At 33.3% G+C, this 60,948-nt stretch overlaps 3 protein-coding genes across 5 annotated transcripts; 1 reads left to right on the forward strand and 2 right to left on the reverse strand.

Moving 5' to 3' along the window:
- Positions 1-15,753: 15,753 nt before the first annotated feature.
- Positions 15,754-26,832, forward strand: LOC123710935. Of its 3 annotated transcripts, XM_045663273.1 has the most exons (5): positions 15,754-15,944; positions 16,013-16,769; positions 19,094-19,152; positions 23,284-23,380; positions 26,670-26,832. In XM_045663273.1, exons 1-5 carry the CDS (start codon positions 15,856-15,858, stop codon positions 26,778-26,780), a joined length of 1,113 nt encoding a protein of 370 aa, XP_045519229.1. In that variant the 5' UTR covers positions 15,754-15,855; the 3' UTR covers positions 26,781-26,832. The 3 variants fall into 3 exon arrangements, with proteins under 3 accessions (XP_045519229.1, XP_045519230.1, XP_045519228.1); XM_045663274.1 differs by lacking the exon at positions 23,284-23,380 and having other exon boundaries at positions 19,094-19,249; XM_045663272.1 differs by lacking the exons at positions 23,284-23,380; positions 26,670-26,832 and adding an exon at positions 22,547-22,719 and having other exon boundaries at positions 19,094-19,249.
- A 1,905-nt stretch (positions 26,833-28,737) lies between these two features.
- On the reverse strand, positions 28,738-32,723 carry LOC123710898 (peptidoglycan recognition protein-like). The gene is made up of 4 exons (XM_045663195.1): positions 32,639-32,723; positions 30,496-30,697; positions 29,878-29,996; positions 28,738-29,084 (listed from the first exon to the last, which is right to left on the reverse strand). Exons 1-4 carry the CDS (start codon positions 32,688-32,690, stop codon positions 28,879-28,881), a joined length of 579 nt encoding a protein of 192 aa, XP_045519151.1. The 5' UTR covers positions 32,691-32,723; the 3' UTR covers positions 28,738-28,878.
- A 17,740-nt stretch (positions 32,724-50,463) lies between these two features.
- On the reverse strand, positions 50,464-56,114 carry LOC123710598 (peptidoglycan recognition protein-like). The gene is made up of 4 exons (XM_045662613.1): positions 56,069-56,114; positions 53,176-53,380; positions 51,982-52,097; positions 50,464-50,851 (listed from the first exon to the last, which is right to left on the reverse strand). The coding sequence occupies exons 1-4, from the start codon at positions 56,112-56,114 to the stop codon at positions 50,664-50,666; spliced, it is 555 nt and encodes a 184-aa protein (XP_045518569.1). The 3' UTR covers positions 50,464-50,663.
- Between the last annotated feature and the right edge of the window lie 4,834 nt (positions 56,115-60,948).

Here is a 60,948-nt window from a genome sequence, read left to right on the forward strand (position 1 = left end):
TTACATGTACAAATCCAAATGTTGCTTAAAAAAATAGAGCGAATGTCAAACATTGTACATTTGCAGTGAAGAGATACGAGGAACATATATGGCAACAATGTCCTTTGTGAAATATTTATCAATTAGTATGGTATGGCTGGACTACGAGCAGTGACTCTCATCCCCGAAGTCGTAGGTTCGATACACAGCTGTGCACCAATGGACTTTCTTTCTATGTGCGCATTTAACATTTGCTCGAACGGTGAAGGCAAACATCGTGAGGAAACCGGCTTGCCTTGGACCCAAAAAGTCAACGGCGTGCGTCAGGCACAGAAGGCTGATCGCCTACTTGCCTATTAGATAAATAAATGAACATGAAAAAGATACCAATCAGTTTCAAAAGTGTGCAATTACTTTGGGCAAACCTAATCTAACCACAGGTGATACTAAGCCATTCTCAATCATTATTAAGAGTAATACCCGTTCAATATATCAACTAAGCTTAACGAAACGGTTACGTAAGCACAGAGAACACCGATAGATATTAATTTCAGAGATATAACAATGTTTTGTTGTCAATGGTGACGCGGTCTCCGCGGTTTCTCTGTAATCTGATCGCAGAACTTTACTATAATTGTGGAGTTATTATTTTGGTCAAAATCTGTTGTAAATATCTTGCAATTCTGACAATTTTTAAAGATTATGGGTCAATAAGGAATCATATTCTCTTATTGTTAATTTTTTTATGATTCAAACAGGTGATATGATACAAGGCCAGGTCAAAGGTCCCTAGATCTTTTCAAAATAATAGAAAATAATTGTAATAATATACTAAAATTTCTTCTATTATTATTGTTGGACCAAAGTAATTAATATGATAAAAGGTATCTGTTTACAATGTCCCCTGAGCATATTTAACAATGGACTGTAATCCATAGAGGCTACAGTAAGAAAAGCTCCCTGCTGAAATCAATTATGTAACACAATGCGTAGAATTAATAGACAAAATACACATTATATAAGAGAGTAATAACACACACATGAGGGCTAGGAAGCTCATCCCGGGCTGATTTCCTACGTCCAACGACAGTCAAAATGAATTTTAAAAAAATGCTAGTTCTTCAAGTTTGGTTGTACCACATTTTAAAACTGTAACTTATATAACTTTTATTATTAATTTGAGATTTGAGAATCATAAAAGTGGCTTGTCCCATTATTAAAAATATTCGTTGAGTTGAACAGAAGTGTTTCTATCTCTTTTCACCACAGCAATAACTCAATTTAATAGAAAAAGACGAAAGAGTGAATTTTTTTTTATGAATAGCATTTTAATAAACCAATCAAGCGGAATATAATCTCGTAGTTTGAAAAATTATTCCCAGCATGTCAGTCAGGCTTCAAAGAGAATTTATGAGGATCGAAGATTACAGAAGCGAAAAACTAATTTCCCAGCAAAATCTTTGTGGCATATTTATCTTGCACTGTGTTTCAGATAGGTTATTTTACGTTTATATATATTACGTGACCAGACATAGTATTTGAATAGTCCTGTTACGTTTAGGCTAACTAAAAACTAAATAAATAAATCAGTGGCGCTACAACCTTTTTAGGTCTTGGTGTCCGATTTCTGTATCTGTTTCATGATCATTTGTCAATCTAATAGGCAAGTAGGTGATCAGCCTTCTGTGCATGACACGCTGTGGGTCTAAGGCAAGCCGGTTTCCTTACGATGTTTTCCTTCACCGTTAGAGCGAATCTCAAATGCGCACAAAGACAGAAAGTCAATCGGTGCATAGCTGGGGATCGTACCTTTAACCTCAGGGATGAGACTAGCATGATGAAGCCACTTGGCCAACACTGCTCATTAGGCTAAATAAAGTGACCTAAATTAAAGATACTGGGAAGTCGATTACGTCTCTAGGGCTTTCGTTTACCTACATGTTTTAATGTGGACCGCGTTTGTTACTTTTGTTCAGTGTCTAATGATAACGAGCTAGTTATGTAATCTCATATCTTGATAGATGTAAATTCATTATGAATAATTTAAATTTTTTTTGATGCAATTTTAGACACATTATAACTACATATGCCATACTTTATAAATGTCAAAAATCAAATATTATAAGGTGACTTTTGCACCCTTTTGAAAGTCGAACCTGGTTGTCGTCGGCAAACTGGAAGGCCAAATCACGATTCTCACGGGTCTCAATAACAGCCACCGTAATTAAAGTTATAAACCGAACAAAGAGAGATATCATTAGCAGAGCAGCAAGCACCTTACAATCACAAGACTGAAAGTCTACTAGGCAAAGAATGAATACTACTGAAAGGGTAACCTCAAAAAAGCAAATGTCTCCGTATTCCATTTACTACCAATTCTCAAATCAAGAACGTAAGAAGTACTTCGAACGAACTAGATAAAACACTGCCACTTTTTGCCAAATATTTTGATTTACAAGATGCTTGTAAACCTACCACGACACGGATTGAATTATGATTCAATGAAAAAACAATTTCTGTACAAAATATTAAGGACATATATACCACATACCCACAAAAACAAATAAATTGTCTACAACAAATTCTATTTGTGGCCTCTAGAGAATTTAGCGACACTTAAAAATCCTTTGTTTCTCTTTGTAACTGAAATCTGAAGATATTGTCATGTATATATGTGGGTAACACTGAAAATGTTTAGAACTGGCCAGTTAGAACAAAAAAACTTTGATAGGATGCGATTAGCATTTCTTAATGAAGCCCCATCTTGTGTCACTATTTACAAGTGGACGTAACAATGTCAATGAAAATTCGTGTTTGGGACGTCCTTTAACAGCGACTACTGAAGATAACATCAGTGCTATGCGAGGCATGATAGAGGAAGATAAGAGAGTGACCTATCAGCAGATACGGGCAAGTGTAAGCATTGGGCGTCAGGAAGCTTTGTACCAGATGGATTCCCCATACTTTAACCGACGATCAGAAACACCTTCGCATGGACTGGTATCGCCAAATGTTAGATAAGTTCAACGGCGGTGACTGAAATGCTGTATTTGACATCGTTACAGGTGATGAAAGCTGGATATATTGCTACGAACCCGAAACCAAAAGACAATCAGCTCTGTTGTCTTGGAAAAAATTCGACAGCATCGCCCTGGAAGACGGATCCTCCATCACTACGATAATGCTTTAGCGCACTCCGCAAAACGGACTGTTGAATATTTGACTATGGCAGGAGTCCAGATAATCGAGTCATCCGCTATACAATCCTGACCTGCGACTTTCATTCATTCCCAAGAACCAAAGAAAAACATCGAGTTATTCGCTTTCACATAGAAAAGACCCTTAAGGAAGAATGGGCCCACAACTTTTCTCACTGGTTCCATCGAATGCGACGATGTGTAGATTACTTCGAAATACAATAAAAGTATTGGCAACTTTCTACATTAAATAGTTTTTAATTTTCTAAACATTTTCAGTGTTACCTAGGTACACTATTGCTTATTTATTATAATATTTGGACTTTTTCAGGATATAAAAAAAGTTTTATATCCTCACTAATAATTCTATATAATTTTTTGCGATCTACTATTATTATTTATATAACAACATACAAATGGGCTTGAGGCTGGTCTGATATTTGTAGTGAGTAGCCCATAAAGACACAATGACAGAATTATATAATATAACGTTCTGCAGTCAATTATTTTTCGGGTAACATAAAATTAAGATCTTAAAAGATTTGTTTTTTTCACACAATAAATAATCAAGATAAAATACAGTGATAAATGTAAAGGGCAATTGGTAGCTTTATAATTTGTAAGCGATCTGTTCGGCAAAATCAAGTTTATTTTAGTTTTTAAGATTAACTAATCTTTATATATCTTTAAATATATAAACATATTCTTAAGTAGCTTTCCATAAGCGTGCATTGCTCAGTTGACTCGTTCTATTCTTTACGAATTTACGTCGAACATTCGCCCGATAGAAGATAAAACAATACGTGGTACATACCCAAGGGGATTCTTCGTTTAACTTTGTAGTAATACAGTTTATGCAACATCAGTGAAGTGAAAGAATTATAGTGAATCGAGTAAGTAATGGATTGTTTAATTTCCAACTCGTGATGTAGTCTTTATTACTTAGATGATACATCTTTACTAAGAAGTAATACACGGACACCATCGCCAAGTGGTAATCCAGGGCCCTTTATGAACGAATCAACTTGTTTTGTGATTCGTCAACAACGGACCAATCACAGACACGACACGATTCCGTTTGGCGAATCACACACAAACGAAATACGTTTTATCCCAATTCACTTTAATCTCTTATTCTAAAGACTTTACTAACCTCTAAATCATCCACATGGTTGGTTTTCTCTATAGTCACATTTGATATCTCCTCCATTTTCATCTCCACTTAAAATATTCACTGCTCTTTTGTAGTGTTGTTTTAAGTTATGAAATCGCTCACAGTCAGTGCTCGTCTTATTTTCAAATAAAACATGGTTTTACATATGAAATGGGAGTCTGAAACAAAAATCTTTTCATTAAAATTCTCATGCCATTCCATTTCGCAATATTGATTTAATTATTAAACCCTGCCGTTGCTTACGAGTATACTGTCTGAAAGGGATTTGATGAAATATAATTAAAAGGTTATGAAATTTATCTAACAAAGATTTATATAAAAATAGTATCCATCATTGTATTAATTACAATGGTCAAATAGTACAATAACCCTGTACGTGTCTTTACTTCGGTTTAAGTGTTTCTTTAATTTTTATTTTATAGACAAGTAGTTTATCAGCCTTATATGTCACACATAAATATAAAAAGTAAAAATCATGCCTGCACAGACGGGAATTGAACGCACGACCTTATGGTGTAGAGTCGCAAGCTTAGACCAACACTACTTAGTAATTACTTATTTCAATATATATTTTTTTACATAAAACAACTATATTAATAAGACATCGATCATCGTCTATCAAAACCAAAATAACTGGATACAATTGAGATTTAAATTATGATGACCTTAAAAACCGAAACCACAATTTTACGTAACACTTACGTTTTATTTATTTTTCACACAGGATTACGTAACAAAAACAATTATACTAAACATATAGCCAAAGATTGAATACATGATATATACATAGGAGTTCAAAGATTTACGAAAAGAAGAGATCAAATAAAATCGCAATACCTAATTCGGCTGTGCTGTGATGTTGTGTATGTAAGGGTATGCCATGTGAGGATGTGTATGTGGGGTGTGCAATAATGATACATGATGATTTATCGCTATGGATTTTCTTAATAATTAAGCATATTTCGCGATAGCTTAAATAAGTCAAGGCTTAAATAGTGGTCATTGTAACTACATAATAATTGAACTACACGTAGAATTATGATTATATTTACTATAATAAAACTCTTGTTAAAGACCTAAGAAAACGGTTAAGACGAACGTTGAGAGTTAAATTTAAGCGGATAGTAGACATCTGTATCTAAAATACAATAGATTTATGAAAGATAACATCGTTGCCTTTTTTAGATAATTTATAACTTTTATATCCAATGTATTTATAGTCAAAGTAATTGTGATTTGTACAAAAACTGAATTAAGAGAAATAAACAACAATTAAATGAACGGAATTCTTTCTTTGTCAAATGATCTTTTCATCAAACAACAAAATCTATTTACGACTTCACAAAGCAATATTTGTTTTGACGTAGATTGGTATTGGAAAATGTGTACTAATATAAATAAATATATACAGCAACAAAGATTGGCCACATTAATACACATTAAAAAGTATACTAGCATAATAAATAAACATGAAAAATAAGCTCTGAAAATTACCATATATACATAACCATATGGGGATACAATTCTATATACCGACGCATTATCCTCATAAATCCCAAAAGGGTTTTATTGTGTATTTACGGTGAGCCCTCGCTAATTAGGAACTTCCCATCATTGTATACAATAAATATATATGAATAATATTTTAATTATGACAACAAATTAAGTTATAACATACTTATATTTATGTAGACAGAGTGGCCAAAAAGTCGTGGATCAAACACAACTAGGGGTTAGATGGGGTTATCAGCTGCAAAAAATTGTTCTACAGGAGGTCCTTAAACGAGACCCCGAAGTAAACAAGAAGTTATGATTTGAGCAATTTTCATTTCGTTAAACTTAATATTAACTTCAATACACCCAATAAACAACCATAAATAGAATGTCTACCGCAATGTCTCATCAGGTCCAATCTAGTGTATAGTATAAAAAAGATACAGGTCCGCTATACTCGTAACGATAACTTACATACATGTGCTTTCACCAAAGCGGAGATGGCATGTATGAAAATCATCGTAACTAGTGTAGCGGAGTCCGTAATGGGTTCGTTCTGCTCGCAGTTGAAGGCAGGTGTAAGAACCTCCTATAGAACAAATTTTTGCAGCTGATGACTTCATCTAACCCCTAGATGCGTTTGATCCGCGACTTTTTGGCCACCTGTATACGTAGATGTAGTGTGAAATATATTTCTGAGGTCGTAGGTTCGATCCCCGGCTGTGCACCAATAACTTTCTTTCTGTGTGAGCATTTAACATTCGCTTGAATTATGAAGGAAAACATCGTGTGAAAACTGGCTTGCCTTAGACAATTGATCATGAAACAGATACGGAAATCTGAAACCCAGACCTAAAAAGGTTTTTATTATAAAACGAATAAAAAAAATGTGAGCCGTCACGGGACGCCTGGCAGATGTGAAACATCGACATTATTTTGTAAAAGTAATATGCAGAAAAGAACATATTGTGATAGGAACTAAATATGTTATAATGATAAAATAAAATATTACGATTTTTTTCCAGATATCGATGACTATTTATTGAATAAACATTTATTTTCATTAAATACAAAAGTTTACGAATTTATTTCAAATCGTGACTACTTAATTCGTTTAATCAGTGACTTCGGGAATAGTTATATTCGATGTTGCCTCTGAGGACGGTATTACTGTGACAATTGGTCGATGGTAACTGAAGTATGTTACAAAAGTATTGGACATAACATTATCAAGATATCTAATAAATACTATAAAATAGAAACTAAAAAGAAAAATGAATATCAATCAATTAAGGATGGATACATTTATATTATTAGTAGTAATTAAATGTAAGTGTAATATAATTACTCAAGTGAATTTTTCTATGTGTGCATTTTACATTCGCTTGAACGGTGAAGGAAAACATCGTAAGAAATCCGGCTTGCCCAACCTAAAAAGTCGACGGTGTGCGCAGGCACAGAAGAGTGATCACCTACTTGCCTATTAGATTAAAAAATGATCACGGAACAGATACAGAAATCTTAGGTCCAGACCTAAAAAGGATTTTATTATAAAACGAATAGTAATCAACCAAATCAAAGCAACCCTCAATTCCTGTAGAATGGAGTTAACAAGTTTCTACATACGATTTATACGTTGCATTTAGTCACATCACACCAACAGACATAAGACAGACTAGTGTTCCGCCTTTTACAGGTTTATATTTATTTTGTAATCCTACAGCTAACAAAAAATATATATAATAACTAACAATTACACCAACATAGCCAGAAATTGATAGTCAAAAGTCAAAAATCATTTATTCATATGTTAGCTTCTAATATTTATTTAATTAAATTCTAAACATTTTTATGAAACATATTCTTAAGAATCTTGCTACAAGTGCGCATGTGCAATAGTTATTCATTTGACTCGTTGGGTTGTTTACGAGTTGTTACGAATTGACTCGACCATCTTCCCGAAGTGGGATCTAGTCGGAGGAGGGAGTTGTGATTATAAAAGAGGTTGTGACACATGCGCAAAGGCCTTCTCTTTGCACAAGTTTGAAGTTACACAGTTCACGTAAAATCAGTGAAGTAAATTATAGTGAATTAAGTCATCATTGAAGTGTTTAATATCCTACCCTAAGAACTAAATCAACTACCACTAACACATATAGGTAATAACGTACACTTATGGACGTAAAAAAAAAAGAAAATATACATTAAATGCTTCTAATTTTAAATTTACTGCCAGTTCTCAAATCAAGGGCGTAGCACGGAAGAGAAGAATTGACAATAAACTCTACGCCATTATTTTTAATTGCCTAGGTTGTTTTTGTATTACACAACGTTTGTAAGGAGCTGCAACCATTACACCATGTTCCACATGACATCTTAAGTAAATAATAAAACAAATAGTTGTCTCAGACTGTCAAATAGCCTCTATCAGCAGGAGGCATGGTGAAATAAGAGCACGCACTTAGATCCTCGTGAGAACAACACGTGTGTGTTGGTGTAAAAGTGGGGGTAACTACGTTAAGATGTGTATGTGGGGTATGCTCAAGATACAGATGATTTTGCACTATATACATATAAGTGACACAGAAATTATTTAAAGATTTAATTTAATTATAAATAGATCTCTCTTTAATTTCTGTATTGTAACTATATCAATACTTACATTTCACAATACAATTCCTACATAACTAAATCTTAACATTATGTATTCAATCACACACTAACTGACCTGTGATTAAAGACACTCAAATGAATAATTAACGTGTCTGAATATTTAGTAATGACCGTTTTGATATAAATTTATACAGATTCTTTTTATATTGATAAGTGCTATTATGCTCATAACACATTTATAATTGTTTAAAATCTAACATTTTCAAGAAATCAAAATAATTACCGGTTTTACCCGAATATGTATTTAGCATTATTTCTTGTGGGATACAAATAGAGTACATTCATATTACGGAAATGTTAGAGAGACTGGGACTGCAAGTATCAAATAACGACTCAGCATAGAAACCGTACAAACTTAGATAAGGAAACACCGTACACGGGCGCTTTTCGCTCAAAAATATGGCATCTCAACAATCGGTACACCATACATGGTTTACATACACTGACTTTATAAAGATCGCATTATTAATAATTTGTTGGAAAAAGACTTAGATGTTAATTTATTCTTGATTTGTTTTTAATTGAAGAAGTGATAACTACTCGTATATGTTACGCTCCTATAATGGTTGTTTTTTGGAAATTCCATCTCATAGCATAACCTTTTAAAGCAATTTGTTTAGGATTCCTCCACTTAGTTTTGGAATACGCTGCCCGACTCCATACGATTGTCTACCTCAATAACCTCTTTTAAAATTCTTCTACGTAAACATTTCTTAACAATATCCTATCCTGCACAATCGCACAATCTTTTGTATTGCAATTCACGAATCCGTGAGATTAGCTTTTTAGTTTATTTTTTTGTATTATTTTACATTAAGTTTGGTAATTCTAAATTAATTCAATGTACTTGTAATTTTGTTTTTGTTGTTTACCCTTACTATTTATTTTTTAGTTTTTTATCTTACTAGAATTGCCTGGAAGTGATCGCTTTTTAGCGATAAAACCGCCGGTTACATCTCTTATAATTTTTATATTATTTGTTATTTATTTATTAACACTTTATTGCAGAAATATAATACAATTGACATAATTGAATGGAAATGCAGCTGGCGGCCTTAGCGGCCTGGCGGCAACCACTGTGAGAAAAAAATGTAGATAAGATAAGCAAGAAGTGCAAAAAAACAAAGCAATTAAAACTTATGTAAACAGTAATCAGGACAATATTAAAAAAGGAACAAAAAAGGATACATGAAAAAGATAAGGTATTCATGAATCACGATAATTTTATATTTTCACATCCGTTGGTATACAACTTTCATAAACTTAGGGATATGATGTGGGCAGGTAATTGTACACTAAAGATTTAACGGAAGATAGATAAAGGGCTAATCGAATAGGGACGGGAAATGAATTTCATAGTCTCTCTGCAAAGACCTCAAAAGATTCGCCAAGTGAGGAAAAGTTATGAGATGGGATCTTAAAGATATAGTTTTCAGAAAAAAGTAAGCTAATAGCTATGGGCTCCCAAGAATTAAAAATAATTTTTGAGATAGGAAGGAGTTTAAGGATTGAACAGGATGGAATATAAGAGATGGAGAACGTGAGCATCACGTCGCTGACGAATGGGTAATCTGCCTAGCTGCTTACGGAACGCTGATATATGGTCGTACTTTCTAAGACCGAATACATAAATTTTGGAGACGATTAAAAAAAATTTGTTTATTATGAAATATAAGATACAATCGAAAGGAGTGTTCTAGGTCTGAAATTGAATAATAGGGTAAAACTAGAAGAAATAAAGGACATGATAAAGTTTCAAATGCTGTTACTTCTAGTAAAATATTGAAATGGAAATGGACAGGACACATTATGAAAGAAGATAAAGATAAATGTTCTAAGAAAATGATGGAATGGCTTCCTCGCTATAACAAAGAAAACGAGTAAGACAAATAAAGAGATGGGAAGATGATGTGCTAAGAGTAGCTGGTCCTATGTGGATGCGTATAGCTAGAACCAGAGAACAGTGGAAGTCCTTAGAGGAGGCCTATGTCCAACGACAAGTTGTTTAAAGAAAACCAACCGGCTTGCCGATTAATTATTAGTACTAATTTTTTTTTTTAGTATTATTTTTTTAATATTTCACGTTCCTTATGAAACTACAGCAATAAAGGCTTTTATTATTATTATTATAAGATACAAGTATCACTTATTCCACGTCATTATTCGGACACATTTCGATTTAATTTGAATCGTTAGACATCCCTACTCATCGGCAAAGAAGACAGTGTAGCCCGAGAGAAAACGCCGGCGTAAAAAACTCCGGCACTCTTTTAAAATAGCAAATCATCATAAAAATGACAACACTTATTTAAAAACAAATATCGCAAATTAATTAGAAGCAGCCTGTCCAGCACTAGTTCTAGACCCTTTTATCAATTAGATAATCGTTAACTTTATAGTAAGCCTTTTTACATAGCTTTCTTTAATACATTTCATAAATTTATTAAGAGGCAGGATATAAAAGAGCCTCTGGGATTTTATTACAGAAAAGTATAACTTTCCCAAAAAAGGAATTACTAAATTTAGATAGTCTAGTACGCGGAAATTGCAGCTTGTGTTTGTTCCGAGTATTACCATTATGCCCATGTTACATTTTGGTAAACTTATCACTATTTTTGTATACATACATAATATTTTTATAAATATATTGCAAGGGAAAGGTTAGTATATTAATTTCATTGAAATTATCTCTCAGAGATTCCCTACATTTTAAATTATAGATTGCACGAAAAGCCCTCTTATGCCGGATAAAAATAGTTTCAAAATCAATAAATAATATTCGATTACAATAATATACAAATAAATAAATGTAACATAGGTGATAATATAATCATTGAATTTTGCAGCCGACAGCTTAAGAAGACAAGACATTTGAAGGTTGGCAGTAAATGTATAGTGTATCTTATTTTATACGCAAACCAACAAAAAAGACTGATTAATTACAAAGGTTTTACGCCTTATTCAGCATATGACGACGCCAATAATGTGGTTCGTTCAATTTTATCAGCGTTGTCACAAGATAATAAAATATGGAATTAATTAAATACATTTCATCATGTAATACGCCAACGTAATGTAATAAATTTTTTTTCATATTAATTCATTTAAAGTAATGAAAGGACTTTCCTTTTCATATATTCCTTTAATATATTATATATTTTCCAATAGGTCTCCAATTTATGATATTATAATATAAGTTTCAGCACTTCATGCAAGCCCTCTAAACTGTTATTATGTCGTACAGTTCTACATTTTTGTCTCTTTAATACGTACTGCGTTTGTTTGTTATTTTATACTAATACTTAGTTAGTAAGCCGGGGTTTGCTAGCATAACATCTTAGGCAATCCTCTGTATTGAGGATACAATTATCGTAATTAACGTCATTGTCTATTAACTAGTCAAAAGTAGGCAAATGATAAATGGTATAGATATAGTAATTTATCGTGTAGGAATCTGTTATTACGTAGGTTGCAATTGTAATTCCGTATTACGTACAAAATCCGTTGATCTTTGGCGACGTGAGAATATTAAAAGAACAAAATTGAATGAAATTTCATTCATATTCGACAAATGTGTTTGAATAACAAAGTTATTTTCCAGGAATATCAAAATTCTCAGTCACGTTCTATTTAGCAATTAATTCCATAGCCTTCGCTTTCTGGGATAACCTGAATGTGAATTTGGTATCAAATGTTTGGATTTCTCATTTGTAAACTCGTGTATATCGTGTTTGGAATTTTTAATTTGTCCGGATTACAGTGTTTCATCTGCTAATTTAGTTCAATTAAAGATGTTATGAATGAAAATTCGGAAATTAGTTACATAGACGTAACATAAGTTCATTTGTAGCTTTTAGCCGTGCCGTAGTATGTACATAATTAGTCTTTAAACCACCGGACTCCTACTTGGCCTCTAACTGTTCTAAACTGCATCACTAATTCTCCACGAATTAGTTATCGCTTTTTTAATATTATAAGCACAACTTTAATTACAGATTAAAAGCTGTGCCCCAGTTACAACGTTAGAATAGAACTAATTTTATTCATAAAACGCTTTTAACAGCCTTTTTCTGTAATATATAAGTTATAAGTTTGACTAATTAATTAAGTAATTAACGATTTATGTTGGCATCTGACACTTAAAGCTGGTGCTTTCCTTACTCAAAGAATAGGTATGCATGCGCAATGAATATATAAGTTATAAGTTTGACTAATTAATTTAGTAATTAACGATTTATGTTGGCATCTGACACTCGGAGCTGGTGCTTTCCTTACTTAAAGAATAGGTATGCATGCGCAATGCATTGAAGGTGCACTGCCAAACATTTTAAATTTGTTTTAATTGTCTATTTATAAGTTTTTAATTATAAATATTATTACTTAGGTTAAAAATATTGTACATACTGTTTATTGCAAATAAACGATTTAAAAAAAAACTTTTGCTTATACTCAGTTAAGTATGAGTTTAGAAGTTACGAGTACTCGTATAATAACTTCTAAAGTTATACTAAGTCCTTAACGTAAATAACTTTATGTCGCAAGAGTAGTGAGCATCTAATCGTTAGGCAGTAAAATAACTTGTTAGAATTGGAGTTGGAAGATATGGATTAAATGGCAATTTAATTTTAACAAAACATCTTAAAGCGCAAACAATAAAAATATTTCTTTGATACATTTACATATGAGGAAGTAGGCCTATTATGTGCAGTGCACACTTAACACAAGATACACATATATATGTACGCAATTGTGGTTTGTGAAATTCCTACTTTTGTTTTATTTCCGGGAATTTATTGCATACCATATTTGTTTAAACTAACGTAGAAATCTATATATAAATAGTAATAAGCCACGAACAAATAAATACAATAGAATAATAACTTTACATTTGTTCTTATTAAAAACAATTTAAAGAAATAATGAAGTAGTGATGTCAAAAAAATACTAATACCTAATACTTTTAATTTATATCACCGTCTTCAAAGCTGAAAAATGTAAAATAAAATAATAATAGTTTCATTAATCAATCAACTTAAAATTGTATTTACTAATATGTAATGATATTTTCTTTAAAAAATATTAATTAAAACAATATAAGTTACTATAACTATTAAGCTCATCAAGTCCATTAAAATAAGAAAATAATGATTATAGGTAAATCACGTACCTTAATTTTTATTTTTAAATTAAATTAAATTGTAATTTCTATGTTGGTAGAATTAAATAAAAAGCAATATACACAATCACTCCTACACAATAAACACTCGCTCACTAAAGTTAAAATATTAACTACTAAGTCTACGATCGTAGCGAAGTTCGATACGAAAGCTCCGTCGCAGCAAACGCCCGTCATGAATAGGAGTCACTTTCATACTGAAATATAAACGGTGAAGGGTCAAAGTATAGATGCCTGTAGGTATGTGATAAGATATATACTTAAACGTTGCTCACGTTTAATTTATTATGTTTATCTCGACAAAGCTTCCATAAACTCCTCTAAGTTATTCAACACATTACTACACATTCGATTAATCGATGTTATTGTGTAATCATTGCTTTATTGACTTATGCCTCAGCAATTTCCATACGTCTAAGCCTTTGTGAAAGTAAATGTAAACTTGTTTTTACCACTGAAACGTTTTGACTAATTTTCTAATTATGATCTGTAATAGTGGCGCAAAAACGCGCTTATCTAAAAATATAAATGTTATTTTCTATGGTATAACTGAAAATACTGTAAGCGTAAAAATATTTATAAAAATGTGGTATTATAAGCGGGTATTATATTTAATTATTTCCGATGGATAATATTCACTCTAATGGTGAAAGATATTTTGGAAACAGTCCAGTAGCTTATGACTGCATTCGTTGCAAACCTGCTAAAATACAAATCTTTGATTGTTATAATATTAATACTAATACTACATATAATATATATAATATATACATATCAGGTAGTCATTTTTAGAATAGAAGTCCCGCCGTGATTTTTGGAACTAAATTTTACAGGTCGATGTTATCAATTTCGTTTGTTGTTGTAGATAAACTAGCTTAGTGCATTTTAAAGATTGTTTACAATGGCAAAATTTGTAAAAAGATCGGCTCGAGAATCAATATGTGGGTGTTCGATAAATAGAGATAATTCGATACATTCTTTTTGGAAAGAAAAAAAGGTATAGCCCAGAAATGATAATATAATAATAATAATAAAAAAGTTTGCTTCGTGCATTTCATTGCGTCGTGTCGGAGTCTGTTCCTAAAAACGGATAAAAATGAAGTTGATAAAATATCTCCGCTTAAATTTTTTTTAGTACAGAGTTGGTAGGCTAAGAGCTTAGAGCCTACTTGAGATCTACATAGGGGTTCATGTTTCTCCATTTTCAATAGTTACGCGTTGAGGTGAAGCAAAAAAGAACATCCATGTTTTTCTTTGCTCAATGTTGTGAAAAAAGTGTCAGTACGCTGGATGCGAACAATGCATTTTAACGCGCAGAATCAATCTAGACTATAAATTTCATAGAGTTTTTTTTCTGATAAAGCCACCGAATGGTAATGATTGAATATCTTAATCATGGAGTCACTAATAGGGGGATTTTCTACGCAGGACCTTAACAAAGTTGTATTAGCAAATATTCAAGGATCGGCGAGGCTAAAGTTGTTTTGATTCACCAACATAGTTCCAGTACCCCAAATTCCAGAGTTCGGACGGCTGCCATACAAAAGCTGGCTTTCTAATTGATGGAATATCTTCCAAACTCACTGGACCTAACTGATAGTGATTTCTACCCTTTTCTACGGTTGAAGTAACATCTCAGAGACCATAAATTTTAAGATACGCAGTAGTCATCGCGGTACATTTTTAAATGATGAGGAAGAGTACAGCTTTAGAAAAAAGATGTACAAAGTGTATGAATGAAAAAAACGTGTAAACACCTGAGTGGTGACTAAGTTGAAAAATAAATAATATTTAATAAAAGATAACTGTAGAATACTCATTATCACCTTTTATTGAACAGCCCTAGTATATTTGAGAACATCGTAAAAGTTCTACTTGACACAACTGACACGTAATTATCGTTACGAGGCAATGATATCTATAATAAATTTCTTCTATTTAAGAAGACGGCTTCAATTAATAGTGACAAATAATGACGGACCATTTATTGATTGTTAGTATAAGCCAAATAGATTTATATAGTTATGACACTTATGAAAAAGTAAAATACAAGACTTTTCAATGTCAAAACAAAGTGTCAGAGCACCGAAAATGTACTAGAGAGTTTTTTAAACAAAATTCATATAAAATCACCAAAAATTCTAAGTAAAACTTAAACAATAATGCCGAACTCAAGGCGACGAAAATTTTCCGTTCAAAATGAAATAAAAAATCGTGAAACGACAAAGTCACAAAATGGCACACAAGTCCGGTAATTAATAGGTTAAGTACGACTGTGTGTATGTAGAAAAATCATATTTAATTTATTTTGTTTTTCAGTGCATCCGATACTGACGATGGAGCCAATAAGAATAAAAACAAGTCGCGGCCTAACACTTCAAAACGCTCCTCAATTCTTGAAATGGTTGTTGAATGCGAAAATACCATTTCGACCACCGCATACAAAAAGGAATTCGCAACTAATGATAAAGATGTCACAGCCAGTTCCAGCAATATCGACTTGTTTAATATTCTTAGTGCAGCAGATGGAAACATATCTAACAAATTCCTTGAAAGTAAAGAACATGACGTAGATATGAAGCATACAAGAGAGAAGTTTCAATCGCGTCGTGACAAACATCCACGGCAGCATAGAATCAAAGTTAGGAGCCCAAAACGCAAACCACTTGTAATTGATAAAGTCGAAGGTAATAAACGATCTATAGGTAGTTCTATTGACTGGAATGAAGAAGAAACAGCAGAAGTAGAAGTAGCTCAAGCAGTACTTAAAGTAGAAGCCGACGTGATTGAGAACGTGGAAGAACAAGAGAGGCCTAGTAATTATTCAATGGATGATATGTGTAGAATATGCCACGGTGGAGAATCATTGACTTCAGAGTTAGGAAGCCTGATATCTGCATGTTCCTGCAGAGGGACAGTTGGAAGAGTTCACGTCAAATGCCTCGAGCGCTGGTTGACGGAATCTGGCAAGTCAAGATGTGAACTCTGTGGAACAAGATATTCAACACGACGTGTCCATAGATATGGAATAATGAAAGCTCTTGTGATGTGGATATTGAGTCAAAACGCTAAACAGGTAGGTATTTTTATTCAAAGTCAATAGAGTATTTGCGGCAGGTTTAGAATACTATGAATGATAAATACCGATATTTGGTCATAATTAGTTCATATTTTTTTCTCTTCATTCTTATTTATATACTTTATTTAATCTACTAAATAGATATTAAAATGCCCTTACACACTGTGTAAAATGGTTCATTTGAATAAAACAATATAAACATTATGATGGACGGTTACGACGTACTTCCAAACCGAGTTATTAAAATCTTTTTTTTTACTTAAAGTGGGTATTTGAATGTATAAAGAACTTTAGAATGAAATGTATTTTCATGTACATGAGAAACTTAATATATACTTTCTACGAGTATACACACATCGCCATCAGCCGTCCTAATCTTTGTCTACTAGGCTCATTCTGATATGTATATAAAAACGTGCTAATGTTACGAATTTTATACGGTTATTGCTTAAATAATTGCACACCCTCATACTTAATAGACTACTTCAAATAAATCGTATTTTAAAAAGAAATTATAGAAAAACATTTACAAGTACAATAACAAAACACAGTTGTATATGCTACACAGACAGTTTTGATTGCCGTTTTATACAATTTGCCATATTTTTAGAAAGATTTGAGTGATTGAGCCAGCCTAGTTTGATTTTATTTCTTGGGATTATAGGCAGATTCCCTGACTTTTCAAACGTATTTTCAAAAAACTATTGGGTGTATTTTAATAAAAAATATTTTTCTAAACGTATTTTTTAGGTGTAGTTTTGAAAAATTGTTGAAAACTGTATATCCAAGTGGTGTCTTAAAATACTCACTAAACATTATAATGCTTAATGAAATTTTGATCGAACCAAAATCTTATGCCTTAGGTTCCTCACATCATTACCTAATTTTCCCTATGCTTTATCTCAATAAAATTTACAAAAAAGGTAAACACGAAATTAGTTTGACATTATCACAAACCCACTTTTATATCAATTTCAAAATAAAATATGATCCAACGGGTTTTACAACGGCCCTCTAGTAGACCATTGCCTATTTCTATGGTTTCATTCATAGTGTGGCCTATAATAGCAATCTGGTTCAATCGGTTCCAAATATTAGTAAGATATTCATTTATAGACGTATTTAGTTTTTTTTTCTTGCAAACGTAAAAATGATGTTAAGTAGCTATGCAAATAATTGAACAATAAATTTTGTTAGGTATATAGTTAGGTTACCCGAAAGGTCCTCTATTTTTTACACATTCTATTGATTTTTAGTATACAGTACCTACACTATTATAACCTAAGCGTAAACATCTCACACACAACAATATATCCTTAACAAATAAATACATATTATAGTTTTGACGATCATAAAGTCTTTTGTTTATAGTACAATAGATTGGATAAGCGGTTCACTTAGAAATTTGCTGTGTATTAATTAATCATAAACAAACTTAATCATAACGGAGTCCAACTGAGTTATTTATAATATTATAAACTTAACGATGAATATAACGTATTATGTCCCTATATTAGGTATTTACCTATGAAATTGGACTTTGTATGAAAGTTTTAAAATATAAAATTTTTGGTATTATTCTTATTTCAGCCCAAATAATCTATATAGTTTCACCATATTGATGGAGTTTGGTTATTAATTTACTGTAGAAGTCTGTCCAGTGGGAGGCGATGAAGTCAGCGAAAACTTTTTGTGCTTAAATGTTTTTCCTGTTATTTTTATAAAAATAAAGTATTTTTGATACTGTTGGGGCAGTCTGGTGAGTTCGGTGGGTAACGAAGAGTCTCCAGCTGTAACTTTTGTAGTTTTGCGATGTTCTGTCGTGAAGTTAAAGCTCGCGCGTTATCGTGGAGAAGTAATGGGGAAGGGCATAAGGCAGAGGTCCATGTGCCATTGGCAATGGACCTCTGCCAGCTCTGCAAGATTGAGTTGGACCCGCTTTCACTATCTATCACCTTTAATTCGTCGAATATGGTTACCGGCCGACCGCGAGGCTCGTACTTCACCTCAAATTTTCTAAATTTAAAACGATTGAATCAATAATGGACCGTGTTGTGAAGCAATGTTAGGCCCTTACACGCAGTTAATGTTTTGTGTTGTTTTCGCTACGGAATTTTCACGAACTCCTATTTGAATTGTACGAATTTTCAGTTAATCAATGGCGCCAAATACCACACTTTAACAAAAACAAAACACTATCAAAAAACAAATGACTGAATTTGAAATTAAATTACCAGGGCTTTCGGCAATTATTTGAATGTCGAATTTAGCTCGAATCCACAGATTATCAAACATGGTACTACAATACATATTATTTTCAGTTAATGGTGGATAGTCTGGGTATAATGCTGATGTCACCGCTTGCTGTACTTGCCGCTTGGTTGTCTGGTCGCACGTTAGCTGGCCTAATGACGCAGGAGGCTCACGTCACACCTTGGCCTTTAGCTTCTACGTTTGTGTTAGCTTGCATGACCCTTGTAAGTGCCATTATATATTTAATTAATTACTACCTGAAATAACTAAACAATATAAATATCTATTTAATCAAATAAATAATATTATTTTGTATAGATAGAAAATACCGGTTTCAGCGAGATAATGAGCAGCACACAGCAGTGTTGGCCTAGTGGCTTCAGCGTGCGACTCTCATCCCTGAGGTCGTAGGTTTGATCCCCGGCTATGTACCAATGGATTTTATTTCTATGTGCGCATTTAACATTAGCTCGAACGGTGAAGGATAACATCGTTAGGAAACCGGCTTGCCTTAGACCCAAAAAGTCGGTGTGTGTCAGGCACAGAAGGCTGATCACTTACTTGCCTATTCAATTTACAAACGATCATGAAACAGATACAGAAATCTGAGGCCCAGACCTAAAAATGTTGTAGCGCCATGGATTCATTTATTTCATTTACTTCACGCGCTAGCAAGTAATTTTAGTAAGCGAAACTTAGATATAAGATAATTTGTAAATAGTACGCTGAATAATATGAACATTAAACACAGAACTATATTTTTAATTTCAAGGCATAAGTTAAAATGATTGAATTGATTCTATTAAAATATTTCGTAGTTTTTATAAATCCTATTAAAATTAAAAATAATAATGTCTGATTAAACTGTTGTTAATGTTTTGAGAAACCGATGAACATACTTTAAAATTTCAATGTTTCAATGGACATACTTTGTTCAATATCTGGATCACAACTGTGGTAATAACATTTTTAGTATTTCGGTTTAATCAAGTGCTAAAAAACCGCTGTTGACCACTACTGCTGTAAATAATGTTAATAAAATCGCGTTTATATCCGTAAAAAGTTGTATTTAAATTAGCTATTTCCTTTCCCGACATTGTGTTGTTGTTGCTGTTGAATTAGATTTATTTGAAATTTATTACATTATTTTTTTATATATAACAGTTATCAAACGAGCCATTGCAGGCCATGGACACTTTTTTGTCGGTGTGTATCCTTTGAGGGGTTTCACTAACTTCGACTAAGTCCTAACTTCGGCAAAGTATATACAGTTGATGAGACATGAATTGCAAATGAATAATGGGTACCGGGTAGGGCTCGATGCTACGGCCTCCACGTCCTAGATTTCGTTACTTAGAATTAATAATCAAGAGTTAAGAGACTTAAGCCATTTTGTAGTGAATTATATAAATTATATCTAGACTATGTAAACATATGTCGTTTAGTTGTAAAAATATGTAGATTCATTTGGCGAGGCGAGTGAAATATTCAGTTTTATTCGCAAACATAAAGTTTTATAATACCTACTTCAGTGGCAAATGTAACTGCTTTTTCAAATTTATAGTAACTGTTTCATTGTCTTTAGGATAATTAATTAACTGGTTTCATAGTGAATTTCTTTGGTCATTAATTGCCAGAATAGCTGTGATATAGAATATAACTATATGGTATTTTAATATATATAAATTTATTAACATTTCAAATTATTTCCGTTCAAAAATGTTAATGAATTTCAAAATTATTTTTACACCCAACTATATTACCGTGTTAAAAAAATATGTACTATAAATAAGTAACTTGAAGATGACGCATTAAGTCCAGATTTAAATAAACTTAATATTGTTTTTTACAATACAAACATGTGTGCTAGTCCTAGTTTGCACACGTAAGAAGTGAAACTTCTTTGTGGCCTTATTTTTTGAAAAATGATCTACTATATGCAACTTTACAGAAATTGGTTAAATAAAGTTAAATTAGATAAAGTTTAACAAAAGGCTTTTATTATCATAGACGTCGTGAATACATATACAATTATTTCATTTTGCCTTATTACTAAGATTATTTCAGAATTTCATTAATTGTAATAGACTTATTACTATTATTGTTATCGTTATTATATATTTTTGTTATTAATGGCTTCGAATCTCTTCGAATCAACCGTGGTAGGGACAAGAAAAAGATGGCGCGTAACGGAAAAATGTGATGCGTAACCAAAAATTAGACGGTAATTTTTTTTCATCGCCTATTAAGAAATTCCATTTAAAAAATACTACCTATTTATGACTTAGCCATGATGTTAATTTATAGAAATCTGTACACGTAAGAAAGTTAGTAACTTTTCTGTTAGAAGTTTATTAAATTTAAAAAAATGGCTTAATTGTCAAAAACATGGCGTAAATATTATTCACAGCGAAACTAACTAAAGACTCCAGTATATATTTTAAAAAAACATGGCATACCATATTCTTTATACCATTGCCGAGCAGTTGTCAGCTCAACGACTGAAATTTTATCGTAATCCAATAATGGTGCGGTTGATCAAAGTCATCGTATTGAAGTATTCTTCCATCTTGTAACAACCGTTATAAGGATAAACCCAGAGATGTGGGGTAAATCTCTAGTTGTCTACCAATGAACTTCTACATACGCAACACGCGCACTTGTTGGAGAATAATTGGGCAAACCGCTAATAGATACAAAAATTGCAGAGTTTGATTCTTATATACTTATATGCAAATATGTATACATATACGGATACCTGTATCACCTGGACGTCCGTCGTTCCACAACTGAGCGTTTTCTAAGGCAGTTTTTGCCGCGCACCACCACTATGTGGAACCAGCTGCCCACTGAAGTATTTCCGAACCAATTCGACTTAGGGTCCTTCAAGAAAAGAGCGTACCAATTCTTGAAAGGCCGGCAACGCACTTGCGAGCCTTCTGGCTATGTGAGATTGCCAGAAGGCTCCATGGGCGGCGGTATCGCTTCACATCAGGTGAGCCTCCTGCCCATTTGCCTGCTATTACATTTAAAAAAAATGTGTCCGTCCTATGACCTAATAATTGTAAAGTAACTATATTTACTTTTTTATAAGTGGTGTAATATTACTGCGTTTTTGTTGAAACTATTATAATGTTTTATTAACTCCAATGGCGTAGATACAATAATGTGTAATATAAGTTAATTATTAATAAAGTTAAGAAATCTTTAATATGAACATTCTTTAAGATAATGTAAATTCAAAGATAAAAGACGATGTTTCTTTGCTTGTCATTGGTCAAATAGACGTATAACTTCACGTATCAACGCGTGATGGAAGAAATGCAGAGTCATCAAAATCGAACGGAACGTTGCGTCTTTTGATCAACTTTCTCACAAATGGTCTTTAGTTTCGCGCTCTACATTTCTAGATGTCATGTTAGTGACACTCAATTACCTCCACTCACCCTTGTCCTTGATGAATTATTGATCATCACATCACCATTATCACAGTATTGTTTACGACCAATTATTTTTTACAGGTATGTTACTACTGTTGGATTGTATCAGCTGCTACGCGACACGCTTTAGGTTGGTGGATTTGGTACAGATCTCAGTACGAAGTAAGACTTCAAATCGACCCAGTGGATTAATGTATAGTGAAAGGTTTAAAGAATTTTCGGTGCTAATAAAATTTATTTAATTTATTGTTTTACTAATACGAACTGCGCTGCCATGAAAAGGCTAAAACCCATTGAAACCATCACGATATAACTATTCAGGTTAATAATAATATTCTAGTCTTGATACAGAAGTTCCTAGCTAGTTTCTTGGCTGTTCTTCTCAACACTGTGACCACCAGTAACATCTCAATATTAGTAATGAAGTCTGTATTGCTTTACGTTTGAATCTATGAAAAAGAAATAGTTAGGGTTATTTGGTAGACGGTTATACCCCAGGGACGTTAAAAAATATTTGTTTCAATTCCTCACGTGACAAGTGTCATATGTCATTCAAATATACGTAGTGACGAGTCACGCCTGCACAAACAGGATTTTATCTCAAGGGATAGCACATGTTAGATTTGTGTACATAAGTGATCATATACGTGGCTCGATCTGGAAAATTATATTAGAATTGGAGAAGCTTATAAAGTTTATAATGTAGCATAAAACAATAAAGCGTTTCGGTTGATTGTCACAAAGGCGAACCGATCTAAAACTTTAGCAAGAACTTTACAATACATACGCAAGTACATACTTGCTGTACTTGCCGCTTGGTTGTCTGGTCGCACGTTAGCTGGCCTAATGACGCAGGAGGCTCACGTCACACCTTGGCCTTTAGCTTCTACGTTTGTGTTAGCTTGCATGACCCTTGTAAGTGCCATTATATATTTAATTAATTACTACCTGAAATAACTAAACAATATAAATATCTATTTAATCAAATAAATAATATTATTTTGTATAGATAGAAAATACCGGTTTCAGCGAGATAATGAGCAGCACACAGCAGTGCTGGCCTAGTGGCTTCAGCGTGCGACTCTCATCCCTGAGGTCGTAGGTTTGATCCCCGGCTATGCACCAATGGATTTTATTTCTATGTGCGCATTTAACATTAGCTCGAACGGTGAAGGATAACATCGTTAGGAAACCGGCTTGCCTTAGACCCAAAAAGTCGGTGTGTGTCAGGCACAGAAGGCTGATCACTTACTTGCCTATTCAATTTACAAACGATCATGAAACAGATACAGAAATCTGAGGCCCAGACCTAAAAATGTTGTAGCGCCATGGATTCATTTATTTCATTTACTTCACGCGCTAGCAAGTAATTTTAGTAAGCGAAACTTAGATATAAGATAATTTGTAAATAGTACGCTGATTAATATGAACATTAAACACAGAACTATATTTTTAATTTCAAGGCATAAGTTAAAATGATTGAATTGATTCTATTAAAATATTTCGTAGTTTTTATAAATCCTATTAAAATTAAAAATAATAATGTCTGATTAAACTGTTGTTAATGTTTTGAGAAACCGATGAACAGACTTTAAAATTTCAATGTTTCAATGGACATACTTTGTTCAATATCTGGATCACAACTGTGGTAATAACATTTTTAGTATTTCGGTTTAATCAAGTGCTAAAAAACCGCTGTTGACCACTACTGCTGTAAATAATGTTAATAAAATCGCGTTTATATCCGTAAAAAGTTGTATTTAAATTAGCTATTTCCTTTCCCGACATTGTGTTGTTGTTGCTGTTGAATTAGATTTATTTGAAATACATAATTTTTTTATATATAACAGTTATCAAACGAGCCATTGCAGGCCATGGACACTTTTTTGTCGGTGTGTATCCTTTGAGGGGTTTCACTAACTTCGACTAAGTCCTAACTTGGGCAAAGTATATACAGTTGATGAGACATGAATTGCAAATGAATAATGGGTACCGGGTAGGGCTCGATGCTACGGCCTCCACGTCCTAGATTTCGTTACTTAGAATTAATAATCAAGAGTTAAGAGACTTAAGCCATTTTGTAGTGAATTATATAAATTATATCTAGACTATGTAAACATATGTCGTTTAGTTGTAAAAATATGTAGATTCATTTGACGAGGCGAGTGAAATATTCAGTTTTATTCGCAAACATAAAGTTTTATAATACCTACTTCAGTGGCAAATGTAACTGCTTTTTCAAATTTATAGTAACTGTTTCATTGTCTTTAGGATAATTAATTAACTGGTTTCATAGTGAATTTCTTTGGCCATTAATTGCCAGAATAGCTGTGATATAGAATATAACTATATGGTATTTTAATATATATAAATTTATTAACATTTCAAATTATTTCCGTTCAAAAATGTTAATGAATTTCAAAATTATTTTTACACCCAACTATATTACCGTGTTAAAAAAATATGTACTATAAATAAGTAACTTGAAGATGACGCATTAAGTCCAGATTTAAATAAACTTAATATTGTTTTTTACAATACAAACATGTGTGCTAGTCCTAGTTTGCACACGTAAGAAGTGAAACTTCTTTGTGGCCTTATTTTTTGAAAAATGATCTATATGCAACTTTACAGAAATTGGTTAAATAAAGTTAAATTAGATAAAGTTTAACAAAAGGCTTTTATTATCATAGACGTCGTGAATACATATACAATTATTTCATTTTGCCTTATTACTGAGATTATTTCAGAATTTCATTAATTGTAATAGACTTATTACTATTATTGTTATCGTTATTATATATTTTTGTTATTAATGGCTTCGAATCTCTTCGAATCAACCGTGGTAGGGACAAGAAAAAGATGGCGCGTAACGGAAAAATGTGATGCGTAACCAAAAATTAGACGGTAATTTTTTTTCATCGCCTATTAAGAAATTCCATTAAAAAAATACTACCTATTTATGACTTAGCCATGATGTTAATTTATAGAAATCTGTACACGTAAGAAAGTTAGTAACTTTTCTGTTAGAAGTTTATTAAATTTAAAAAATGGCTTAATTGTCAAAAACATGGCGTAAATATTATTCACAGCGAAACTAACTAAAGACTCCAGTATATATTTAAAAAAAACATGGCATACCATATTCTTTATACCATTGCCGAGCAGTTGTCAGCTCAACGACTGAAATTTTATCGTAATCCAATAATGGTGCGGTTGATCAAAGTCATCGTATTGAAGTATTCTTCCATCTTGTAACAACCGTTATAAGGATAAACCCAGAGATGTGGGGGTAAATCTCTAGTTGTCTACCAATGAACTTCTACATACGCAACACGCGCACTTGTTGGAGAATAATTGGGCAAACCGCTAATAGATACAAAAATTGCAGAGTTTGATTCTCATATACTTATATGCAAATATGTATACACATACGGATACCCGTATCACCTGGACGTCCGTCGTTCCACAACTGAGCGTTTTCTAAGGCAGTTTTTGCCGCGCACCACCACTATGTGGAACCAGCTGCCCACTGAAGTATTTCCGAACCAATTCGACTTAGGGTCCTTCAAGAAAAGAGCGTACCAATTCTTGAAAGGCCGGCAACGCACTTGCGAGCCTTCTGGCTATGTGAGATTGCCAGAAGGCTCCATGGGCGGCGGTATCGCTTCACATCAGGTGAGCCTCCTGCCCATTTGCCTGCTATTACATTTAAAAAAAATGTGTCCGTCCTATGACCTAATAATTGTAAAGTAACTATATTTACTTTTTTATAAGTGGTGTAATATTACTGCGTTTTTGTTGAAACTATTATAATATCTTATTAACTCCAATGGCGTAGATACAATAATGTGTAATATAAGTTAATTATTAATAAAGTTAAGAAATCTTTAATATGAACATTCTTTAAGATAATGTAAATTCAAAGATAAAAGACGATGTTTCTTTGCTTGTCATTGGTCAAATAGACGTATAACTTCACGTATCAACGCGTGATGGAAGAAATGCAGAGTCATCAAAATCGAACGGAACGTTGCGTCTTTTGATCAACTTTCTCACAAATGGTCTTTAGTTTCGCGCTCTACATTTCTAGATGTCATGTTAGTGACACACAATTACCTCCACTCACCCTTGTCCTTGATGAATTATTGATCATCACATCACCATTATCACAGCATTGTTTACGACCAATCGTTTTTTACAGGTATGTTACTACTGTTGGATTGTATCAGCTGCTACACGACACGCTTTAGGTTGGTGGATTTGGTACAGGTCTCAGTACGAAGTAAGACTTCAAATCGACCAAGTGGATTAACGTATAGTGAAAGGTTTAAAGAATTTTCGGTGCTAATAAAATTTATTTAATTTATTGTTTTACTAATACGAACTGCGCTGCCATGAAAAGGCTAAAACCCATTGAAACCATCACGATATAACTATTCAGGTTAATAATAATATTCTAGTCTTGATACAGAAGTTCCTAGCTAGTTTCTTGGCTGTTCTTCTCAACACTGTGACCACCAGTAACATAACAATATTAGTAATGAAGTCTGTATTGCTTTACGTTTGAATCTATGAAAAAGAAATAGTTAGGGTTATTTGGTAGACGGTTATACCCCAGGGACGTTAAAAAATATTTGTTTCAATTCCTCACGTGACAAGTGTCATATGTCATTCACATATACGTAGTGACGAGTCACGCATGCACAAACAGGATTTTGTCTCAAGGGATAGCACATGTTAGATTTGTGTACATAAGTGATCATATACGTGGCTCAATCTGGAAAATTATATTAGAATTGGAGAAGCTTATAAAGTTTAGAATGTAGCATAAAACAATAAAGCGTTTCGGTTGATTGTCACAAAGGCGAACCGATCTAAAACTTTAGCAAGAACTTTACAATACATACGCCAAATATTCGTACTCTTCAAAACGATATCAGTTTTTGACAGCTCGAATGCATGTATACAATTTGTTATACTACACAAATTCTGTAGAATAGTTTTCAATTACGTCCGCGGAAAGCAACTCATGTGTTTTTACGACAATTTATCGTTCTATTTTTAAAATTAAAAAACTGTAGCAAGCCAAATATTATTATGTAAATAAAATTACGACTATACTTACATTAATTTTGACACCTTAAAATAGAAGTACAAAAAGTTTAAAGATTAAATAAATTTACTACTGATACTAAATACAAAGTTTCATACAAAAGTGGTATTTTTCCAATGGTAATCCATTTAACGTATGATAAGACCCGGTTTTCAGGTGCCCCATAAGGCTGGGTACTTACCAACGTTACGAGGTGTAATGTAACATGTTACGCAGCGAGCATTCGTGCAGTCCGTACGTAGTGATACGGGGAAACCAGCGCTCAGAGTGCTCCACCCGACTGTCAGTTTTTTGACGAATCCTTTGAGTACGCGGTTCAGTCACACTCAGTACGCTCAAAACAGGAGTCACGTGCACACGTGCAGATGTCGTTCCTCTCGTATTATTTAGAGAAGAACCAGTTTGGATAAAACAATAATTTTGCAGAATCAAAGATACAAAACCTCGCTGTCGGGACATCTTGCCTGAGAGTGGCTGGCGAAACCAGCTGCCCACTGAAGTATTTCCTAACCAATTAGACTTAGGGTCCTTTAAGAAGAGCGCGGACAAATTCTTAAAAGGACGGCAGCTCGCTTGCGAACCTTCTAACAGTGCGAGTGTTTATGGGCGGCGGTATCATATAACATCAGATGAGACTTCTGCCCATTTGTCTCTGATAACATTAAAAGCAAATTACAAGCGAAACCTATCATTCTATTAACTTAATATATATATAAATCTTATTTTTTTATAATTTCATCTGAAATTGGGTATGAATTTTGAGAGAGATGCTTCATACATTAAGAAATCGCATAGCCCTGAGTTATGATGCTTATAAATACATATTAACTGAAATACGATGATTTGAGGTTGAACAAGCTTATATTATAATGTACTAAGATTGTTTATTAAAGTTCAGCCAATAACATGTTCATTTATGCGAACGAAGTCTTCGAACTTCGTGTAATAAGCCATGAAATAATTTGTCCTAAACTCAAGAGAAATATTTTTTAAATTACAATAAGATTTTTTGTATTGTATGTTTTGAGTATGTTAGAGCTTTAGATTTCCATGCTTATAGAATTTGGCACTCAAATTCCAGCCTGAATTCTCCCTTATAAAAAATGAGTGTTAAAAATATAATAAATGCAAAATGTTATTAATTAATGCTATAAAATAAAATTTATAATTTAATTTCAGTTTTGAGAAGTTTATTAAATTCATAATATTTAAGACATTATATTCAAAACATCATTAGTGTTAGTATTTATTAAACAGTACTAGGTAGATTAGCCGTAGTCGATATTCAAAGTATGTTTTAGCTTTTATTCTTAATAGATGTAACATCTTCCAACCACTCGGGCCAGGTTCTTATAACTTGGTACAATCGTCTTCCAGGACTCTGTGTAGCGATTAATTGCTTGTGTCCAACAACTTTGTAATCTGCTGATAAATGACCTTCCTCCACTCCACAGCGTAAAAGTTCCTTTACAGCTTCGAGTTGGGCACTCGTCGGATCGTCATCTGCAATATGGACAAAGATTGACAACAGAAAATCAGCAAATCTTCTATACATAAAATAACATTCCTACATATTAAGAAAAACACTTTTTTAAAGGATTGAAGCTATGTGTTATTACATTATTTACATAATTCTAAATTTTAATTTTTTTGTCACCGTGACCACGCACGCTGAAAAGCACGCGAAACATCGGTACGTTATGTTAATAATTATAAGTTTTAAATAATAATACATAGCTTCAACCCGTTCAAAAAGTGTTTTTCTTAATGTGTAAAAGCTATGTTAACAAAAGACAATACTATTCCTACATATTTCACCGGATTTAAAAACGTTTGAGCAGTTGGAGCAGTATTGGCCTAGTGGCTTCAGCGTCTTTCATCCCTGAGGCAGTAGGTTCGAACCTCGGCTGTGTACCAATTGACTTATCTGTATCATGCTCATTGAATACTTACTTGTATGGCAAATCATCGGCATGTATTAGATGTAAAAAGTCAACGTTGTGTGTCATGCACATATGGCTATTCACATACGTGTCTGAGGCCCAGGCGTAAAAGGCAGCGCCTTAATTTATCGCTCATTCTAAATCATTATTTTATTACAAAAGCAATGTGTTTTCCAGTTGTACCGTTATTATGCTCACAATTACAATTACAATACAATTTGTTTCGTGAGAAGTTCAAAAAATATATATTTAATACAAATCCTTAAACTACTCATATACGTCAAGGATGACGAACGTATAAACCGAATCCCAAATCAAACAGGTTTTACGATGCGAACTCTGCAACTACTCACTATTATAGTTCCCTATAAAGGATATGCCGATGGATTTACTATTGTAGCCGTATGTATGAGCGCCAACGTGGAGCCAGCCACAGCCTTCGTATATTTTTCCATTACCGCCTACTAGAAATCTGTAACATAAAAGTTTTACCTCAAGACATTTTATATTCGTTTAAGTATACATATAATAATGATGATTATAGTTCCTTTTATAGAATGTCAGTACAAACATTAATAAAGTATACAAGTCCACATTGAATTCTTTGATTCAGTTTAGTTTCTACTTTAGTTTGTTTAAATTTAACTGCAGTAAGGTAAATGGCGTGTGTTCTAATTGGTCAACAGCGAGATGTGACATTGTTATTATTTCTGTTTGACTAAACGCAGTTAAACGCTCTATGCGTTGCGTTTAACTTTCATTTTTCTCCAAAATTCCTTACCCAATATCATTTTTTTATGATTCCAGAAAGTTAGCTTCCTTGCTAAAGTTTCGTAAATAAAACAATTGAAAATAAATATTGTCGATTGTTTCATTTATTTTCCTACCAGTCACTAACTATCTCATAAGTGATTCACGGAATGTTTCTTTCGATCATATTAATTTCTATATAAGCACTAAAATATACTCACGACATGCCAATATCCCAGTATCCTAACTCATCGACTTGATAATTTTGTATACTACGAGTAGCCTCAGTACAAGTGCCATCAGTCGAACAAAATGGAGTAACTGTATGCTGAATAATGACTAGATCTACAGGCCTGAGGAGGTAACTCACGTGGATAGGTTTCAATCCACCCCAATCCTTTTTTGACACAATTGAGGGACATGCTGTAATAGATTCATTATCATTAATTATTAACACTTCGTTGCAGAAACATAATAAAATTGATAAAATTATTGAAAACTTGGAATTAGGACTGGAACTTTCGTTTTTGATTCGGGGAAACAGATAAATCTATCCTACATATATGTTTAATACTAGTTTTATATAGCTTTAATATTCCTGTACATTAAATATAAAACGCCTATTGTTATACAATTAGCAATTTAGTTTGGAGTGGTTTTTTATCCAGGTTCAATTGATAAACCATTCCTTACCTATATGGAAATTGTATTCGTTTTAACAACAAACTTCCAAGCGAAATTAGAGATTTATCACTGAATAAATTAAAAATTCTTGTTAAACGTAAATCAATCAATAAATCTTTTTATAAATTTGCTTAGTATTTAAATGACTAATCCTTGAGATTGATTTGCTCCAGTTCAAACAATTTGTATGACTTAAAGCGATTAAAAATAGTGACTTTCTTGCCAGTTCTTCATATCGTACGCTTGTTGACTTGCGAACTGGTAGTTAATGTAAATTAATTTAACATCTTTTCTGTTGACGTTCATAAGTGTACGTAAGTTATCTATGTGAATAGTTTGAGTAGTTTTGTGCTTGTATACCGTGTCGATTGTTTAATACTAATAGCAAGTTCTACTTGAATTAATGCATGATATGCTGAACATAATTGATAATAACACATAAAAAAAGCTATAGTATAGCTCTCAGTGGTGTAACAATAGAGTGGTAGGGCTGGCAAATTGCCACGGGCCCCCGACCCAAGAGGGCCCCTGCCCAAGAGGCCACGAGCTATTTTTTTTAAATTTCTATTTCATTGTAAATGAATGCAGGTTTCCTCACGTTTCCTTTACCGAAAAGATAGCGAATAGATGATGAATGCGTTGAGATATTATGTTCTATGGATTAATGCAATACGCATTAGGGTCGCGTGGGGGCTACAGACCATTTCCTCTCGCCTAAGAGAGGAGTTATTATTGTGGTATTAGTGGGACATATACAACGTGTAATTGAGTACTATGAAAATACTCGAAGTTTATTAAAATTAAACTGAGTACAACGTGACGATTTTTACTGATAAGGCCCCATCAAAAGAAATTGTCACGGGCCCCAGGTATAGTTACGCGACTGATAGCTCTATACGTATTCAAATACGTATTATATACTACAATATTTCTGTAGAGCTAATAATACACACTCAAATCATTAAATTTGACCTTATGAGGTTAAGAAAACGCCAGTGCTATCCGGATATTCCTGATTCACATTTGCAGCGTTTTCCTAAACTATACTATGTCTTTATCTCTTACATACATTATTCTCTTATTGTATCTCTATCGCACACTTTTCCCCAACACGGTTTGGAGTTTATTGTCTATTTCGGTTCATTTCGTATTATTTCTTATCTATTGTTTATATGTATTTTATGAGATTGCGGTGAGTGCTCTGATTGTAAATATATATACGTTACCAAAGTCTTGATTCTAAAATTTTATTTTATTTCTCATTTATTTGATTATATCAATAAGCCAGAGGGAGTCCATTGTGTCTTAGAGGCAGATATCAATATTGTTTTGAATGAAATCCACAAATTAAAATTCGTTAAAGGTAAAAGGTACATTTACAGATATGACGTAAACACTTTTATTAATATTTGATAATACACAGTTACATGAATTTGCAGTATTGTGTGAAGGCAGAATGTAATATTTTGATTATATAAATAACTTCGGTAAATATTGTTTCACGAGTAATTATTCAAATATTTTTTATACGGCCGTCTCACACACTACAAAAATAATATTAGCCGTTGTTTTAAAATAAAAATCATATTGAATGTTAATATTTATTTCATAAATGTATAATAGACGGCTAATTTCATAACTGAAATAGCCACATAAACAAAAATATATAAATCGACTCACACGCATCTGCCAATGTCAATCCAAACACGAATATGGCCGTGAAAAATATCATTGCAGTGTCTTCACTTCCAAAGTCAATAAAACACTGACCCAGACCAGTCAGCCCATAGTAAAATATAAAAAATGGTGTGACTGGTTCTGCGATATACAATTTAATTCGATGATATTAATTTATCAGAGTTATATTAATTGTAAGTATATTATATATTTGATTAATGTTATTTAGAATCGTTTACTGACACTGGGTTTGATTCATATTGAAATAATTGTTGGTTCAGGTTGTAGGCTGATCAGAACTCTACAATACAGATTCGAAAATTAGTCTATAGGTTTGTGTAGTAATTTTAAATGAAGAACATGGATGTGTATATTATATTAGACTAAAAGTTCTATCAATAGTGACTGAAAATCTTGGTATTATATCTTTTCGTGTATTTAGCAATTTTTTAGTTTCCATTTAAACATACGTAATCTTACTAATTTTTAAATTAATATAGTCTTAGAATATATATATATATATATATATATATATATATATATATATATATATATATTGGAATTACGCCACCGTGGGTTAGTTTTTAAAGCGTAAATCTAGACAGAATATCAAAAAAATATTATAGACTTGGACGCAAAATGTTACTAGATATAATTTATTTGACGTCATGTCGAACCCCTAGATGGGGCAGAGCCTATTGGCCATTAGCGATTGTATACCTTCATAGTAGACACTCTGTCCCTTTACCACCTGTACTAAAAAAAAGGAAACTAGTTACCTTCAATAAAGGATGAAAGAGCTTTCAGTAGTCTCGTTCATTCAGTGTTAACACTTACTTAAAGCTCATGATGGGGCAGAGGACGTCCACAGTGAGTCTCCATCGCGCTCTGTCCTGAGCCTGCAATCTTTCGGGCTGTCCGGTTCCGGTTGTCTCATCTTCTACTAGCTACTACTAGTATGCTACCAGCTATTGGCATAATTTAAATTTAACCTGATATATTTTTATACTATTTACTTTACAGAAATTGTACACATACATAAATATTACACCCAAATTGTCTAACTATAATTATGTTTAAAACACACATTATTACTTTGTGATATTTGTACAAACAGGTAAGACAGCGGGGAAGAACCGTTCACCGACGCTTACTCATCAAATAACACGTTTTTAATTTGTTATATTTAAATAAAAGTTTAAAATGTTTTATTAAGAAATTCACTTCCAATTAACGTATATAAAGTAATCGTACAACTAAAATAAATTAATATTAGGTCCTTACATATGAAATTGGCGTTTTGTCGTACTGGCCACTTTGACTTCAAATACCTCCTCTTTGGTTAGGAATTTCAAATTCAAATTTGTACAGCTATTTACTCATGTATTTGTACTTCGATGACCGTCATTCATTTGTTTTTTGTTGTTCTTCTGTTTTTTCTGTTTGCGTCACTCATTTTACAAAATGGAAAACTTAAAGTATCGCATTAGTTACGAGTACGACTTCCGCCGTGGCACTAGTGCTGCAGAAACGATTCGAAGGGTGAATGAAATGTATGGCGGTCATGTTGCAAAAGAAAATTCAGTTTGTTTTTGGTTCCAACGTTTTCGTTCGACCTGCAGAACAAGCCCCGTGGACGGCCTTAGACCCAAGTTGATAATAAGTATTGAAGGCTATTGTGGAAGCGGATCCATCGCAAACCACATCCGAGTTAGCTGCAGGCTGCGGTGTTAGTTATAAAACTGTTTTAATTCACTTGAAGCAAATTGGGAAGATTAAAAAGCTTGAAAGGTGGGTACCTCACGAATTGACTGAAGCAAACCGGCAAACGCACGTCGACCGCTGCGTTACATTACTGAACTGGCACTATAATGAAGGTATTTTAAACCGAATCATTACCTGTGATGAAAAAGTTACTTGTAAGCGTTTGGTGGACTAGTGCCGGTATTGTTCATTTCAGTTTTCTCAAATGTGGCCAGACTATTACGGCTGATGTCTATTGTCAGCATTTGCAAACCATTATGGAAAAGCTAGCGGCCAAACAACCTAGGCTGGTCAATCGCTCCACGCCACTGCTACTTCACGACAACGCTAGACCACACACTGCACAACAGACGGCTACCAAATTAGAAGAGCTTCAATTGGAATGTCTAAGACATCCTCTGTACTCCCCGGACCTTGCTTCAACAGATTACCATTTTTTTCGAAATTTGGACAACTTCTTGCAAGGGAAATATTTAACTCTGATGGGGCAGTCCAAATCGCCTTCACAGATTTTATTGATTCCCGTCCGACTGGTTTGTTTAGTAAAGGGATCAATGAACTACCTATGAGATGGCAAAAGTGCATAGAAAACAATGGTTCATACTTTGATTAATTAAATATATTATATTTAAAAATATTCGACTTTTTGTTCCTCCCATACAAAACGCCAATTTCATATGTAAGGACCTACTATAAAAAACAGTAACTTACTTTAAAATATAATAACTAAAATATATTATTAATAGGAGTCTCTTTAGGCAAGGTTCCGATACTGGCAGCGTTCCCCCTTGGAATAGCTTCCATTTTATTTATTGTATATATATAGTTTTCATATTTTAACACCAAGTAAAGTGACGCAGTTAGGGTAATATTTAGAGGTATGTAATGAATATGATGTTAAAAACAATAGATTTCTTTATCCTTAGATTTGTGTATCCATTTATTAAATATTTCTTTGTAGGCTAGTGGGTCAGCAGTCTATGTCTGACAATCAATTTTGGTCTGAGGTCGTCAATTCTCCGTACGTATAAGTATTAAATGCACACATAGAAACGTTTAATATATTAGCCCACAGACTATGAAACTGTTTTGATTAAATCTCGGTCGGATTAAATCTTATTCGGAAATAAACTTTTCATCGTTCACTTATAAAAATATTGTTACATACCTTATAAATTTAGCAAAATTATCCCGATAACATAGATGTAACTATATGTTATCTTAATGAGCAAAGGTCAACGTAAGATATGTTCAAGTGAAAACAAAGCATTCCCAAAGAAGGTTTAGTTTAGGGATTAATCTGGATGTAGGCTTTATCCAAATGCTAATAAATCACATGTTCAATGTCTCGTAACAAAGTTTATTTTAATATTTTTTACGCAAAATCTTGAGTGAAACTCGTTAAAAGACAATACTCTTGTTCAATATATTATGTATTTTTATTCGCCCACAAAAGAAGATTATACTATCTCACAATGATGAAAGAAGAGTAGAACAGAAATAAATTTTGTTTAAAATGACACAAATTACTTTTGTTTATAAGAAAAATTTATCTACATAAAAAAAGATTAATATTTATTTTTAAATGTATGTGTCGCTATGCTAAAAACACTACTATTGTTACATTACAAACCACAGTAGTTTTCAAATATATATTATGATTTATGTTGTATTATCCTGTAATATTTTTTAAACTATAGTTACTTATAATACGCGTTAGCATGAAATGTGGTCTAAAGTTAGTAGCGACTGTTTTGATAATTCTCATTCGTCAAAAATATATGCAATGCAATCGATATTTGATGTTTAATTAAAAAAAAACAACAATATTATTGTATAAATACATCAAAGAAATCACTTTTACGGTGTCTCTTCTGTAACTTAGTACTTAAATCTCATAGAAAACTTATTTAGATTAGATTATTTTAGGTTTTGGCAGAGACATTCTAACACTGGCGTAAGGAAGAAGCGATTTAGATTTTAGTGCACCATTGCGTTCTTTAATTTGGCAGGCGCCTTATAAAAATCCTATTTGGATAATACCAATTTTAGATTGTCACACAAATTTTAGAAACTACAGGACAGATTTATATTTAATTACACTAACGCTATTTTACTATCAACTGATAATATCATCCGAATTCGCTAGACCGAACAAATAAAAATTAAAAAAAACGAAATGAAGCAAAGTGTTCAAAAGAGTTTCTAGGGTACTCTTTGTTGGCGTGTTTTCAGCTCACAAGTGTCCAGCAATGGAATTTCAACCATTTTAGCGAGGTTTTCGAAACATGTGCTACATTTCCTATTATTTCTTACTTTGAATATGCATATGTAGGGAAATGTTCGAGGGAATTATTAATTTTAGTCCAGATCCAACATTTGCTAAATTGAATATTATTTCCATATGAAATTTAAAATAATTATTCTTAGATATTTCGACTTCCAACCAATGAAGCGGCAGTAACAGCCTTGCGAGCCTATTGGCCATCAGCGATTGTATCAGTTCATGGTAGACACTCATGTCTCATTGCCACCTGTATTAAAAACAGGAAAACTAGTTACTTTCAATTAAGAATGAAAGAGCTTTCAGCCCTCTGGTTCATTCAGTGTTAACTCTTACTTAAACCTCGTAAAAATTTTACTCAATGTCCTATGATGGGGCAGAGGACGTCCACAGTGAGTCTCCATCGCGTTCGGTCTAGAGCACCGTTTTTTACCTCGCTCCAAGCTTCTTTGCCTCATCAGGTTTTTAATCAAGCCTATGCTTGGGGATATGATTGGAATCTCTTCTGAGCGTATGACCTATCAATTTCCACTTGCGTTGCTTGATGTGCTCGCTTTCGGGGTTTTTCGGCGGTGCCCCTAAAGCTAGGGGTTAGTTAGGCCAGAAGATACCCAGAATACGGCGAAGACAGTAGTGGTTGGAGTTGGTGCGAGATATCTTTTGTCTTTTTTTCTTTAGTATCCTTCTACGATTCACACCCTTAGATAAATAGATTGATGATTTAGTTTATAAAATAGTAATAAAATAGTAATAATCGGGTTAGGTTTCGTTTGATATATTTATCGCATTGTACAGCAATTCGCTAAATATATATAAACCAATCGTTAGAGATATTTATAGACTCAACGGCTCTAAGTAGTATTTTATACAGATAAAAAGGTTGAATAACCAGATAAATTAGTTGCAGAATATCTCAACAAACATTTATTAAGATAAACATACTATTTTAAAACATTTAACGTGATATGAAAGATAAACTCGTTACAATAAAAGTTTAAAAATATCGCGCTATAATTTAATTGCTCGCCGCACTCTGAAAATATATCATAAATACGCAAAACATTCAAGAATTTAATAACAATATCTTGTAAAATTTCAATTTTAAATTTTACATCATAATTGTGATTATAAATAATTTATTGAGCAGTGTTTACCTGGCTTTACTCTCATCCATGAGGTTCGTACAACAGCTACACAAAAATGAATGACTGACAAACTAAAACCTTGCCCGTACGGTGAAGAAAACATCGTAAGAAAACCGGCTTTAAACCCAAAAAGTCAATGTGTATCAGGCACAGAAGGCTGATCACATACTTGCCTATAAGATAAAAATATCACAGACACAGTAATCTCAAGGTCCGGACCTAAGAGGATGTAGGGCCATACATAAAAACCATGGCCTCTCAGGTGCTGTCTAATATCAAATGTGGACGTTTTTGCAGCCCATTTCAATATAAATTCAATATTCGTACGCTGATTTTGCGTGGAACAAAAACTAAATATTATTGCCGGGCCGATGTTGCTATTGGACCAAAGTATCAAACGGCTCTGATATAAACTATAAGATTTATACACACTCGCTAATCTCAAATGTAGTTGTTAAAAATACATTAGCATTATCTCGGAACAAAATGTAGGTGTTTTTGCTGTGTAATAACCGCCTTACGCCTTACGTTATCCTATGCCAGCATATAAGTGTTAATTTTAACACGCGAGAGTCATAGTTCGCACTAAATCTCAGCTCTGAATCTTGCGCATAAGAAGTTTACCATCAAACGAAATTACGTTTTAATTATTTATACAGTCACGCCTTTTTATTACAAGGGGCCTACCCTTGTTACCATGGATCTCCACTTACCAGAGTCCTGATACTCTGCTTCATCCAATCATTGAATCATGACATTCTCGTCAGTTATGGGTTCATATGACCTGTCCCCTCTTGTTCGTCTTGGATTTGGTCAAATTATGTACGACAAAGCCCATTTGACCCCACCTCACCATCCATGGCTGCCTTGTTTATTCTACTCGTAAGCTGAGCAGCGTTATGAGCAGCGGGCATCATCCTTTCTAAATGAGGAATACAGATTCCAATTATCAAAAAATATTTAATATAACTCTATAAATATAGAAAATATAAAGTTTTTATGTATATTGCCTCTCTCAGCGTTCGTCTGAACTTTAGTGCTGATTACGCGCGCAGGATAATTACATACAATATTCAAGAATACTTGGATGAGAGAATTCAGTTACGTCTTACATAAAGATTGACTTATAATAATAATTTTCTATTGGACATAAAAGATAAACTAGGTTACGACAAACTGCACAATATACGCAGCCATATCGCATACTACGATCTCTACCAGGCAATCGTTACTAGACATTTAAATTAACCAATTTTATTATTAATGTCTTAGCTCGCACTGACACAGTAAGGTAAACAAGAAAGGTGTATCTAATAAAGCATATATGTTGCAATTTTAAACACTACAGATGTATACGTAATATGAAGATCGCTTAGTCTAATATGAAGAAGAAAATTTACGGTAAAACAAATAATAAATACCTGAACATAAAGTAAAAGAGAAATGCTAAATGCGAAAGTAGGAGATTCTTAAATGAGCTCGTCTGTATTCTAGAGGTAAACATTTCCAAACCAGGAAACTTTACAACGTAAAGGTGTTTGAAGAATTCTCTGGAAATTACGATCTGCACGGGAACGAAAATCGTAATTTTTACTAGACGACTCGATTTTTGAGTGCTTTACAATAATCGTGGTCAGGACTGCCGAATCAAGATGACAGATAACTATTTGATATTACGATTAGTTTGTTAAAAGTTTGCCATGACAACGCCATCTATTAGCAAAACGTTGAGTTATGTAATTTGCCTTCATATCCGTAAAAGAAATTGTTTAAACGTTACGTTGAATCATTTTTATCAGTCCGGGGAGTCCTTGAACTTTGTAAATTTACACTCATCATCTAATATAAAAAATATTGTTAATTTACACAATTAAGACGCCGTAGTAACGCCATAGTAATTATTGGCTTGAAGAAGCAGTAGAAAATCCTTTCAAGTCAATTTCGACGTAATTCGTTCAAAAACGTGGCTCTCTCATGCTTTAACGGAGTTTAATCAAGCATTTGTATTGTAAAAGGCTTACAAAAAGTTCCATAACTTACCGTTATGTTTCGAATGTCGAACGAATGTCCTAATTCGTTTGCGATGTCTTTGGCGCATGGTTAAACATGTGATCAACAAAACACGTGCAGATTACATCATCGCTTGATTACCGGAATTTTTTATAGTATCAATCGTTAATGATAAATTTATCATGCTATTGTTATTTACAAGATTTTAAAATGTTAGATATGGTTACTCTAGTTAGATTTGACTCGTAAAGTTATTCTTCAGTTTTCAATTTTAATATCAGCTGTTTAATTTTGGTACTGTGCTAACACAAGTTCAAAATTTGTTATTCTCAACTTAATAAACCTATTTTAAGAAAACTCAGTCAATGACTACTAGCCAAGAATAGCTTATGTCTGTAAGATACATTTTACAAAACTTTACTTAACTTACTTTTCTGTATCTTTTTACTTGATATTTTTTATAGACACTGGTGATCCTTTACTGAATATAACAGCGTATAAACAAAATAAGCGTAAACAAAATGTAAACTGTATCGCAAACTTGAAGCCAATATGAGCTCTTTAGTTTTGACCAGACTCATAAATTGTAATTTAACATTTTCGTTTCCGATAATGTCCAATAGAATAAGTGTCATTTCATGTTGTCATCCAGCGTCGCAAGACAACTACCCCAAAGGATATCTTACCTATAAACTATTTAATATATATCTGAACGCATCCATACAACAACTGCCAAAATTAATTCTCGATAATGGTAAATATATACTTGTATAAATTACAATTTGATAAAGATTTCTAGCATAAAACTCCTAGTCATTATACTGATTTGCTTCCTTAAAAAAAATAAAACCGGCTGTATATCATATTCCTTATTAAGTTTTTTGTCTAAAGAGAACTAATCGTTTTGAGTTAATCAACCTAGTAGCACACGAACATAGTGTCAAAACATTATAGAACTGTTACCTTAGTTTAAGCGCTTCACTTGTATTTTAGAAAATTAAATCAACATAATATTACTTACAAGCCATATTCATCGTATAGGCTAGATTGTGGTTCATGTAATGTTGCGCTCTTTTATTGTGATATTATTGTAGGAAAAAATTGTTTTCGGTATAATCATTTGAAAGTTATTTTTTTAATATTGGTATGTACACTTATAAACGTCAATAGTAATACAGTTTTTTGTTTCACATGTATTGTATTAATAAGCTATGTAAAATTAAAGTCACATTAACATTTTGTAGGTTCTAAAATAATATTCATATACTAAAAACAAAATGTATCAATAATTAGGACAATTAAATTAAAATAAAAGACAACTTTTTATAGTGAAACCAAAATACATAAATAGACAAAACAGCTTTGATTAAGATAAATGAAAGAAATCTTTTTTAGAGAAATTAATAAACTATGGATTAAATTGAGTAAGTCCTTGTAGGAAGGTCGAGCTGGGTCACTTTGAATAAAGTAATAACCGCCGCCCATGGACAGCTGCAACGCTGTGGGCTAGCGGGTATGTTGTCGACCTATGAGAGAATGGTACTCTCTTTTTTGAAGTCTTCAAAGTCGTATCAGTTGGTAGCTCCAACACACAGCCGATCCACAGCGGTGGAGCGTGGCAGAAAGTTCCTTAAAAAGGGCTGTGATGTTGAAAGCCATGCTTCGAGGAAACGATTAACTTTAGCATTCTGGTTAGACGATTTTGATATTCAGGCGCAGGTCCGAACAACGCTTAAGAGCACTACAAAATCTAAAAGATTGTTATAAAATCGCTATTAGGTACAACGATTTTAGCTAAACATTTCCTACATTTCGTATTTAAAAGGCGAGAAATATTACAGAACCGGACTTCCGGCTTTCTGAAAATAATGGACCAGAAACATTTATGACTTTCCTCTAATTTTAAATTGAATTTGGCAGTTGAATAAGTTATGAGATAACTTACGAATGCTCGATAAAATGAATCTGATAAATAAATTAGGGTTTCATTATTACAATATAGGCGAAGTTTATAAAGAAACAAGAAAAATTATAACATTTACAGGAATAGAGAGTTTGTTTGCTATCTATCGATACCCAATATTGCAATTCAAAGTTATGCTACAACTCTGGAATGCCTTACAGCAGACTTTTACCCGTAAGGGGTCCATATAAATACAACATTTTTATTATTATTTACTATTCATGTCTTGTGTATATGTGTTTTTTGCAATAAAATAAAGAAGGTAATTCGCTCATAATAATAATTATGAAAAATATTGTTAAGTTATAAACGTCCAGATATACTAAGCTGTTCTTTATTTTGATTGCCTGCATAAGAACGCTTATTATAGATATGTACAATCGATGGCACGACGGAGTTATTTTTGCTGGGTTAGGTTGTCGTCTCACAAATTCCGAAAGTAACATGCATATTATCGTATCACACAAACTTTATTAGATAAGACAAACCAGCGGGGTTGTTTCGCCATTGGTTTTTTGATTGGTGCAGAAATCTGAGGCTAAAAAAAAAGAAAACGTTGATCAGGAAATTGGTTTGTGCCTATAATGCTAAAGATTTTTTTCTTGCGCAACATTATCTGCTTTTTTTGGTCTAAGGCACGTATGGACTGTGTTCACCGTGTAAATTGCGCACATAGAAAGACTTTCCGCTAGTGGGAATAATCGGGAGGCGTACGCCATTTGACCAATGTTATTTGGTAAATACAGAATTAAAAAAATTTAATCGGGCAAAACACGCACGATCGCACATTTATCCCCGATACAGATATTTAACACGTACCAATTTTTGTTGGCATGATCCTAAGCGACAAATCAATTCAATGTATAATTTATAGGTTATAACTTGGTGTAAGTGAACGAAGGTAAAAACTCTGATTTATTATGATCAATCTTCTGACAAATTTATCTGACTGTCTCCCCCTTTAAATCGCCAAGGTTTTTTTACAAAATGTTTGTAAGCACCTGCAACATAGTTGCACGATGCTCTAAATCACATAAAGCCGTTAATTAATGACATTATTTGTGGAAAATGAGAACTATTAAGAAAGCTGTAAGTGCTTACACATACATAACAAATCAGAGTGAATATCAATTTCCGGTTGGTGAATTTCCGTGGAACTCCACGTCCGAAATGAGATACATATAAGCAAAACATATACCTTCACAATACATTTCACACAAGAATATGTTTCTAATAATATATCATTTATCTTGTGGAAAAAAATAATTATGATGCGCCTAATCAAATGTCATATGTCATAGAAGATATTAATTACACATAGACATAAGCAAAGTAACGTATATGTAAAAAGTTAGGCTTGGCAGTATTGGCCTAGTGGCTTCAGTGTGTGACCTGAGGTCATAGGCTTTATCACCAGCTGTGCACTAATGGACTATCTTTGTATGTGCGCATTTAACGGTGAAGGAAAATATCGTGAGGAAACCCGCTCACTCAAGACCCGAGAAGTCGACAGCGTGCGTTAGGCACAGTAGGCTGATCACCTGCTTGCCTATTAGAGTAACAAATAATCATGAAACATTTCTGTATGTAAAAACCAGACCTAGAAAAGTTGTAGCGACATTGATTTATTTTTTTAAAATAGTTAAGCTAACCCTTAGTGCTTAAAAAATGTGCCATTGCTAAATAATCAACATAAATCTTTTTGTAGTTAGTTTATGTATTCCATCTCTGGTAGGTCGTAGGTCTGGTAATATATTTAGTGTAAATGTTTGTTATTATATATTACGCAATAAGTAAATAATCTCCTAGTGGTGATAATGGTCACCTTCTAGGCACAACGTTAATTAATTTATATGAAAATTACTTATTATTTACAGAGTTAATAAATTGCCCTTTCTCAATTTCGAGACGTGTTTGAGGATTCGCAGTTGGAGTGTATATATTAGGTTGTGATACACAGGTTTCTATCGTAGCTGCTTAGACCATGATGACTGACTCGCAAAACACGTTTTAAAGTACAAGTTATGTTTTAATTGGAATACGCACTTTGAGTATTGTTATTTGTTTCAAAAATCGGAGCTTATTGTAGACGTATTCTGTATTGATTCCAATTCATGTTTTTATGGTTAATTAAACCCAGATATTTTTGATCATCAACTCTTTCTATAAAAGGGCACTTGCGCTGTGCAAGTTGAGTCTGCTCCGTGGAGACATGCGTGTTCGTAGCCACCAATGCTATATCAGTGGCTTCTTTGATGGAATTGGATTTTATGACAAGTAGTTTTGTCTTTTATTACTAGTTAAGTAAGACCACTTTAGTACCACTTTTTAGTCGATCAATAGTTTTATGAGGTTCCTCATCTCCAACTAGCAAGCACGTGTAATCTGCAAACTAGCCATAAGTGCAATGTTTTACTAAGTCATGCATTTGATTGACGTAAGCCAAAACAATTACTTAAAATTACTGGCGCAAAAAGAACGGTAGGACAAAGAATTAGAACAGGTAGCATCTAATGGTAGTATCTTGGCGGTTCGGCACTTAGTCGCTATGTGAATCTAATAACAGAATGGACTCGCAATCCCTGAAGGATAAGTCGATTTTCAACCAATATATAACGTCGAGACTGCGATCGTAGATCATTCAGCTACGACTAACAAGGGAATACGAATTCTCTTTTTCAGTCGCTTCGTTGACATTCGATTTTATTTTCAGATATTGGAAGATTTTGGACTTCCGTAGTTCGTCAAATCAAATATTTGGAAGGTACTTTAATTTACGCGACTGCCTTTTTAAATCGCTTTAGCCACTCAAACGGCCCAATACGACACCTGTTATCGCTTTGTATGCCCACACGGGTGCGAACTGCGTTGAGGGCCCTCGTCATTGACAAATTAAAGTGAATTTGTCAGTATTAATTCGGCTACAGAATTAGTAGCATAAACCAAAATTTCTAAATAAATAAGTCAAATTCAAGTCGTTATTTCATTTCAGCAAGGTTTTACAAAATTATTTTTGACATTATTTATATATTATTAAACTAGATTTAAAAAGCTAATTTGGTACAATAACATAAATTGAAATGAACAGTTTAACATTATAAACTGAAACAACGAACCTATTCCTATATAAATCTATTTATCCCTCTGCTAGAGAATAAACGGCAAAGAAGGCCGTAGGGGGGGGGGGGTCTTATTCACAGAATCTAATAATAGGGATATATAATGACATAATTTGTTATGTTATATAATATAGTAGAGTGACATGCTTCGCTAAACAGAGATATAATAAATGATAAAGCTGTAATAAATCATATTATAATCTATGGCTATACAGCCCATTGTGGGCCTTAGCCTCCTCAAGTAGGCTTCGCCGTTTTCCCATTTCCAATTGCGTACCCCTATTGTTTCGAGGTTCGTCACAACTCTATCCCACTAACGTAGGACACGTAACGTACGTCTATCGGGTTTTCTCTTGCCATCGGGTTGTGAGTTTAGTAAGGTTCGTCATGCGGTGCACATGTCCCAGCCACTTGAGCCTGTTGCACTTTATGAATTGGACGATGTTGGCGTCGTCTAGGATGTTATAAAGTTCCTCATTGTAGCGAATACGCCAAATAATTATATTAAGTAAACAATAAAGGGGAAAGAATTAGTTAATTCGACGTCGACGATCCCCGAGCTTTAAATCCGTCACAATTAGTACTGTGGTGGAATAATAGTAATTTTTTTTAAAAACGTGTTATACTCGCGTAAATATATAAGCTACAAATCTAAAACAAAATTATGGTTATCATTATCGTATCACTTATCTGATAAATATGACAGAACATTAATTTACTAATTGAGGCTACCAGGATATAAAGGTACGTTATTGAATAAACGGGTAAATTGCTTGTAAATGTCAGAAAGTAGTTCGCTTTTACAATAGCAACTGAAAATAAGACCATTTCCATATTATTTATTCATTTCGTACAGAAGCACTTAAACCCGAGTACACCGAGAACGTGTCCGGTTTAAAAATAAACATGAAACTTACTTAGATTACCACCGTCGCCATTTTGTTGCGTACAATAACTTTTCCTTACTAACAACATCTAATTATAATGCAACTAAAATGTATTTATTTTTATTCTATGTAGCTATGGCATAGTTTTAAATCAAACGGTTGCTAGATATCTTAAAAGATAATATATATAGGACAGGTAACAAAACCTATCAGTAGTTCCTAAGTTTCGTCACTTTTTTATGCCTATAACTGTAGATACTAGTACCTAGGTAACACTGAAAATGTTTAGAAAATGAAAAGCGGCTTAATGTAGAAAGTTGCCAATACTTTTATAGATTTACGAAGTAATCTCCGTTCACAGGAACAGAGATTACTGTAGACAGCTTTTTCCTTGACTTCTTTCTTTCTTTACCTTAGTTGGCCGCTCCTCGAAGGAAACACCCCTTGAGCTGATTATCTTTTGGTTTCCGATACGTAGCAATATATCTAACTTTCATCACCTGTGACGATGTCAAATACAGCATTTCAGTCACCGCCGTTGAACTTATCTAACATTTGGCGACACCAGTACATGCGAAGGTGTTTCTGGTCGTCGGTTAAAGTATGGGGAATCCATCTGGTACAAAGCTCCTGACGCCTTAATTTTCGTGTAATATTTTTTGATCTTGACCCATACCAATGCCTAGGCTTGTCTTCCTCTATCATGCGTAGCACAGCACTGATGTTATCTTCAGTAGTCCGTGTTAAAGGCAGTACATCACGCGGATCATCATAGAGATTAATACCTCCACGCTTAAACTCGTTAAAGCAATTGTAAATAGTGGCACAAGATGGGGCTTCATTAAGCCCCTAATCTTATAATCTAATCGCAGCCTATTATAGCTTTGTTGTTAAGTAAGCCCACAAAAAAAGTCATAATATTGACCAAAAATTTTCTCGTGTTAGGTTCATTTTCACGTGTAGTAAGAGTTTTAGATTTGCCGCCAACTCACAAAAACAAGTAATAAATGAATGCAATATTCTATATTAGGTTACCAAAGAGTTCTAAAATTGAAATTCAAAAATGTTTTCATTAGCTATGTTTCTAACTGGCTAGTTAAAACATTTTCAGTGTTACCCACGTATTAAGACATTTCAATAAATTATTAAGTTATTCAGCATGACTTCAAATTATTTCCCTTATAATGGTAAATTTTTATTTACTAGCAATACTAATATCCATGATAGCGACGCTATTACCAGCCAAAACAAGTATGTGGCACTGTCTCTTCTTTTGTAATTGTCAAATAATTGTACCTACCAAATTGTTTTTTAATTAATTTTTCCTAAGCTATGTCTCAGTTGACTACTAACTGTTGATCACTATAGAGTGTACATTGGCAAGTGGTATGATTTTCATATTATTAATCGTAGATGTTCAATATCGCTGATGTTAGAACCGTTATACGTTACATAAAGTGTTTTAAACTAGAAGGTAAAAACCAAAAAAACATTGGTATAATATTTTACTCCCCAACACTCCTCAGTTACGACAACTTTCAAGCGCGTATGTGTTTTATAAATTTGACAAAGTATAGTCCCTTATCACCTACGTGCAACGTTTGTATGAAAAATTTTCTTCTCGCTGGAATGTTTTTATACATATTTTACGCCTATCTAAAATATAACCTGCGGTAACGTCACTGCTATATTTTGGATAAATATATTTTTAATAACATTAATTTAATATTTATAACACTTGACCGCGTTTGATTAATTTTAGTAAAGTATAATTCGTTCTTTCAAAGGCTCTGCAGCAAAGATCGTTTATAGATCGTTGGAGGTAATGGCCCCCCAAGAGGTGTCTGTGATGTTAGCAGAGCACTTACCGGCAGAGCACAAAAAAATTAGAGTTCTGGCAGCAAACACAATAGTTCTAGAGTTCCTGATAGTTTTTAAAAAGAGTTCTGCACATTTAAGTCCAGAATTTTTTTTTTTAAAAATCATGAAATGCTCTGCCAGCTTCCCGGGCACAGCAGAGAATTTCTTATCGATTTCGATAAAAAAGGTCTCACAACACTCTCACACTCTTAAAACAACCAATTTAATTGTAATAGTTTCTAATCATTTAAATACAAAAATAAAAATGGTTTGATTATAAAAAAAATAAAGAAGAGTGAGAGAAAACTAAATAATTAGCATTTTTCAAACTTCTCACTAAATTTAAAAAAAAAACATGTTGTCTAGACATGGGAACTCCGCTAACTTTATTTTATTTTATTTGTATAATTATGTATATTATGGTAACAAAGTATAAATAAATAAATACTATTCATTTAAAACACAACGTTGCAACTGACATCTATATCATTAATCTAGTGAAAGTTTAAGCCCTTCTTATAATGATGAAGGTTTGACTAGAAAAATATAATACATTCATTAGGTAGCTTAACAAGTAGAATCAAGCGACTGTATCAAAATATTTACTGTATTGTAAAATACAAATATACCGGGTTACCCACATATTTATTTTTCCGTATTAGATAAGACTGCCATTGATAACTCTTGGCCTAACAAAAATCGAAGACCCCATTCTTATATAAGTTTCGTAATTCCGGGTTGCTTCACCTAGTAACAGAAGATAAATATTGTATGTATTTGTAAAACTGTATATGACTTTTTAAATATCAGACATATTGATAATAATAATAATCATTTAGTTTTAAGTGTCATTATTTAAGTTACTAATAACGAATGTTATCGTAGAAATAATATTAGCAGAAAACGGAAATCTTAAATACCATGGTATGGTTTCGAGGATTATTTTATGAATTAACGTTGTTTGAATAAAAATGTCGATTTTAATGGGGACAGGAAAATTTCAAAGGAACTGCCATACAAGTTATTATTTGTATTATCAAGCTAAATAAAATACATTATTATTTTTGCAAAGTTTACAAATCTTTATTTATAAAAAAATATCTCCTGTCCCAGTGTGCAACAAAATTCTTTTGAATAGGCCTGATCGATATATTTTTCTTTTTCGATCTACTCTCCTGCTATAGTTTCCAGAAACGTTTTCCGTCTCTAATATACATATTTTTATAAAAATATACATAAATTAAAATCATACTCATTCATGTTATGCGTCTCGCGAGATACTATACATACTCGTATACTACATATTGTGTATTTACGGTAGTTCAGTGAGTAGGTGTTATTTTTATATTCCTAAGTAAAAGGGAACTGCTTTATGACAAAACAATGTCAATGGATCAGCTGGTAATTAATAAAAAAAGCATGAAGCACGTGTCTTTGATAGTGTTCTATAAATATTATTCAAATGTTTAAACTCATATTAACTGCTGTTATCTGTAGAGATAAACAAATTATGTAATTATAAAAAATATGCGACGAATTAACATACAATTTACAATAATATTGTGACCCCAAGTCACAGACAGTGCTGCCATTTGTTCTTGTCGACATTGTAACCTTATCATTTTTTGTTCGCGATATTTTCGTACTTTTGTTTAACAATTGTAAATAGATAATTGACAATCTATTGTTAGGTTAATTTATGCAAATTAATAGTTATTACATTTTTATTTTTACCAAAAAAATATTTATTGCCCTTAATATCGGTGAAATGGTAGTAAACTTTGTGTGGTTTTAAAACGAAAAATGAAACTGTACCATTGATCGTGATTGGACAAACCAACTTTATGCTGCATAAGGATGCGTATTGGGCTGGAGATGTTTTGACCAATCTCAGTTAAATGGAAAGCGTTGTCAAAGTGAGATTAAATTGGCGGTCGATCTGAATTTATGGACTACCGACTGGCAAGCAGCAGCGCAAGTAGGGTGGCGTTCTCTTATCACGGACTCAGTTTCGGTCCTTGCACCAGAGAAGTAATGTTAATATGTTTAAAGATTCCATTTCATTTTCGAATGCAATACATAAAATCTGTACTAAAAGCTAAGTTGTAAATAACTTGACTTTGAATGTAATATTCGAACTAAGAATCCTTGTACAAATTGTAAGCATATGTTCTGACAAATAAAACCATGCTGAGTGGCAATAAGGAAGTTTTTGTAATCTTCTAGAGATATTATGTGAGCGTGACATTCGTTTCGTTGGCAGTTCGTGTCTTAATACGGCCTATTTGTAAGCATTGGATGTGCATCTTTAAGGACAACTCATGATAAAATAGGACCGTACTTACGTTGATTTATTTGCCTAGCTATGGAAAGTTAAAGAAAAAGGATTGTTATGACGGAGGCAAAAACAAAATCACATTTTGTACATATTTACTAGTTCCGTTTTTAGCAAAAACAGTATTCGATTGATGGACACCAAAGGCTGTTCACCTACTTTGTAAGAAGCTTTAAAGACTCAGAAACATCTTTTCACTGAAAGTTTCGCAATTTTAAATCGTATATTTTTTCATTACAAATAATCCTGGATAAATACTGTTATATTTTCAAACTAGGATTTCAAAACTGGCGCACTTACATGTACAATGTCTAATTAACCATAACTATTCGAGGACAATTTCTTATTCCTTTAATAAATATGATTATCAAAGAAGTGTATAACCAATAAAACACAAATTCACTGAATTTCAAACAATTTTATATTTTTTTGGAAAAAAATATGATCACAGTAAGTTGAACGTTTCAATAATTAAGCTAACAGACCACACCTATACGAAGATAGATTGTGTTGGTTGACAGGTAAGTTCAATGAACCAAAATCCTTCGCAGGACATAAAATTAACATAGTGCTGACTTAAAATGCAGATGGAAATTAACTTTTACGAGTCTATCAGTCCCATGTTCAACTAACAGATAATTTTGTATTACGTAATATATACTTATAAAAATTTAGATAGCCAATGTTCCCAAGTCTCTATGACCTCCTGAAGCTTAGCACCAGGGCTTATAGTAGGGGACAACTGACCATGACCAACCAGATTGTAATTTTCATCCAAATTACCATTCTTAACGCTGCATGAGAGAAAATCTCGAGCCGCTTTCAACGCTTCGTTAGATGGAGGTGTATCTGAAATTTACAGTATTTATAGTTACGTACATGATTCTTACCTTTTAATAATAAAAATGAAATCCACTCTGAGGGAAATGCATTGAAATTAGAATTATATAACTAAAAATTATTAACAAAAAAATTAGCAATATTTTACTTTATTAATAATTCCTTCATAATAATAAGTATACAAATGATGATAAGTAATAAGAATATAATAATAAAATGTCAGTTACAATGGTGTGTAGTTAATTTCGTTTTTTGAAATGAGGGTAATATTTTTACGGATGAAACGGACTAACAAAAAATATTAGCGTCACGAAAATGTGCAGCGTTTTTGTCGAAGATAAGGGAGAGAGTGACTGAGGCTGATTGAGAGAGAAGGCGAATGTAGCATGAAGCAAATAGCCAAGGAGCGAGAGTAGCTAGCAAGTGAGAAAGATCGAGAAAAAATACACGCTATTGGTTGATGTATTCGTTTAGTTTAGTAACACTGCTACATGATTGGGGCTTTTACCTTAGTAATAATTTATTTACAAAGACTATTCACTTCCTACATGTGTACTCTGTACGCTTTGTTACATTACCTCATAACTAATTATTACATGGATGAAACTATAATAGTCTTGGGTCGTGGGTTTCAAGTGCACAGAAATAATTAAAAGCTTAAATAGTACCAGGAACTCCTCGTTGAATTTGGTTTTCTCGTTTCGTTTCTCTCACAACAAATAAGTATCGCAATACAGCAAGGCAACGCTGCTAGGATTAAACACGCTTAATGCACGCTGTCATAAGGACCAAACTTTTTAAATTTGTTTTAATTTTCTATGTATCAATTTTTTATTAATATTACTATTTATTAAGTAAATACTGTGTATTTGTGTGCTGGAAATATATATAAATACATTATTTTATAATAATAATAAATATATAAAGCACAATGTTTCTTTCAAGTAATTTATATAAGAATATTAATTACTTATTACTATTACTATAATAATGTAAAGTATGGGGAGATCTTCATTTGTTTTTATTACCATACAAAATGTATTTTGAATATATTGTGTAAAATATGTTTCTTTCAATACACAATCAAAATATATAATAGATTTAAGATTTTGTAAGATATCCAGCAGCTTTATTTATACCTCTAAAATCTCCGATGAAGGACACTCCAATAGACTTATCATTGAATCCTCGTGTGTGTGCACCAATATTCCACCCAGCGCCTTCGTACACTTGTCCATTTCCACTAATGTAGAATCTACAATATTTAATAAGTTAACTAGTAATATTTAATTGAAAAATTCTTAAACCAAATATGTGTGACTAAAACTTAGATATTGGCAGGACTTTTATTTAGTAAAAATATGTCCTTATAATTGTGTGATACGATTACTCAACGTTACTTGGTTATAACTTGCACATATAACGTTCCACGACTGAGCGTTTCTCAAGGCAATTTTTGCCGCGCACCACCGCTATGTGGAACCAGCTGCCCACTGAAGTATTTCCGAACCAATTCGACTTAGGGTCCTTCAAGAAAAGAGCGTACAAATTCTTAAAAGGCCGGCAACGCACTCGCGAGCCCTCTGGCATTGAGAGTGTCCATGGGCGGCGGTATCACTTAACATCAGGTGAGCCTCCTGCCCGTTTGCACCCTATTTTATAAAAAAAAAAAAAAAAAAAAAAACATATGTTGTCCAACATTTGCCAACTTCACGCTTACGTTTACCGTTTTGCCTTAATACATAGTATAATAGAAATTCGAACTGACGACCTCATCTGGATGCTTTGAGGGCGATCCATTATTAACACAAACTTTTGTCTTTTGTTTTTTTTTATTTAATTTTTACAGAATAACACAATCTATATCATGAAAACAACTGTGGTGTGTATTTATGTAATAACTAGTATTGTCAGGAGCGAAACAAATGCATATAAAAATAATTCGTCATTTTTTTATATTGCTTAATGTTAAGCTAAATAATAACTAACCGGGTAGACAATATATTAGCCGCGGTAGCAAATACATCAACCGTCTCACACTATAGACTTAGTTTGCTCTCGAAGTAAAGGCCGAAATTGCAGTTATAGCTGGGGTCTGTACGACGGTCGAGTATGTTTAACTTGCTTTTTTTTTCATGTCATGTCGAAAGCAATGTTTGACTAGAAGAGTAATGGCCAGTATTTTACAGTGTTTTAAAATTTCAGTTAAGTATCTCATCTCAGATAATATTTGTTACTTAATACAGCCAGCTTACACTTTCAATCAGTACATTTTACAGTTGAATAGCACTAAAAACAAAACAAGAGTTTTCATATAGTTTGTTGATACTTACGAATTTCCAATATCCGTGAATTTTAGTTTTTCCATGTGGTTCTGCCTGACACCTTTTAAAATGACTTTGCACGATTCGTCATGAGAGCAAGTTTCCGTAGCAGTGTGCTGGACGATCACCAAATTTACTGGTTTCGATAGATGAGGACGTTCATTGCGAGGATTTGGACTCCACTGTGCGAATCCGATCACACCACATTCTTGATCTGTGAAAGAAAGTATTATAAACTATAACGATTTGCTGATGCCAAGACACGATTCGTCTGCAAGTAAAAGATAACTAGAATTTCGACAGAAAAGAAATTTAATGGATTAACAGGAACATTGCATTAATATGGGTATAACGGTAATAATACTATTTCATCTAGATTTAACTTGATTACATAATATAGGCATAAAATTATTTATCGCCAAACGATTTTAGTCGAGTTTAAAGAATAGTAATGATATTTCATTTTCTTCTTCGGTGGCGCTCTTCATTTCATCGTGTCTCCACACAGTTTCCTTCAATCTATCCTGTCTTCGTCTCAGCCGAAGCTAAGCCTTGGCGCCTGTGTGATGGTTAAGACCAGCTAGTAAGGTCCTTGAGGTCTGGTCCACCACTCTCCCAGTCACAATGAGTCGTCCTAACTTTTCTGGGCCGTATGTACCAAGGTATCTAAAGACCAGTGCAACTGTCATACTACGTTGTCAAAAAATTGGGACGCTTTTATTTTCTTATCTGTCAGGCATCCTCCGCCAACACCATTTTAGATTTCCCCCTTTTAGATGTTCACATTTGCAAAGCAACCAGCATTTAGCCCTTTAAAACAAAAACTACCAGACTATTTTTTTTGGTTTTCATGGTAATGTTCAGGTCATTCCACGCAATAATTATGTCAGATTCGAGTCTCTTTATAATTTCGTTCATCAAGGTAATAAAACTCGCCTACTGTGATTAGTTGTTTCAGCTTACCAGTGCTATAAATTTTACTGAACGTTATTTTTAGTATTATTTAATGAAGCACATTCAAAAATAGAATAAAAATAGCTATTAACATACCTGCGTTTACAAATATCAAACAGAAGAGACATAAATAACGATACATCTTCAAACAACCCATTTAGAGAACATAAATCGTTAGATTATAAACATTTATTGAGCCATATATATTAGGTCCTTACATATGAAATTGGCGTTTTGTCGTACTGTGGCACTTTAACCTCAAATACCCTCCTATTTGGTCAGGAATTTCAAATTAAAATTTGTACAGCTATTTACTCATGTATTTGTGCTTTGATGACCGTCATTCATTTGTTTTTTTTTCTTCTGTTTTTTTCTGTTTGCGTCACTCATTTTACAAGACGGAAAACTTAAAGTATCGCAATATTTACGAGTACGAGTTCCGCCGTGGCACTAGTGCTGCGGAAACGACTCGAAGGGTGAATGATGTGTATGGCGGTCATGTTGCAAAAGAAAACACAGTTCGTTTTTGGTTCCAACGTTTTTGTTCTGGAAATTTCGACCTGCAGAACAAGCCCCATGGACGGCCTGAGACCCAAGTTGATAATGAAGTATTGAAGGCTATTGTGGAAGCGGATCCATCGCAAACCACATCCGAGTTAGCTGCAGGCTGCGGTGTTAATGATAAAACTGTTTTTAATTCACTTGAAGCAAATTGGGAAGATTAAAAAGCTTGAAAGGTGGGTACCTCACGAATTGACGCCGAATCATTACGGATTACGGATGTGATGAAAAATGGATTCTTTACGATAATCGGAAGCGCTGAACGCAATGGTTGGATCCTGGCCAGCCAGCCAAATCCTGCCCCAAGCGAAAATTAACCCCAAAAAAGTTACTTGTAAGCGTTTGGTGGACTAGTGCCGGTATTGTTCATTGCAGTTTTCTCAAATCTGGCCAGACTATTACGGCTCATGTCTATTGTCAGCAATTGCAAACCATGATGGAAAAGCTAGCGGCTAAACAACCTAGGCTGGTCAATCGCTCCACGCCACTGTTACTTCACGACAACGCTAGACCACACACTGCACAACAGACGGCTACCAAATTAGAAGAGCTTCAATTTGAATATCTAAGACATCCTTCGTACTCCCCGGACCTTGCTCCAACAGATTACCATTTTTTTCGAAATTTGGACAACTTCTTGCAAGGGAAAAAATTTAACTCTGATGGGGCAGTCCAAATCGCCTTCACAGATTTTATTGATTCCCGTCCGACTGGTTTGTTTAGTAAAGGGATCAATGAACTACCTATGAGATGGCAAAAGTGCATAGAAAACAATGGTTCATACTTTGATTAACTAAATATATTATATTTAAAAATATTCGACTTTTTGTTCCTCCCATACAAAACGCCAATTTCATATGTAAGGACCTATTATATTAGGTAGGTAAAAGAAATTCACTTTGACCTCAAATATCACCCTCATAGTTTAGGAATGCCAAATTCAATTTTTACAGCTATTTACACGTATATTTGGTTTTCGAAAATCACGATTCATTTAATTTTCCAATTTATGTATTTTATCGTTACGTCACTTAAAAAAATGGAAAACATGAAATATCACGTTGTTTACGAGTACGAGGCACCAGAACAGCAGAAAGGGCTCGAAGGATGATGTGTATGGTGTAGTTGCAAAAGAAAACACAGTGCCTTTTTAGTTCCAACGTTTTCGTTCTAGAAATTTCGATTTACAACCTACCAAAATATAGGAAACAGAAAATGTAAGTGAATAAAAAACGAAAACTGAAAGTAAACATTAAACAAATTACTGCACTTACTAAACTGTCTATCTCTTCCAGCACACCAGTGCCCTAAATTTTACTGAAATGTATTTTTAGTATTATGTTATGAAGCACATCCAAAAATAGAATAAAAATATCTATTAGCATACCTGCGTTTACAAATATCAAACAGAGGAGGCATAAATAACGATACATCTTAAACAAACCACTTAGAGAACATAACATTATTTACATACATTTATTGATTTATATATAAACAGGTTCAAGTTTTATCCTTATAAGGTAAATCCCATTTTACTAGAAATCGGGACTTTTCAGTATGACTAACGAGATTGGTTTTTCACAAACCTTGCAACGCGGTATTGTTGAAACATAAACATTTGGGGCATGGGGCAGACTTATTTATGGGCAACTGTTACTGTTAATATTAATCAGCCTTCCATGCCTGACCCACGCTAGTAATTTTGAGTAATATTTGATCCAGTGGTGAATTGCGGTCTAAATATACGACCTTGCGGTTGAGAGCTGTACATTGTCACTAGACTAACAGTGTTTTAACATAATATTTGAGAGATGTATAATTTAACATATAGTCAAAGCCTTTGCCATAATCCAGCAATACTATTGATGACAAAAAACATCTATGTCATACCTTAAACTGATTGTTAGTAAATTTTTATTTATTTATAACAATCTTACACACAAGGCAATTTTCGCCGCGCACCACCGCTATGTAGAACCAGCTGCCCACTGAAGTATTTCCGAAACCAATTCGACTTAGGGTCCTTCAAGAAAAGAGCGTACAAATTCTTAAAAGGCCGCCAACGTACTCGCGAGGCCTCTGGCATTGAGAGTGTCCATGGGCGGCGGTATCTCTTAACATCAGATGTGCCTCCTGCCCGTTTCGCCATATTTTATAAAAAAAAATACACATATAATATTTAAAAAAACTCTAGTAATATAAAGCCAAAATAGAATACATTCTAAAACAAAATATACGAGACAGAAACCAACTAAGTACTCTCTCGCTCTTTAATTGGCAGCTCATGTCTAAGCGTCGTGGTCAACAACGATGCACCTGGAGCGGAATATCTCTTTCCACCGGTTTCTTTCCATCGCCTCTCTTATGACAGTGTACAGTTTTGAGGACTATGAATCTTTCTCTTGATCGGTATAGACCAATCCGACCATATGGTTGGTGTACGGCCATGTAATCTTTTGCTTTCTGTGTTACCAAGCACGATCAGTTTCTCTCTCTCTTTTCACCTCTGCACATTGTATGGGCGAAATAACATACGATTCGCTGTCGGCATACGGTAGACAGGTGAGTCTGTATGCGCAGTTGTGTCAGGGTCATTATATTGGTACGCTTTGCAGTCCACGGTATGAGGATTCGCAGCCAGCAAAGGTATCGATCCTTTGTCTTTCTCGATCCAAGAAAGTCCATGTTTCTACTCCATACAGGGAGATAGGGAACACTAGAGCCCGTATCAGTCTTATTTAGATTTGATACCAATTCCTCTTTTCTTCCAGATGTTGCCTAAACGTGTCATTAGCCATGCCGATTCATCTTTTTATTTCTAACAAAAAAATTGTTTTCATTTTTTAATGACACATCATAAAAATATACATACAACCCCTAAGTTTCACCCTCCCCCCATAACCTATTTTTTATTTGTTAATTAAAAACTTATGACTGGAACGCTGATTTTTATACAGAGAAAATTTACAAAAAAACCTAAAAGTTTTCATTCTGGAAAACTGAACAGTCTCTGGGGTAAGAGAGCAAAATGTATGGAACATTTAGAACAAGTTTGGTATGTACTTAAATCTCTAAACGGAATAAATTATGTTTTCTGATAACTGGATTTTAGTAGAAAACTGCTCCACAAATTAAATTTTATCATTAACAGCTTTTATTACAAAGCTGGTATGGGGTGACGTATATTTATATATATATAGTTGTTATCTATCTATGGTAAATATTTTTTATAAAATCTTTTTCGTAGTTAATAAACGTTCAATAATCTCAAACGATTTTCAAAAATTGAATTGACTCTGTTAAGCCTTTTGGTCACAATAATGTTATTTTTTTCGTTTTTTACAATAAACCACATATTGTATGTAGTAAAAATACCAATAGTCCCCTAGTTGCCCTTTTGTGGTACGCTGTTCTGCAAAAAGAAAGGAAATATCTAGTAGTTGGCAAAGGTCCGCTCCGGCCATCCCCTGGCCTACTTACCTTTTTACTTCTCAGTCGATTTTTCGCTGTGACCGAAATTGGTTACGTAATTTGTCTACGCGCAGGAGCCGATCCCGAGTCTGCGCGAGTGTTAATCTTAGGTCTTAAGAATAAAGAAGTTGTGATTTGAGTAACCCAATATGAATGATTAAGTGATGTGATAATTGTGGTCATAGCTTCAAAACCTAGGGGTAATTGTACCTATAGTAGGTAAAAAATATGAATTAATACTTGCCAACAAGAAACATAATTTTCCTATACTTCAATTAATAATAGGAAAGGGAAATGCCGCAAAAAGAAGTAAAAACCTTCTCGGAAACAGCAGTAAGTTTCTTACTTAAAACCTTAATAATGTTTTTGTTTAAAAAATGCATTTTATTCTAATGACGGGTTGTATTTTAGAAAGAACTTCACCATCGCACAGACTCGAAACTTAGCGAGAACTGTGACCGTAATTCAAAATACAATACAAATCCGAGAGTCATACTGGCGCTTCTCGAGATTCTCACCCACAAACTTAAAATATAATTATTATTACAAAAAATTAACTTATCGTGTACATCACCCTCGCCATAAACTTTTATTATTACCCACACAAAAGGCTTTGTTGAGTATTATGTCCTAAATATAGCATATAAGTTACATAATCTCACAATAAAGGCGTTTTGTAAACATAACACTTAATATCACTTTAATAACTTTATTTACGTTGAATTGACGTAAAGAATGATAATTCCTAGAATAAAGGAAGGTTTTTTGCTGTAACCATTAATTTATCATCCATACATTGTAAACAAGCCGCATATGTAGATAATATTTTCACACTTGTAATGTTTTTCTGCCTTTACTTGATACTGCTCCAGTATTCTGTAAATTCCAATAGCGACAACTTTTAATGATGTCGGGACAGCAATCAGTCAAAGATTTAAAGCCTGGCCTTGATTCTAGAGCTTTGGATCTAATATACTTATGGCGATCTGATAGTGCCTTCACCTGCAACGTCGGGTCGGGATAGAAACTAAGCTATATATTGATATAATTAATAGGAATTTCAATTTGTTAATGCTTTAAGCGGAAACTATTTCTTTATACTAATAGTATGAAGAAGAAAGTTTGTATGTTTCTAACGAATAAACACAAAAACTATATTATTGATATCGAAAATTATTTCAGGATTATAATACTACATTAAAGTTATGTACAAAATATTAACATTAATGTCAGCCGTAACAAAAAGCTAGTACTTTATAAACCAGCGTACCTACCTCAGACCAATTCCTCGCGGCCCATTACTTAATATGCAACATGAAGAACTAAATCTTGAATGATAAACCAATTTTGAGTCTTTGATTTCTGCAATTCATTTTCAAAGATCAAATCAAAAGTATGCCGAACAAACGTACAAAAAATTTCATCCAAATCTGTCCAGCCGTTTAGGCGTTTAATAACGAACATATGCACAGAAGATTTATATTTCTAGATACCGGCAAACATCTTGAGCATTCAACAAGGGAGTGGGGGAAAGTTTGCGCATCGCACACAGTGCAGGACACAAACGTCAAGTGTTTTACCAATCACGCGATCGACATATTACAAAGATATACAGTATTTTTTAATTAATTTTTGAGATTAAGATATTCGCCTATACCAGGATTTTATAAACACGACATTGTGAGTATCACCTTGATCTTGTATCAGTCCGAAGTTTTACACCTTTCTACAGTTCTTTGACATTCAATTGGCGTCATAAGAATTTATAATCACATGATAAACGCCCTTAACTTATTTGAAAAATAATTATAAAGTCCAGTCAAAATCTGTTATAATGACATCTAACGAACTACTCATATTTACGAGTAGTCATAACAGACGACGTTGTTATTAAGTACAATATTTGCGATGTGTTGTTCTAAACACGTCAATTTTGTGTGACAGAGCCAAAGTCGTAGTTAAACTCAATTTTTCTATATATTTAAAAAACCCAACTAAGTTGAAAATATAAGACTTTAATGATCTGTGATGCACTTATACGGTATCCAGTATGACTCCAAAATTTTTAATATAATTTTCCTTACAGTTTTACTTTATATTTTTTAAATATAAGTTATGATGCACATTGTTATAAAACATACATTGAAATACAAAAAGTGAACAATTGTCTTTAAGACGAGGATAATGATAAAACATTTAATTAAATCTATGGAAATGCAGCGTATTGCCACGTGTTGATGAATTCTGCACGTGAGAGCAAATTCCGTAACCTCAGGTGCATTAAAGCTAATTGTAATATTTATTATTGTTTGTGCTTGCAAACAAATGAATGAATGAATGAAAATGAATAACAAAGATTACAATCGCATCTATTGAGGGCTTCTCTCACCTAATATAAAATAATTGTACAATGATAAATAATAAAAATAATGAAAACTTTATTCATGACAATTGGGTTGTGACAAAATTCATATATACACTAGTCCCAACACTAGGAAGACCCTGTGTAACTTGAAAACAATTATTTCGTGGTACATGGTACATGTTTAAAACAGTTTTTTAAAGTAATTTTAGTCTTATAACCCATTATGTATGAGTAAATGTGTGAATGGGTGTGTATGCGTATGTTTTTTAAGTGTTGTTATGATCATGCGCTTTGTCTGTGTTAGTTTTTGGAACCTCAAAGTCATGCCATGATAAGGCTTAAGTAATTCAAATAGATTTTTTTTTAATATAGAACAGGGGCAAACGGGCAGGAGGCTCATCTGATGTTAAGTGATACCGCCGGTCATGGAC

This window comes from Pieris brassicae, chromosome 6, assembly GCF_905147105.1.
Source record: "Pieris brassicae chromosome 6, ilPieBrab1.1, whole genome shotgun sequence".
NCBI lineage: Eukaryota > Metazoa > Arthropoda > Insecta > Lepidoptera > Pieridae > Pieris > Pieris brassicae.

What these genes read in the sequence shown, in the direction of transcription:
- LOC123710935 (XM_045663274.1), top strand. Translation starts at nt 15,856, where the DNA reads ATGCCGAACTCAAGGCGACGAAAATTTTCCGTTCAAAATGAAATAAAA. An exon ending in CAAAATGGCACACAAGTCCG is followed by an intron (nt 15,945 to 16,012) that starts GTAATTAATAGG and finishes TTTGTTTTTCAG; the next exon opens with TGCATCCGATACTGACGATG. An exon ending in TGAGTCAAAACGCTAAACAG is followed by an intron (nt 16,770 to 19,093) that starts GTAGGTATTTTT and finishes TATTATTTTCAG; the next exon opens with TTAATGGTGGATAGTCTGGG.
- LOC123710898 (XM_045663195.1), bottom strand. Translation starts at nt 32,690, where the DNA reads ATGATATTTTTCACGGCCATATTCGTGTTTGGATTGACATTGGCAGAT. An exon ending in ATTGACATTGGCAGATGCGT is followed by an intron (nt 30,698 to 32,638) that starts GTGAGTCGATTT and finishes AATCTATTACAG; the next exon opens with CATGTCCCTCAATTGTGTCA. An exon ending in CTTTATAGGGAACTATAATA is followed by an intron (nt 29,085 to 29,877) that starts GTGAGTAGTTGC and finishes TCCATATTGCAG; the next exon opens with ATGACGATCCGACGAGTGCC.
- LOC123710598 (XM_045662613.1), bottom strand. Translation starts at nt 56,114, where the DNA reads ATGTATCGTTATTTATGCCTCCTCTGTTTGATATTTGTAAACGCAG. An exon ending in TTCACGGATATTGGAAATTC is followed by an intron (nt 52,098 to 53,175) that starts GTAAGTATCAAC and finishes TAAATATTGTAG; the next exon opens with ATTCTACATTAGTGGAAATG. An exon ending in CTTCATCGGAGATTTTAGAG is followed by an intron (nt 50,852 to 51,981) that starts GTATAAATAAAG and finishes TGTAAATTTCAG; the next exon opens with ATACACCTCCATCTAACGAA.